The 72,089-nt window shown below is 37.5% G+C and overlaps 1 non-coding gene across 1 annotated transcript; it reads right to left on the bottom strand.

Annotated features, from left to right (window-relative positions):
* Window positions 1-53,955: 53,955 nt before the first annotated feature.
* On the bottom strand, window positions 53,956-54,027 carry TRNAY-GUA (transfer RNA tyrosine (anticodon GUA)). The gene has a single exon. It is a non-coding gene; the product is annotated as a tRNA-Tyr (tRNA).
* Window positions 54,028-72,089: the final 18,062 nt, after the last annotated feature.

Below are 72,089 nucleotides of genomic sequence, written 5' to 3'. Positions count from 1 at the left end.
TTTGCCATGAAGTGATGGGACCAGATGCCATGATCTTCATTTTCTGAATGTTGAATTTTAAGCCAACTTTTTCACTCTCCACTTTCACCTTCATCAAGAGGCTTTTTAGTTCCTCTTCACTTTCTGCCATAAGGCTGGTGTCATCTGCATATCTGAGGTTATTGATATTTCTCCCGGCAATCTTGATCCCAGCTTGTGTTTCTTCCAGCCCAGCGTTTCTCATGATGTACTTACTCTGCATATAAGTTAAATAAGCAGGGTGACAATATACAGCCTTGACGTACTCCTTTTCCTATTTGGAACCAGTCTGTCGTTCCATGTCCAGTTCTAACTGTTGCTTCCTGACCTGCATACAAGTTCCTCAAGAGGCAGATCAGCTGGTCTGGTATTCCTGTCTCTTTCAGAATTTTCCACAGTTTATTGTGATCCACACAGTCAAAGGCTTTGGCATAGTCAATAAAGCAGAAATAGATGTTTTTCTGGAACTCTCTTGCTTTTTCCATGATCCAGAGGATGTTGGCAATTTGGTCTCTGGTTCCTCTGCCTTTTCTAAAACCAGCTTGAACATATTTACCTGTTAATGGATATTTGAGTTTTTTACTATTACAAATTAAGCTGATTTGAACATTCATATTCAGTCTTAAATTAGAGATATGCTTCAATTTCCATTGGGTAAATTCTTGGAATAGAACGGCTAAATCATAAATTGTGTGTTTAGCCTTATAAGAGACAGCTGAACTCTTTTCCATATTGAATGTATCTTATTAAATTTATACTACTGGTGTATGGGGGTTCTAGTTCTTCATCCTTAGCAAACTTTGTATGATCTGTCTTTTAGCTCTTTTAATAAGTGTGTAGTGGTATCTCATTGTGGTTTCAGCTTGCATTTCCCTATGGCTAGTCATGTTGAGCATCTTTCATGTTTATTGGCCATTCATATAATCTTCTTTGCTGAAGTACCTGATTATGTCATTTGCTTATAATATTACTGAGTTGTTTGTTTTCTTAAGGTTGTGTTTTAAGAATTCTCTGTATAAGTTTGAAAAAATATTCTCTATCAGATATGTGATTTCTAAATATTACCCCCATCTATGGATTTTCTTTTCATTCACTGAAATCTTAGTTTAAAAAATTGCTACTTACTGATTATAGATTATGTCTTTGTTGTAGCTAAAAAGTTAGCATAAAGGTCACAAAATTTTTCCTATGCTCTCATCTAGAATTTAAACTTTTCCATTTAGACATGTGATCCATTTTGAGCTAATTTGAGCAAGATGATACTTTGCCAATAAGGTCTGTATAGTCAAGGCTATGGTTTTTCCAGTGGTCATGTATGGATGTGAGAGTTGGACTGTGAAGAAACCTGAGAGCCGAAGAATTGATGCTTTTGAACTGTGGTGTTGGAGAAGACTCTTGCAAGTCCATTGGACTGCAAGGAGATCCAACCAGTCCATCCTAAAGGAGATTGGTCCTGGGTGTTCATTGGAAGGAATGATGCTAAAGCTGAAACTCCAGTACTTCGGCCACCTCATGCGAAGAGTTGACTCATTGGAAAAGACTCTGAGGCTGGGAGGGATTGGGGGCAGGAGGAGAAGGGGACGACAGAGGATGAGATGGCTGGATGGCATCACTGACTCGATGGACGTGAGTCTGAGTGAACTCTGGGAGTTGGTGACGGACAGGGAGGCCTGGCGTGCTGCAATTCATGGAGTCACAAAGAGTTGGACATGACTGAGCGACTGAACTGAACTGAACTCACATATTAATAATACTGAGACTTCTCTACCATGAATATGATATTTTTCCCTTTCTTTGGAAAATCTTTCCTTTCTTCAGTGTTTTATAGCATTCATAGAAATTGTATACAAATTTTATTAGATTTATACCTAAGTATTTAATTTTATTGACTGTTTATTACTGATTATGTGGCTTCCCAGGTGGCAGTACTGGTAAAGAATGCGCCTGCCAATGCAGGAGACATGAGAGATGTGTGTTTGATCCCTCAGTTGTGAAGATCCTCTGGAGAAGGAAATGGGGACCCATTCCAGTATTCTTGTCTAGAGAATCCCATGGACAGAGGAGCCTGGTGGGCTATACTCCATAGTGTCCCACAAAGTTGAACACAATTAAAGTGACTTAGCATGCCCATTTTGGCACCCCACTCCATTACTCTTGCCTGGCAAATCCCATGGACGGAGGAGCCTGGTAGGCTGCAGTCCATGGGGTCGCTAGGAATCGGACACGACTGAGCGACTTCCCTTTCACTTTTCACTTTCATGCACTGGAGAAGGAAATGGCAACCCACTCCAGTGTTCTTGCCTAGATAATCCCAGGGACGGGGGAGCCTGGTGGGCTGCCGTCTATGGGGTCGCATGGGGTCGCACAGAGTTGGACATGACTGAAGTGACTTAGCAGTAGCAGCATGCCCATTATAAATTTAGATACACATGGTGGTTTCTAAATTTTAAAATTTGTTACAGTTTTCCATTGCAGCTACCTAGGAATATGACCTTGTATCTTGTGTTCTTGCTAAATTTACTTACAGGTTCTAGGAGACTACATGTAGCTTCTTTGGAATTTTCTGAGTATGAAATCACATTATCTGAAAATAAAGACCTTTCTTTCTTTCTTTCTTATCTGTATACATTTTGTTTATTTTTATTGTCTTGTTACCCTTTGAGGACTTTTTATACAGTATCAAAGAAGATTGGTGAAAACAAGCATCCTTACCTTTTCCTAAACTTAGGGGGGAACATTCAGCATCTAACCATTCAACATGATATTATCTGCAGGGTTTTTATTTTTAGCCCTTTTTAAGTCAAGGCAGATTTACTCGTATTCTTATTTTGCTCAGAGATTTTATTAAGGGAGAATTAAGAATTTTTAAAAATTCTTTTTCTGCATCTATTAATACATTATGTTGTTTCTTAGTCTATTAATATAGTTACTTTGACTTTTAAAACAAAATTTTCTAAAATTTAGAAATTGTGTTTTTGGTATGATTGCCACTTTGTCATGCTACTCTTTGCTTTTAATATAATGCAGTTTCTGATTGGCTAGTATGTCATTGTGTCTGACTTATTGAAAGATATTGGCTATTAGTTTAGTTTTGTTATAATGTTTCATGCTTTAGTATTGGAATGTTGCTGGGTTGATAAAATAAGAAAGTGTTCTTTCCTTTTTACAGAAGACATTTGTAGAATTGGTACTACTTCTCGCTTAAATGTTGAAAGAGTGTGTCAGTGAAACCATCTGTGACTCTAGTTATCTTTCTTGAAAGATATATAGCTATTCATTAATTGATTTCATATATACAAGACTATGGGTTACTTATTTCTTCCTGAGTTAATTTAGATAGAATAGAAATTGTCTATTTCATCTAAATTTTTGAATTTATCAGCATATATTAATTTGTAATATTCCTTTATTCTTTTAAATTTTGTAGGATCGATAAAATTTTCTCTTCATTCATTTATGGTACTGGTAATTTTTTTCTTATCCTGGCTAGAAATTTATAAATTTTATTGAACTCTTCAAAGAAAAGCTTTTAGTTTCATTGATCTAATTTTTTACTTTATTGATACTCGTAAGATTTTTCACTATTTCCTTCCTTGTGCTTGTTTTAGGTGTAACTGCTCTTCTTTTCCTCATTTCTTAAGGTTTGAACTTAAGTTATTGATTTTATAGCTATCTTGTTATCTAACGTGTACATTTAATGATGTGAATGGTCCTATAAGCTGCATCACACAAATTTGGTATATATTTATTTTATTCCACTCAAAATATTTTAAAATTTTCTTTTAGTCTTTTGCTTTTGAAAGAGTTTTGAACCATAAGTTATCTAGATCTATATTTCTTGGTTTCCAAATATTTATGGATTTTTGCAGTTCTCCTTTGCTTTCTAATTTAATTAGTTTATCTGTTTATCTCTAATTAATTAACTCCATTGTGAACACATTTTCCATTCTTGTATTCAGCTTTCTATTAATGCCAATTAAGGCTATTTCATTGATAATTTTGTCCACATGTTTTCTATCCTTAAAGATTTTCTTTATACTTATTCTGTCCATCACTGAAAGAGGAATTTTTACAACCACAAGTGTAATTGTAGGTTTGTCTATTTTTCATTTCAGTGTTTGCTTCATTTGAAGCTCTATTGTTTTCATAAATATTCATCATTTTATATGTAATATTTTTTAACTCTGCAACTAATATGTCTCATATTATTATAGCCACCCCAGTTTTCATTTTCATTAGTGTTGAAATGGTATATGTATTTCCACCTCAGAACTTTTAACATGTTTTGTAGATACACTATTATGGGTCTTGTTTCTTTATTCAATTTAAAACTTTCTGTCTTTTAAAACATTAGTATTGGAGAAGGAAATGGCAACCCCCTCCAGTGTTCTTGCCTGGAGAATCCCAGGGATGGCGGAACCTGGTGGGCTGCTGTCTATGGGGTCGCACAGTCGGACACGACTGAAGCGACTTAGCAGCAGCAGCAGCAGCATAGACAACTTTGTTGTATATAATTATTGATATTGTTGGAGTCCACCATGTTGTTGGTTATTCTGTGTCACTTTCATCTTTGGAATTTTCTGTTTTTCTCTGCCTGATTTCAAATTAGTTGTATGTTTTTATTTCAATTGACTTCCAGGATTGGCTATTATCATTATTTTTACCTCTTGAGAAAACTAATTTTAGAATTGTATGGTTTATAATTTGTTGTTATTTAGTTGCTAATCTGTCTGACTCTTTTGCAACCACGTGGACTGTAGCCCATAAGGCTCCACTGTCCATGGGCTTTCTCAGACAAGAGTACTGGAACGGGTTGCCATTTCCTTCTCCATGGAATCTTCCTGAAGCAGAGATCAAACCTATGTTTTCTGCTTGGCAGATGGATTCTTTACCACTGAGCTACCTGGGAAGCCCATGGTTTATAATACATATCTTTAATATCACAGTTTTCTTTAAATGTCATACTTCTTTATGTATTGTTAATAACCTACAACAATATATATTTAATTCATTTATTCAGTCTTTTGGGCATTATATTTTATTTTTGTATCTGACATAAATCTACAATATATTGTTCCTATTTTTGCTTGTATGCTCAGTTTTGTCTGATTCTTTGTGACCCCATGGACTGTAGCCCACCCTTCTCTCTCCATGAAATTTTCCAGGCAAGAACACTCGAGTGGGTTGCCATTTCCTACTCTAGGGGATCTTCCCTACCCAGGGAACAAATACACATCTCTTGCATCTCCTGCAATGTCAGGTGGATTCTTTACCAATGCACCACCAAAAATGAGAAAAAAATACATATTTATATCTACATTTATTTTAATCATCATTAGAATTCTTTATAATCTTTTTGTAGATCCAAATTTTGCCTAGCGTAAGTTTCCTACTGGCTGAAAATATTTCACTAAAATTTATTAAAGTACAAATCTCAAAGCAATCCTTTTGATTTTTTGAAACAGCTTTTATTTTGCAGTCATCTTTGGAATATATTTTTGCTAAACATAGAATCCTCAGTTGATGGTTTTCTCTCACTGCTTTAAAATATCACTTGTTTTTCTCCTGGCTTGATTAATTTCTGACAATAAGTCAGACAATAAGTATGCTTTAATTTTTATTTTTGTTTCTTTTTAATGTGTCTTTTTTCCTCTATCTCTTTTGAAGATTTTATTTTTAAATTTTGGTTTTTTTTAATATTCTGGTTTTGGCCTTCTGTGAACTGTGTGTTTATGGTTCACGTATTTCATGACTTCAAAAGTCGCCAGTGATTTGCTTCAAATACTGATTTTGCTCACTTCTGTAACTTTCTTCTCCTTCTCGAATTTCAATTACATATGTTAGATTATATGATATCATTCCACATCCCTTGAATGATCCCAATTTCTTTAAAAACACACTTTTTTTCTTTGTGTTTCAGTTTGGGTAATTTCTGATTACCTACCAACAAGTTCACAGATTCTTCCTTTTACTGTGACAATTCTACTGATAGGTCAGCCAATAGGAGGGGATTCTTTATCTTAGTTACCTGATCATCCTCATCACCATTACTATCAGCAGCAGCAGCAGCATTTTCCCCAATTGACTATATTATGTAATTAAAATTGAAATGCATTGGAAGTTCATGAAGAAAATTTATACTTTTACTCAGATAGAAACCTGACATCAGGTATGTCAGATTTTTTTCAATAGATACTTTTCTGCCTGCTTAGTATCTCAGCATTTATGTACAGAAATTATTTGGATAGCTGTTTAACTAGATAATACTCATACTTTTACAAATGAATGTGCATATCTTTTAGTGTACACATACTTTAACAAATACACTGGAGGAATGGAATTTATATAACTTAAATACCCCTGCCATTCACTAGAGTAATGCCCAGCTTACACTGGCATTCCTATTAATGACATATAGACTCAAGACTTTTTCTCATATAGCATGGCAACCTACTTACAGCCAAGAATCTTTCTTGTTCTAATTTTTCTATTAACTGTTATTTCAATGTTTATTCAAGCTAGAGAATACTAAACATGAGTAATATTATTGAATAAAAGATTTTTTTAATTCTATAGAAGTTTACAATTATCAAAATTTGCACATATATGATTTCATATAATCCCATGTGTTGTGCTGTACTTAGTTGCTCAGTTGTGTCTGGCTCTTTGTGACCCCATGGACTGCAGCCCACCAGGCTCTTCTGTCCTTGGGGATTCTCCAGGCAAAAATCCTGGACTGGGTTGCCATTCCCTCCTCCAGAGGATCTTCCCAACCCAGGTATCAAAACCAGGTTAGATTGGAGGCTGATTCTTTACCAGCTGAGCCACTAGGGATGTCCAAGAATCTGGATAGGGTAGCATATCCCTTCTCCAAGGGATCTTCCCAAATCAGGAATCAAACCAGGGTCTCCTGACTTGCATGCAGATTCTTTACCAGCTGAGCTACCAAGAAAGCCCATATAATCCCATAATAGTCGGACACAACTGAGCGACTTCACTTTCACTTTCTCTTACCTTTATATTGCTCCTCTCCTCTTCCCTCTCCATATTCACTTCAGTTCAGTCGCTCAGTCATGTCCGACTTTTTGCAACCCCATGAACTGCAGCACGCCAGGCCTCTCTGTCCATCACCAACTCCCGGAGTCCACCCAAACCCATGTCCATTGAGTCGGTGATGCCATCCAACCATCTCATCCTCTGTCGTCCCCTTCTCCTCCTGCCTTCAATCTTTCCCAGCATCAGGGTCTTTTCAGATGAGTCAGCTTTTCGCATCAGGTGGCCAAAGTACTGGAGTTTCAGCTTCAACATCAGTCCTTCCAATGAACACCCAGGACTGATCTCCTTTAGGTGAACTGGTTGGATCTCCTTGCAGTACAAGGGACTCTCAAGAGTCTTCTCCAACACCACAGTTCAAAAGCATCACTTCTTCGGCACTCAGCTTTCTTTATAGTCCAACTCTCACATCCCTACATGACCACAGGAAAAACCATAGCCTTGACTAGACGGACCTTTGTTGGCAAAGTAATGTCTCTGCTTTTTAATATGCTGTCTAGGTTGGTCATAACTTTCCTTCCAAAGAGTAAGCGTCTTTTAATTTCATGGCTGCAATCACCATCTTCAGTGATTTTTGGAGCCCCCCAAAATAAAGTCTGACACTGTTTCCACTGTTTCCCCATTTATTTGCCATGAAGTGATGGGACCAGGTGCCATGATCTTAGTTTTCGGAATGGTGAGCTTTAAGCAAACTTTTTAAAGAAAAAGCCAACTTTTTAAAGAACTCTTTAGTTCTTCTTCACTTTCTGCCATAAGGGTGGTGTCATCTGCATATGGATATGCATATGGAACCAGTATCTCCATATTGGTAACCCCTAATTTATTCTATCTATGAGTCTGCTTCTTTTTTATTTTATTCAGTAGTTTGTATTTTTTTAGATTCCACATATGTGATACCTGTCCTTCACTGTTTCCTCAGTGACAGTTTATTCAAACTCATGTCCATTGAGTCAGTGATGCAATCCAACCATCTCATCATCTGTAGCCCTCTTTTTCTCCTGCCCCCAATCTTTCCTAGCATCAGGATTTTTCCAAAGAGTAAACTCTTCATATCAGGTGACCAAAGTATCAGAGCTTCAGCTTCAGTATCAGTCCTTCCAGTGAATATTCAGGGTTGATTTCCTTTAGGATTGACTGGTTTAATCTCCTTCCTGTCCAAGGGACTCTCAAGAGTCATCTCCAGACGTGAGTTTGAAAGCTATCAATTCATTACTCAGCCTTCTTTCTGGTCCACCTCTAACATCCACACATGACTACTGGAAAAACCATAGCTTTGACAATAGGGACTTTTGTCAGCCAAGTGACATTCTCTGCTTTTTAATATGCTGCTTAGATTTGTCATAACTTTTCTTCCAAGGAGCAGTGTTTTAATTTCATGGCTGCAGTTACCTTCTGCCGTGATTTTGGAGCCCAAGAAAATAAATCTCTCACTGTTTCCATTGTTTCTCCATCTATTTGCCATGAAGTGATGGGACTGGATGCCATGATTTTCATCTTCTGAGTGTTGAGTTTTAGGCCAATTTTTTCACTCTCCTCTTTCACTTTCATCAAGAGTATCTTTGTTCTTCTTTGCTTTCTGCCATAAGGGTGGTGTCATCTGCATATCTGAGGTTCTGATATTTCTCCTGGCAATCTTGATTCCAGCTTGTGCTTCTTCCAGCCCAGCGTTTCTCATGATGTACTCTGCATATAAGTTAAATAAGCAGGGTGACAATATACAGCCTTGACGTACTCCTTTCCTAGTTTGGAACTAGTCTGTAGTTGCATGTCCAATTCTAATGTTTTGCATTAACGTAGACCTAATTCCACTCAATAAGGACTTTCCTGAAGCTCAAATAATTAAGAATCCGCCTACAATACAGGAGACCCGGCTTTGATCTCTGGGTCAGGAAGATCCTCTGGAGAAGGGAATGGCAATCCATTCCAGTATTCTTGTTTGGAGAATCCCATAGACAGAGAAGACTGAAGGGCTACAGTTCATGGGGTCACAAAGAGTTGGACATGACTGAGAGACTAACACTTAATTCCATTCAATGACTGAGATATTAGATATCTTATTCCAAATGCTTGTTAAACTGCTTGAAATCAACCATTCTTGCATAAAATTTTTGTCTTAAAATGAAAACTGCCATCATCTTGATACTGCTCCTATTGATGCACATTCTTTTGCTTCCCTTCTTCGTTTTTGTAATTATGAAATTTTTACTAATTCTGGTTATAATCTTGTAGTACTCTTTTCCCCTCACTTCCCACCTAGCCCACATACATGTACCTGAAATGATAGTGTGATAAAAATAATTTACTTTAAAATTGTAATATTTGGTTTCTTGGAATCTGCCAACTTATTGCAATGCAAGTCATAGAGTACTTACCTTAATAGTTTCTATTTGACTATATGGGTCAAAGAAATTGAATGATATTTTCTGTTAAACAATAAAAGAGAACTTTTTAGGGACTCAATGCATAAATAAAGAAGCAATAGACCCATTCCCTGCCTCATCGCCTGCCTTTTGTTTCAGTAGCAGGATTTTCCGACAGTAGCATGATCTCCTTCGAGTAAAGGCTAATAACATGGGGTATGATAGTAGAGTTGCTTTTATAAATGTGAACAAAGTTAAGACAAAGAGTTGAATCATGTATCACGTGTATCATCCAAATAAAGCAATTCCATGACCATGGCCAGTAACTCTTACAGTCATTTCTGACCATTCTTTTTATTGCAGTCAGTAGAAATTCATATTTTCTAAGATGACCATAATAATTTCTTCCATCTGGCCAGCCATTCTTTCTGCAATATAATCTTGCTACTTCATCATGTGGGGGAATCTAATTTTCTTCTGCTTGAATCTGAGCTGCCTTCAGTGCAAACTTGCTTGTATTGAGTGCAGTGGAAGTGATGCTACATGAATCTCTAGGCTGAGTTTTAAAAGCTTTGCTCTTTCTGTTTTAGTTTCTTGGAATGCTCACTCTACAAGTAATATCTCTCTAGACACCTTTTCTTGGTACCCATCTGCAATTGCAAGATAAATCTCAGTCACATGGAGAGACCAGTGGTTGGTCCTCTTGGTAAATGTCCAGCCTTTGAAGTATCTCACCCAGTTGCCTGATATAGAGTGAGAAAACCTCCAGATAATTCCTGTTCACACCTATTTTCTCAGGAATTCAGGCATTCCCACCTGAGACTTTATACCCTATGAAGCAGAGATATGTCATCCATGTAGAATTCTTGACCTACAGAATCTGTGATAAAAATAAAATTTATACCACTCAATTTGTTGGTTGGTCAGTCATAAATACATGGAGAAAAGCAAAAGGCCTGATCCGTAGGAGCCCATCTCCACAATTTTATTTTATATAAGAGATTAACTTATTTCTTATTGGCTAGTTTCACCCTAAGACCTGTGTATTTGAAGCAGAAACCACTTTTAATTGACTCAAATGATGTATCTTGCTTAGCAAAACAAAAGACAGATACTTTTGCTGGCCTATCACGTGTGATACCTAAAAGACAGCACTGTATTTTTTCTCATCTTCAGAAGCACGATAATCACAAAAAGTACTTAGACAATTTTATAAATGACAGAGTTTGGTAAAATTTATAGAATGATTCATCGACCAGTCCCTTCACTTAGGTGTTATTACCATTAATAGATAGAACTGACAGGCTATCTCTTTCTTTCCAATCTCTTTTCCAATCCCGTTTTTAGTGCTCTAGATCAAGCCTCCATTACCTCACTGGCACTATTGCAGTAGCCTTTTAAGAGTCTTCCAAACTCTCATCTTCCTCCAGTGCAATTCATCCTGCACACTACTCTTAAAGATAACTACTTCACTCAGTTTATGGTTAACCCTTTCTCTTGCTTACAGTTCTTTCTGTTCCATGTTGGAGTCTCCTACGGAAGAACTCTGATTCGTTAAATGAAACTTATGGAAATTTAAACCATTCCTTTCTTCTCTCATCTGGTTCTAGAATATTAAAACCATGATTCCTAAATAATCTCTAAGAATTCAGTTCAAATCCCTGTAAGAGACAAATATTGCATTCCCTCTTTAGATGTATGAAAAGAAAAAAAAAAAAAACAAACTCAAAGTTCAAAAGAAGAGTAATATGAAAATAAAAACATTGTCATCAAATGATGTAAATTTAGACTCACTGCCACAGAGAGAAAAAAATTACAAGAACATGTTTTTCCTAGTTATATTTCTAAATTAATAATAGTTCAGAATAGATTAATTTTGATAATTTTTATACTGCATGTAAATTGAATTATACTATAGATGCTTTTCTATATATTTTTCTCAAATGTGTGTGTGTGAGATCCATAAGTGTAAATTGTTCATCCTAACTCCTTTATATCTTAAGAGAGCAAACTACTGCTCTCAGGCCAGATCTGTTTTGCTGTTTGCAGTTATTTAATTTATCTAATCGTTTGATGAAATACAGTTATTTACAGATGTACAACATAGTGATTCAATATTTTTATAAATTGTATTCATATAAAGTTTATAAAAAGGATGGCTTTATTTCCCTGTGCTGTCCAATATGTCTTTGCCACTTATTTATTTTATGCATAGTAATTTTTATCTAATTCCCTATGCCTATATTGTTCTTCTCCCTTTCCCTCTCCCCAATGATAACCATAGTTTTTTCCTTACATCTGTCTATTTCTGTTTTGTTATACATATTGATTTTAAAATTTTTTCCATATATGGATGATAGGGTAGAGTATTGTCTTTGTCTTCTTATTTCACTATACATAATACTGTCTAACTCCATCCGCATTGTTGCAAAAGGCATAATTTTATTCTTTTTATGGTGCTTTTTAGTCACTAAGTCACATCTGACTCTTTTGCTACCCCCACGGACTGTAGCCCACCAGGCTCCTCTGTCCATTGAATTTTCGAGGCAAGAATACTGGCTGCTGCTGCTGTTGCTGCTGCTGCTAAGTCACTTCAGTCGTGTCCAACTCTGCACAACCCCATAGACAGCAGCCCAGCAGGCTCCCCCATCCCTGGGATTCTCCAGGCAAGAACACTGGAGTGGGTTGCCATTTCCTTCTCCAATGCATGAAAGTGAAAGTGAAAGTGAAAGTGAAGTTGCTCAGTCGTGTCCGACTCTTAGCGACCCCATGGACTGCAGCCTACCAGGCTCCTCCATCCATGGGATTTTCCAGGCAAGAGTACTGGAGTGTGTTGCCATTTCCTTCTCCAGTGTATCTTCCCAACCCAGGGATCCCACCCAGGTCTTCTGCATTGCAGAAAGATTCTTTACCTACTGAGCCACCAGATCTTTTGTATTCTTTTTATGGCTGTGTGATATTCCATTGTGTATATATACCAATTTTCTTTATCCTTTCATCTGTGGATAGGCACTTAGGTTGCTTCCATATCTTGGCTATTATAAATAATGCTGCTATAAATATTGGGTACCTGTATCTTTTAAAGTTAGTGTTTTAATTTTCTTTGAATATATACCCGAGATTGAGATGACTGGGTCTTATGGTAGTTCTAGTTTTAGCTTTTGAGGAAACTCCATACTGCATTTCACAGTGGCTGCATCAATTCACATTACCAGCAGCAATGTACTAGGGCTCCCTTTTCTCTACATCCTCATCAACATTGGTTATTTGTTTTTGATGATAGCCATTCTAACAAACATGAGGTGATGTCTTACTTTAATTTCCACTTATCTGAGGATAAATGATATGGAGCATTTTTGATGTGCTTGTCAGGTATCTGTATATCTTCTCTGAAAAGTTGTCAATATAGGTTTTTAAGCCATTTTAATTGAGTTTTTGTTTTTCTGATATTGCATTGTTTAACTTATTTACTTTGAACATTAACTCTTTATTGGTCATATTATTTATAAATATTTTCTCTTTTTCAATAGGTTGTCTTTATATTTTGTCAAAGATTTTCTTTCCTGTATGAAAATTTTAAGTTTAGTTAGGTCACCTCTGTTTGCTTTTTGCTTTTGTTCCTTGTGCCTCAGGAGCTAGATCCAAAAACTTCTGGTAAGATTTATATCAGCAAGTGTTTTCCCTATGTGCACTTCTAGGAGTTTTATGGTTTCTGGTCTTACATTTAGGTCTTTAATTCATTTTGAATTTAAATGTGTATTTAATGTGAGAAAACATTCTAATTTCATTCTTCTACGTGTAGCTATCCAGTTTTCTTGGCACCAGTATTTGAAGAGACTGTCTTTCCCAACTGCGTATTCTTGCCTCCATTGTCATAGACTAAATGACCATAAGTAGGTTTATTTCTGAGCTCTCTATTCTGCTCCATTGATCTATATGTCTGTTTTTGTACCAATTCCATGTTATTTTGATTACTATGCTATGTAGTATAGCCTAAAGTCAGAGATAAAGTTCAGAGAACATGACACCACTAATTTTGTCCTTTTTTCTCAAAACTACTTTGACAACTTAGAGACTTTTGTAGCTCCATATAAGTTTTATGATTATTTGTTCTAGTTCTGTGAAAAATATCATGGGTATTTTGATAGGAATTTCATTAAATCTGTAGATTGCTTTGGATAATATGGATATTTAATCATTTTAATTATTCAAGTCTTTGAATATGTGATATCTTTGCATCTGTTTGTATCATCTTCTATTTCCTTTATCAGCGTGTTATAGTTTTTAGAACATAGACTTTTCACTTCCTCAGTTAAGTTTATTCCTAGTTATTTTTTTGTTTTTGATGAGATTGTAAATAGGATTGCTTTCTTCCTTTCTTTTTCTGATAATTTATTATTAATATAGAGAAAAACAGGTATCTGCATATTCATCTTTTATCCTGTAAATTTACTGGATGCAATTACTAGTTTTAATAGTTTTGTGTGGAGACTTTAGAGTTTTCTATATATTGTATCATTTCATCCATGAATAGTGACAGTTTTATTTCTTCTCATCCAATTTGATATCTTCTGCTTCTTTTCCTTGTTTTATTGCTGTGGCTATGTCTTCCAATACTATGTTAAATAAAACTGGATAGAGAGAATATTCTTGACTTATTCTTGATTTTACAGGAAAGGCTTTCAAGTTTTCACCATTTATGTTAGCTATGGGTTTGTCATAAGTAGCCTTTATTGTGTTGAGGAACATTCTCTCTATGCCAACTTTGAGTTTGTATCATGAGCAGATGTTGAATTTTTGTCTACTGTTTTTTATGCCTCAATTGAGAAACTTATGTGATTTTTATCCTTTTAGTTAAAGTAGTATATCACATTGATTTTTTCTTTTTGTGTGTGGATACTGAATCATTTCATATCCAAAATAAATCCCACTTGATCGTGGCATATGATCCTTTTTACATATTGTTGTGCTGGGAGCAGGAGCTCCACTGTGGCAAAGGTCATGAGGAAGGAGGCTCGGCATACGCAAAGGCGGGATCGAGCTCAGGAGTCCCCCTGGAAATTCTCGAGCATCTACCCCCAAAACCAGAGTCTGCCTACTTTCTGCTTTGTGCTTTCACCTACACCTCTGACTTTATGGGGGGCTGTCCCCCACTACCTCTCTCTGAAAAAAGAGTTAGCTTACAGCTTCAGTTAATAATTCCTGGGTGTGACAGTGTTTCAACCTACAAACTCCTTTGGAAATCCTCTAGCCTGCCTGAATAGGTTTTTCCGGCCACATGTGATTGTTCAGAGCCTCCCAACTGTGAGAGGCAGGAGATGTTCTAAACTGTCTAAACACAGATTCCTTTGAGCAGTTAAAAGATTGATTAGAAATTGTATTGGTGAAGGGTTTTTCACTTGTTGGGCCAATGTTTGCTGCTAAGTTTCCATATCCCTTACCTGCTGTGTCCCTGGCAGTGTATTGATTAATATGATTGGTGTAAGTAGTAGCTTTAATGTTTGTAACCTTGGACCCTTGAGTTAATTCTTTTCTTGATTGAGCCCACCACACCTTTGCCCTATAGGAATGCAACTTAATCTAATGCTTTTGGAGGGTGGCTCCTGACCAATCACCTTTAGAGAAAAATAAGTTTCTTAAAATGTTAACAGGCCTCCTGGCCAGAAGATGATGTAAATCACCTAAACTTTTGCATATGATAAGTTTGAAAGCCTGGCTTCGATTAGGATCAGGAACTGATGTCCTTGCATGACTCTACCCCTTGCCCCATTATCCTCTATGCACAACTTAAGGTATAAAAACTTCTTTGGAAAATAAAGTGCAGGCCTTGTTCACCGAAACTTGGTCTCCCCATGTCGTTCTTTCTCTCACCTTCTGGCTGAATTATTCAGCCTCTTTTCTCCACTGAATTTCCTCACTGAGCTATCCTCATTCTATTATTCTTTATATCCTTAATTAATGTTCAAGTAAGCTGTTGTTTCCTGATCGCCGATGCCGTCTCTCCTTCGAATACCCTGGATCAGCCGGGGCTGGACCCCGGCCTTATTGAATTCTGTTTTCATTGTTTTTTTTAATATATTTTTGTCTTCTAATCTTTGTAACAGCTTAAGAAGCTGGTCCTCACCTTTAGTATATTAATTGCCTTTACTGGTGTGGTTTTTCCTTTCCTATAGGTACTTACTTCCTGTTATAACCTTTTCTCTTCCACTTAGACCATTTAGCATTTGTTTAGGGTAGATTTAGTATTGATGGACTCTATTTTTTGCTTACCTGAGTTGTTCAGCTTTCCTTAAATTCTAAATGATAATCTTGCTGAGTATCCTGGGTTGCAGGTTTTTCCCTTTTAGTACTTTCAATATTTAATACCACCTCTTCTGTCCAGAAGAATTTCTGCAGAAAAATCAGCTGATAACCTTATGGAATTTCCTTGTATATGACTCTTTGCTTCTCTCTTATTTCTTTTAGAATTCTCTCTTTAACTTTTGCCATTTTAATTATGGTATGTCTTGGTGCTTGTCTGTTTGGGTTTATCTTCTTTGGGACCCTCTGTATTTATTTTACCTGGATATCTGTTTTGGTGAGGCTTGGAAAGTTTTCAGTACTTTAATCAAATTTATTTTCAACCCGTTTTTTCTTTCTCTTCCTCCGGGATCCCTACAGTATGGATGTTGGTACACTTGATTTGTCTCAGTGTTCCCTTAAACTATTCTCATTTTTATTTGTTTTTATTTTGCTATTATGATTGAATGATTTTCATTATTTTATCTTTTATATCACTTACTTGTTTCTGTGTCATTTAGTCTGCTGTTCATACTTCCTAGTGCGTTTTTTGTTTCAGTTACTGTATTCTTCAACTCTGACTGATTCTCTTTCATATTTTGTTGTTCCTTGTTAAAATTCTCACTATAGTGAGACCGCTATATGATTTCTAACTGCTAACACCCAGGCAAGTTTCATATTTTTGGACCATCCTGTTGTACTATTTTCTAATACTTCTCACACTTTGGCACACACAAAATAGTACTTGTATAACCCACTTGGATAAAGCTACAAAGACAGTAAAGGAAGACATCTTAGAGCACATAGTATAATACCCATATTCATCAGCAATTTTTCTGAGACCAAAGGTATCATAAAACAATTCTGGTTTATATTTATTCAGAAGTGTGACTTTGGGCAGTGAAGTCTCTAGCATATTAGAGGAGAGAGGCTATATGTTTCCTCCTTGCAACCAAAATTTGAATGAGCTAAGGTTTCCATTGATGTAAGATCAACATTTTCATTTATTATGCTACAAAAATATTCTGTTCTCTGACTTGCACATTTCCTGAGGTTAATTTTATGTTTGTCAAGATAAGAGATGACAGATTTTTGCAGTTGAAAGAAACATCACTGACCCTCTAATAGAAAAGTTGAATGCTTCCAAAGTTGCCTAACTATTTAGTGGGGACAAAATAAAAAGACCAAGAACTAAAATGCATGTCAGAATCTTTGAACCCCAATCTTTTCAATGTATATTATAGAGTATGAGTTTTGCTAGTTCAAAAAAATACTAGTATTAAGTATTACATTAGTATTATAAAAAATACTACTAGTATTAAGTAGTCTTCATGGTGCATCATTTGAGATGATAGCTAATGTCAGTGTTTATACTGCATTTTTAGAATTTCTGATTAAAGTTCAGAGCCTATTCCTGCTTCAGGAGCAGGCTGGTTTCAACTTAAATCATGGATGTTTGATTAGGGAAAGCATATGTAACTACTCGACACTTTTTAAATACCACGTTTTCCTTTCCTAAAGCAATCTTCTGGTACAAATGTAGCTGAAGCTGCTACAACTGTTTTAGGCTAGAATTTATTAGACTTAAGAACTCTTTCATTACCTCCCAGGAGGCCACTGAGGTTGCTAGTAATTGTAGAGAACAGAGTTACCCTGAATCAAAATTTGGATGTATTTAAAATTCATTGTAAAATGATACTGCGTTTTAGAGGTTGAGGGACTCTAACTGCTAAATCTGGTTAATTATAATAGCCCACAGTCTTCCCAAGCTATCCTACAATTAACATCTCTTTCTTGGCTTTGCAAGTACTGGATGGTTAAATTATGTTTATTTTGTGATCGCTTTGCAGCGGCAGAAGGCTCTTGCACTTATGCCAAAGTTTAGTTTGAATGTTGAGATTGGTGACAACAGATTACGCTAAGTGGGTTTGAAAAACTTTATTACTCTCCTATGCAGGTGTCTGGGGGAGAACAGAACAGGCTCCCAAGTAAGTTCAGAAATGGCCTGAGAAGTGAGAGAATAGCACTGAAACATGTATATTATCATATGTGAAATAGATCGCCAGTCCAGGTTCAATGCATGAGACAGGGTGCTCAGGGCTGGTGCACTGGGATGGCCCTGAGGGTTGGGATGGGGAGGGAGGTGGGAGAGGGGTTCAGGATGGGGAACACATGTATGGCCATGGCTGATTCATGTCAATGTATGGCAAAAACCACTACAATATTGTAAAGTAATTAGCCTCCAGTTAAAATAAATAAATTTTTAAAAAATTAAGAAATGGCATGAGAGAACAGAAATAGGAGATTGGCTTGATTTTTATTGTAACTAGGATGTAAAGCAAGCTGAGGTTTCCTGCATGTGGCACAGGCCTTAATTGGTTTGAACTTCCCATCAGGGCCAAAGCAGTAGCACCTTAACTTTCTTATCAGCTTGCCTAGACGTGGGACAGAAGAGGAAGGGATCACCAGTGGGACTTGAAATGTGCCTGCAGGCAAGCATCAAAAATGGAGTCAGACTATATCAATTTCATAACTTTTAAGTGATCACCAATACATTTAGTACTAACTGTACTAGTATGACTATTAAGATGAAAAGAACTTATGGAGAAATACATTCTTTATCAATTCTGGCTAACCATATTAGAAGTACCAGAATATATTTTTGGTTCTTTTTCACAAGGTTGTGAAGCAGAGAGCAGTGTCATCCTTAGACAGGGCCAGGTTGGCCCCTGCCCCAGCCCTGTGCTTTAAAGTGCCTTCCTCGTTGAGTCCCTCCTGGCACCTTGGATTGGCCTCGATCAGCAGTGCTATCTATGCAGCAAATCCCAGCCCAGTCCAAGGCCCATGTGTTAGAATGCTCTCCAATCCTCTACCTCAACTCCTAAAATGATTAGCTGTCTTAAGAGCTTTTGCATCTTGTCTTGTTGCCAGTATTCTTTTCTTGGAATTATGAATGTATGGATCGCTAAAATGATGCAGACCTACTGAATTTCAGTGACATGGTTTTTCACTCATGTTGGACCAAAGGACAGAAAGCTCAGGATTCTGGGCTAGGGGTTGTCCACTTCTCCATGTAGGCCTTGAGCTGTGCCTGCAGGCTCAAGGTCTCTGTCCTCTGTGATCATCAGTATTGCCTCAGGTCTGCAGCAGCTGGGAGTGGCAGAGGTGGAAGCCACTGTCCTTCATCCCTGTTGCTGGCACCCAGGGGGATCACCCTATCCCTTGTGCAGGCTCTACACCACTTACAAAGCATTCTCCTGGAGCGGACTTGTCTGTCTCCTTTGAGGACTTCTGAAACCACAGCTCTACAATGTCAATGGGCCCTTTTTTTTTTAATCTCTAATCCATTTGGTGACACTGAGTGGTAAGTCTTGCCAGATACAGATGAAAGACAGGCTTTCCCTGATTAAATGTGGCCACTTGACTCTCCTGTTCTGTCTCTTTCCTTCTGGTGGCAGTGTGTGGAAGGAAGTGTTATGGTAAGCAGTGAAAAAGATCATATTCTTGGAATGTAGTGGTTATGGCTAAAGAGTTTAAGAGAAGGCATGGTTGGAACATGTTTTCTCCTTCCTTTTGGCTATAAAATTCTAAATGGAAAATTTAACAACAGAAAACTAACTTTTCTGTTCTCCTATATACTCTGAGTAAGATTTGCATTTGTGGTTTCATCAAAAAAAATCAGTAACAACCTTTGAAACAGTCCTTGGAAGCCAGTATCCAAGAGTGGCATGATGAAATGAGGGCATTTCATGATTAGAGATATTACTGGTGTTAGCTAGATGGTTTGAATTGCTTGCAAAAGCAAGGGAATCTATTTTTTTTCAAGACAGTTTCCTAAAGCTGTGGCTTCTTGAGTCAAAAGCATTGCTATCTTTTTCTTGTGGTGGTAGATACAAAATTAGTTGGAAATAACACATTGAATAATAAAAAAATGGAAGAAATGGTTTCTGTACCTAAACAGAATGACATGGCTCCTATAGTCTAAAAAGAATCTCCATATGCATGACTACACAATAAGCAAATACATAAGTACTACTCTCTATTATTCTATAATAAATCACTATACCTCACAAGTACCTGCTGAAACTCTGCAAAAATATTTTTCTAGGACACCCCTGTACCTTAGAGATAATTCTAGAAAGCAACTTCTAGCAAGAGAATTTGCTTTAGCAGCTCTGTAACAACCTAGAGGGGTGGGATGGGGAGGGTGAGAAGGAGGTTCAAGATGGAGGGGACGTATGTCTGCCTATGGTTGATTCATGTTGATGTTTTGCAGAAACTAACAAAATCCTCTAAAGCAATTTTCCTTCAATTAAAACATAAATAATTTTATAAAAAGAGAATGTGGTTTATAAACTAGTAAGCCTATATTGTCAATACAAAAAAGAGGAAGAGAGAAGTTATTTACTCCTGCTTAGTAAAATAATATAAAGTGAGAAGTTAGTAGACTATAAGTGATATCAAAATTTTAGTATTCCTTCAGTGGTAGCAGGGTGAAGCCCATTGTGAAACAGACACCAGAATGCTTACATTCATGTATCAAGCAGAAAGAATAACAAAATTGATATGTGACATATGTGTACAAACTTTCAGAGTCCTCATTTCTCAAGGGTCATCCTGAAAGGAAAAGATGGTATACAAGATTTATCTTCAACTCCAATGTCTTTTATTTATCACTTTTTGATAGTCTTGCATAATTTCCATGAAAAATAATTCTGCACTTTTCAACTAGGATATTTACAAAATTTTTAAACAGCATTTTACTCTGTCACTCAAGAATTTTGTGCTTTGATCCAGATGATACAAATGACATGGTTCCTAGAGTGAAAAAATAATTTTAAAAATCAATAAGAGATGCACTGTTTACTGGTAGATAAAAATGGTCTAAGACATTGATATCTTTATTCTTTCAATTCTTTGTTCCCTGGAATTTTTTCTTTCTAGTATTTCTATGCAAAATTAACATCCAGAGAGTAAATAGCTAATATTAGAGGAATATTCTTGTTATTATTATTGAAATAATTGCAGATTAAAGGAATAGAATAAATATATTCTTAATTATTCTCATTATCATAAATAAAATTAATCAGCCTAGTAATATTAGAATAATAAAACTTATAGTAAAATTTAACTGCTATAGGAATCATTCACATGGAAATGCAAACATTTTAGCTGGTTAGATATAGAAGTGAGGCATAAAAAAAATCACACCATGATGACAGATTATGACCCTAGTTGAAAAAAATTAAAGATCATAAAATCATTTTCTGATTCCTTAACCTTCTTTAAATGAAAAAACTAAAACACATATATCACATTGTGTGATATGTATAGTATATATCACATTTATCACAGTGCTGCTTAAATCAGCCCAGTAAGAACATCTTACTACATATTTAGAAGAATAAAAATACTTTTATTACACTGTATATGCTTCCCTACTGGCTCAGATGGTAAAGAATCTTCCTGCAAGGCAGGAGACCCAGGTCAATCCCTGGATCAGGAAGACATCCTCGAGAAGAGAATGGCAACCCACTCCAGTATTATTGCCTGGAGAATTCCATGGACAGAGAAGCCTGGCTGGCCACAGGCCATGGGGTCACAAAGAGTCAGACACGACTGAGAGATTTTCACTTCACATGTATTCATTATGCAAAAATTAAGGGGGGAAAATCAATAAACAAAATAACAATAAACAAAATAACAATAAACAAATAAACAAAACTAAATTTAAACCAGCCTAATCTTCCCACAACCCATTTTGTAATGCTATACCTATTATACATGTGTATTTGATGAATAGACACATATTTATTTTGTATATTTCATTTCAGGTTGTACAACTGACATTTTTACTCATTACATTAACATATTTCCGTGTAAATTATATGTATCATTAACATCTTACATTATCACCTTCAGTGGTTTATAGAGTTGCCCTATATTGGTGTGGTAGTATTGTTCTTCAGTCACTAAGTCATGTCTGACTCTTTGTGACCCTGTGGACTGCAGCATGCCAGGCTTCCCTGTCCTTCACTATCGCCCAAAGTTTGCTCAGATTCATATCCATTGAGTTGGTGATACTATCGAACCATCTGATCCTTTGCCACCCTCTTCTCCTTTTGCCTTTTGTCTTTCAGAGCATTTGGGTCTTTTCCAATGAGTTGGTTCTTCACACCAGGTAGCCAAAATATTGGATCTTCAACATCAGTCCTTCCAATGAATATTCAGGGTAGATTTCCTTTATGATTGACCAGTTTGATCTCCTTGCTGTCCAGGGGACTTTCAAGAGTCTTCTCCAGCATCATAGTTTGAAAGCATCAGTTCTTCAGTGCTCAGCCTTCTTTACAGTTCAACTTTCACATGTGTTCATGACTACTGGAAAATGCCTAGCTTGTACTATATGGATCTTAGTCCTTGCAAAGTGATGTCTCGGCTTCTTAATATGCTGTCTAGGTTTGTCACAGCTTTTCTTCCAAGAAGCAAGCATCTTTGAATTTTATGGCTGCAGTCACTGTCCGCAGTGATTTTGTAGTCCAAGAAAATAAAATCTATCATTGCTTCCACTTATTCTCCTTTATTTGCCATGAAGTTATGGATGCCATGATGTTAGTATTTTGTATGTTGAATTTTAAGCCAGCTTTTTCACTCTCCTTCTTCACCCTCATCAAGAGTCTCTTTAGTTCCTCTTTGCTTTCTGCCATTAGAATGGTATCATCTGCATGTCTGAGATTGTTGATATTTCTCCCAGCACTCTTGATTGTATACCTGTATATGTGTACTATAATTGAATTATTTCCTTTTTCTGGGAAATTTGGATTATTGCCAAATAACCCTGCACTAAAGATCATGAAAATTTATCTGTGTTCACTTGTTTGATCTTTCCTTATGATAAATTCATATAAAAGAATTTGTTGGGTCAAGGGGTAAAACATTTTGAAGACTTTTGACACATATCACTACATTGTCCTCCAGAAATATTGTTTTCTGGGTTCTTTTTCAGTTGAGAGATATGATTCTTGTATGCCTAACTTACCATTTTGTTTTGTGAATAAAGCTATTTTATGATAAGCTATTTTATGTTCTAGATTTCTCACTGATTCTCTGATATTGACTTCCAAATTTTGATATATAAGTTCCTTTGTTATTTTTCATATTATCTGGAAATAAATACTAATTTATACAAAGAAAGGAAATATGCACTAAATAATTTATTAAAAATTAAACAGTTTTGAAATGAAAATAATTCAAGTTAATTTGATTTTTTTTGTTGTTGTTGTTTTTTTTTTTTCCACGTGTCTGAAATGATTTATTTTCTGGAAGGGGCAAGAAAACCCACTTTTAATTAAAAACAAAGAAACAAAAATTTCTCAGGTAGTTTGATTCAGACTGGAAATCACTGGCTTTTAACCACTCTCTTTCTTGTGTCCTCAAAGCCAGAGAATTTCTCAGTTCAGTTCAGTTCAGTCGCTCAGTCATGTCTGATTCTTTGTGACCACGTGGACTGCAGCACGCCAGGCTTCCCTGTCCATCACCAACTCCCAGAGCTTGCTCAAACTCATGTAATTTGATTTGTAAATGCCAATGTCAGTATTAAAAGTGTCTTTGGAAAAAGCTTTTATTAATGATATTCTACATTTTTCCAATTGAGTTTGTAACAGCTAGTGTTTGTAATTTTCATTCAGAAAAAGACTTGATAGTGGATATCCAACTTTTATCAAGGTTCACATTTAAAAATTCTCTATTAAGTTTTTAAATATTAACAGTAAAATATCCTAGATTTAACCAGTTCAGTCTTCTGAACCATCAAAGAGCTATGTGTCAAGGTCTTAATATTACTGAAAAGATAACTTTCTGATTCTGTTGGAGCTCATAATTTATTATTCAGTTAAAAGACAATAAACTGGAATGCAGATTTTTAACAAATATTTTTGAAAATTAATGAAAACAAAATGAGCAGATTTGAAGTTTTATTGCCATCTGTTCAGAGATCTGCTTCTGTAACACACTTCAAAACTAAATTACTAAATAATGGTTCAAATATATTCAAATTCTGGGACTTCTATTACTGGTTTTAGCTTTTTCCATTCTCAGAAGCATTTTCTAAGAAATTAGGTTACTAGGAATTACTAAGAATGGCTCAGGTTTACTGCTGGCATTTTGGTTTGAAGCAAATTTTCCTCAATAAGAACAAATTACAGTTCTACCTAATATGTGTCTTATGACAGAATATTGATAAGGTTGTTAAATAAAAATATTTTGGGGAAAATTAGATGCCTGGAACAAGCAATATTTAAACCAGCCAGATAAATTCAGGACTTCTGGTTATTTTGTGTGTCTGGTTTCAACTTTTCACATCAGAGTCAGTTAGCAACAGGACAGAAGTTCACGGTTCCTTAAGCAAGACTTCTGCTGATCCTCTTTAGCTTATTAATAGATGCAGATTAAGAGGGGTTTATGAACTTCAAGTTGCTTCTTATCCTTCCTGTGCATTCACACAAGTGAGTATGTGCACACAGATATGTACAAATGCACACACAGGCTCTACCAGACAGATCCTGTAAATCTTGTTCAAATGACCTCTAAAAGGGCACAATGATGCTTTGCTGCCTTGAGAGAGGGCAACAAAAAGTGTCCTAATTAAAGCCCATAGGAAAGACATATATGAATTGGTCCACATGATATTAGTTTTTAAAAATGGCAAACCTAAGTGAAATTGGTTAACAGACTTATACAAATGTAACATATGCAACATTTTACCAGTGATTTGGAATTTTATTAAAAGCATTGTCAATGGATGCGGGCTCAAGAGACCATTAAATGTAGTGGTTCAGTCGCTAAGTCATGTCCAACTCTTGCAACTCCATGGACTGTAGCCCGCCAAGCCCCTCTGACCGTGGGATATTCCAGGCAACATATGCAATATTTTACTGGTGATTTTGAATTTTATTAAAAGCATTGTCAATGGATGCGGGCTCAAGAGACCATTAAATGTGGTGGTTCAGTTGCTAAGTCATGTCCAACTCTTGCAACCCCGTGGACTGTAGCCCGCCAGGCCCCTCTGACCGTGGGATATTCCAGGCAAGAATATTGAAGTGGTTTGTCATTTCAAGAAAATTTATCTAATGAATATGAATTTGTTAGGTAGTTAGAATAGGAAAAAGGAGTCCAGGATGGCAGTGGCTAAAAGACAAGGAAGGGAAAATCCTGCGAAAATAGAACAAAGAAAGGTCTGAGAACCAGAGTGAGAACCTCAGGTAAAACAAACAGCACTCCTGGCTGGCTCAATTTACATAGGACAGGCCCAGAGGGAGGAGAAAAAACATATAAAAAGAGGAGCCAAAGGGCCGGGGGTCTCTTTCTCTCTCACTCTCTCTCCTCTTCACGTGTTTTGGGTTCGGCATGCCCTCACACCTCGAGGATGTACTTTCCTTTATTTTCTAAATAAAACTGAGCTGTAACATGAAACTGTAACGCTGGTCCATCCAAGAGCTGTGACACTGGTCTGTTCAAGAGCTGTAACAGTGGCCCATCTGAGGGCTGTAACACTGGCCCGTCGCTTCAAATTTTTGTTGTGACGAGATAGAACTGAGGAAATTACACACTCCCCCGACAAATTGAAAGTTTCACAAAATTATTTCAAGATAGCTACACAAACACATGTAAACATTTAAGTTTATAACCTTCCTTCAAGCTTATTTAAAATGACTTAAAAGTATATTTAATCATTTTGACTGCATAAGAGGATGCAAAATAAGAAAAGTAATTAGATTAAATAATGGCATATGATTCATTCCCATGAATTTTGAGTGATACACTCTAAAATTTGTATGCATAAGATTTTATATGTGTTAAATTTTCATTTGCACTGGTGACAGCAAAAGTGGTTGCCAATTCATGAGCATATTCTAGGTAATTTCCCAAACGATACACTTCTAATTACAACACTTTGTTAAATCATGTTGTGCTTGGTCCCATGGCACTCCTGCTCTGCTGGTGGCATCAGCTTGAATTACTTCATTTGCAAATGTAAGGCGGCTGTTTTATTAATGGAAACTCCTTCTGTGACATGCTAAGAGGAAAAAAAAAAACTGATTCACAAAAGAAGTAAAATTTCATGACAAAATATTTTGACAGAGTGAAGAATAGAAAAGTAAAGGTATAATAGGAAAACTATTCACTCTTGTAGCCTCTCTTGTAGTTACTCTATCACAGTAATATTGAACATTAATACTTTTAGAAACTCATTTCTTTTTAATGTTGAAAGAGTAAGCCAACTAAAGATATTTTCCCACTAGGTAGCCCTGTGGTTAGTGTGTGTGTGTGTGTGTGTGTGTGTGTGTATGATTAAAGTGAAGGGTGAATACATCCAATCAAGCTTTTCTGGATAAGCAAAGATGCAAGAAACTGGGCTCATAATAATAATTTCTCCTGTAAATACCTTTCTGAAGGTTGGGTCTGTCAAGTTTTTCCTAGAGCACAGAGTGCCTCATTCCTGATCTCCACCCTGAATTTCTTTCAGAGTGTGTTAAAGTCAGCTAGGACAGTGGCTAGTGAGTTCATTCTTGCAGAACTTTGTGTGTGTTAAGTCGATTCAGTCATGTCTGACTCTTTGTGACCCAGTGGACTATAGCCTGCCAGGCTCCTCTGTCCATGGGGTTCTCCAGGCAAGGATATCACAGTGGACTGCCATTCCATCCTCCAAGGAACCTTCCCAACCCAGGAATTGAACCTGCCTCTCTTATGTCTCCTGCATTGGCAGGTATGTTCTTTTCCACTAGGGCCTGCTTGGAAGTGGTAAAACACATACATACAATGAGTTCATTCTTGCAGAACCAGATGACAAACGATAATTTTTAGTTGGTAAACATCTACTACTTACAAGCTCTATCCCTTATTTGTAGTACATCCTTGAGAAAGCTACTGAACCTCTTTATGTTGCAACTTCTCATCCATAAAGTGGAAAAAATAAATTTATTATATCATATAGTTGTGAAGATTAAATGAGATAATACAAGTAACTAGAAAAAAAAATCAAAGAGGAAAACATGATCAATAAAATATATTCAGTGTTCTTCTAAAGTTCCTGCTGTTATGTGCTGACCCAGTTTGATTGCCTCTGGAGCAAGAACAAATGTGTGAGTTACATGAGGATGCAAACATGCTCTCTGAAAGGTCACTGAAATATTGCCCAAGTGACCATGTGATCTGAAGAGAAATAGGGCTTTATGGGATGTGGTTTTTGCAATGTTGACTCTTACAGCAGGTTTAAATCTCCTTCCAGACAGAATCATATGTTTCTGGATTTAGGAAGCAAGAGATGGCAAGTGCCATACTGTTCTAGTTAGTGAGGAGTGGTGTACATTTTCTTAGCTCTCCTACATCTCAAGTCAACAATAGATTGTGTCAGCACTTCACGAAACAGAAATTTTTCCTAAGGAAGAAAAAACTATGGTATAGTAAATTATGTATTAGCAGAAAGGCATAAGTCGTAGTCTTGGGAATGGTATTCCTGAAACCTCTCCCAATTTTCTTTTTTTATAAAATATAAAATAACACTAAAGAATAGAAAGATGAGAGTTCAAATTAAGCTGTCTGCATGGAGCCCATGAGAGCACTAGATATAGGTCAACTTGAAAACTTCAGAGAATAGAGATAAGAATTTCAAACCAGCCTTTGGTTAAAATCATGATATGAATGATACTTAACATTTAGACTTTGCATAACGAAGTACCCCTTTTGTAATTCTTTTTTAGTATCCAGAACCCTAAAGTATCATTTATCTAAAAGTCACAATATTAAAATGGATATTGAATAAATGACTGAAGTTAGGAAAATGTAAACAGATTATATAGAGGCCATTTATTTTGGCCACTGATAATAAAAGAAATAAAGGACAAAATAGAATAAAATAAAAATGTTCAAGTGGCCAAAATTGTTTTTCATAGTGCTCATAGGACATTCACCTGACAGTCATAAAAGCTTAGAACCATTCAACTCAGGCAAACAAGGTACAAATTTATGTTACAAAGGAAGGGTTATGGCACTTTTTTTTTCCTCAGTAGAGAAGTGGAGCTTCTGGTGAAATCTCCATCAAGAAATTACTCCTGAATACAACCCTCATCCATTTTAACAGAGTGTACAAATCAAGGATGGTACATAGACACAAAAATAAATCATTTCCAGGAAGTAAAGACAGAAGGCTGACTATTACTATTAGTTTTTCTTTTGTTCAGAATTGAAAGTGTTAAGGACTCTTACTTAAAAAGAGCAAGTAAATAAAGATTTTAAAAATTGACCAATAGTCATACCCTTTGAGTCCTTGCTGGACAAAACATCAAAGCATAGGAAAAATTATTTGGACGATAGACATTTATGTTAGCTGGGAGTGTTTTTTGTTTTTTTTTTTTTCAGGTAATCATGAACAAAATATTTATGTAAGAATATCTGGCTCATATATATAAATATTTCAAGTTAACTATATATTTAACCAGCATCTTAGAATGTAGTTTCAAAAATTCTTAAAGTCATATGATGTTGATGAAGTTATCATTAGCTAATCTGGACATTATATCTAGAGTGGATAAAAACAGGCAAACAATATGCTTTATATAATATTTCTTAATAAAGCTTATTTCCATATATAGGTGCTAGCATTTTTTTTTTTTTTTTTTTTTGCCATTTTGAAAAAGGACTCATTACTTAAAAGGACTCATTATTTTGATTTAAGAGGTCTGCTACCTCTTAAATAAGTACTCTGAATCACTACTGAAATGGAGGTGGGGCCTTTTAGTGGTGAGTACAAAGACATCTCTATAAGTGGCCACTGACATTGAAGGAGGAAAGATGAGAGGCAAGAGAAATTATACAAACTCAAAACATGGCAGGATGGAGACATTAAATATTGAGGCCAACATTTCATGTGTACAGCAGTTCCTGAAGACATCAGACTGAGCATCACTCAATCACTAGAAAACATTTCAAATAATATCGGGACAGTCTATTCATCATGAAGACAAAGAACATACACAAAACTATAACATGATAGAAATGAGTTGGCGCGTTGTTGTTTACAGGTCAGTTAGAAGAAATAAAGCAATGACTTGGAAACTACAAATTACCAAAATTCAACCAAGATGAACAATGCCATCTGCATTGCTGTATATTCATCAAGAAAAACTAAATTGTGTTTAAAGGACCCCAGAGAGAAATCTCCAAATACAGCTGATTTCACAAGGGAATTTTACCAAAGACTTAAAGAATTACTGCCAAATTAACACCTATTCCTTAAGAAAATAGAAGAGGATGGAACACTTCCCAACATATTTTATGAAGCCAACACCCTAACAGCAAAATCAGACAAAATGGTGAAAGCATTTACACAAATATACACAAAGCACCAGTAACCACAGAACAATATCTTTCATGAATTAAAACCAAAATACTTGACAAAATAGTATAAATCCAGTGAGATTTATGAAAATATTAAAATGTATAAAATTAATACCAAATATTATAAATCCAATGATGTATGAAAATATTTAATATTAAAATATTAAATCACTACAACAAAGTGATTTACTCCAGCAGGCAATACTGGTTCAATTCTAGAAAACCAATTAATGTAATCTACACATTCAGAAAGAAAAAAATCATATGATCATATGCATTTATTCAGAAAAATCATTTCACAAAATTTAGTACCCATTCATGGTAAAAAGAAAAGGAAAAAACCTTCAGCAAATGGCAACCCACTCCAGTGTTCTTGCCTGGAGAATGCCAGGGATGGGGGAGCCTGGTGGGCTGCAGTCTATGGGATCGCACAGAGTCGGACACGACTGAAGCGACGCAGCAGCAGCAAACTAAGAACAGAGGAGAATTTCTTCAATCTCATAAAGAGCATGTATATAAAAACTATAGCTAGCAGCACACTTAATATTGAAAAACTGAATTATTTCCCTTTAAGATTAAGACAAAGCTATCCACTCTCACCATTCTTCAGCATAGAGCTAGAATTTCAAGCCAGTGCAGTAATGTAAGGAAAATAAATTAAAGCCAATAAAATATAGCTAATGTTTTATAATAAATGTTAAAAATGAAGTAATGTAAAAAATGTAAAAATTAGAAATCACTTTATTGTATCCCGTTTGACTCAGATGGTAAAGATCTACCTGCAATGAGGGAAACCTAGGTTTGATCCTGAGGTTGGGAAGATCCCCTGCAGGAAGGCATGACAACCCACTCCAGTATTCTTGCCTGGAGAATCCCCATTGACAGAGGATCCTGGCAGACTAATAGTCCATGGAGTCCCAGAGAGTCGGACATGACTGAGTGACTAAGCACACAGCACAATATTTTATATATATATTCTTCAGCGATCAATGCAAAGAAATAGAGGGAAACAACAGAATGGGAAAGACTAGGGATCCCTTCAAGAAAATCAGAGATACCAAAGGAACATTTCATGCGAAGATGAGCTCGATAAAGGACAGAAATGGTATGGACTTAACAGAAGCAGAAGATATTAAGAAGAAATGGCAAGAATACACAGAAGAACTGTACAAAAAAGATCTTCACGACCCAGATAATCACGATGGTGTGATCACTGACCTAGAGCCAGACATCCTGAAATGCAAAGTTAAGTGGGCCTTAGAAACCATCACTACGAACAAAGCTAGTGGAGGTGATGAAATTCCAGTGGAGCTATTTCAAATCCTGAAAGAGGATGCTGTGAAAATGCTGCACTCAATATGCCAGCAAATTTGGAAAAGTCAGCAGTGGCCACAGGACGGGAAAAGGTCAGTTTTCATTCCAATCCCAAAGAAAGGCAATGCCAAAGAATGCTCAAACTACCACACAATTGCACTCATCTCACACGCTAGTAAAGTACTGCTCAAAATTCTCCAAGCCAGGCTTCAGCAATATGTGAACCGTGAACTTCCAGATGTTCAAGCTGGTTTTAGAAAAGGCAGAGGAACCAGAGATCAAATTGCCAACATCTGCTGGATCATAGAAAAAGCAAGAGAGTTCCAGAAAAAACATCTATTTCTGCTTTATTTACTATGCCAAAGCTTTTGACTGTGGATCACAATAAACTGTGGAAAATTCTGAAAGAGATGGGAATACCAGACCACCTGATCAGCCTCTTGAGAAATTTGTATGCAGGTCAGGAAGCAACAGTTAGAACTGGACATGGAACAACAGACTGGCTCCAAATAGGAAAAGGAGTACATCAAGGCTGTATATTATCACCCTATTTATTTAACTTATATGCAGAATACATCATGAGAAACGCTGGGCTGGAAGATACACAAGCTGGAACAAGATTGTCGGGAGAAATATCAATAACCTCAGATATGCAGATGACACCACCCTTATGGCAGAAAGTGAAGAGGAACTTAAAAGCCTCTTGATGAAAGTGAAAGAGGAGAGTGAAGAACTTGGCTTAAAGCTCAACATTCAGAAAACGAAGATCATGGCATCTGGTCCCATCACTTCATGGGAAATAGATGGGGAAACAGTGGAAACAGTGTCAGACTTTATTTTTCTGGGTTCCAAAATGACTGCGGACAGTGACTGCAGCCATGAAATTAAAAGACGCTTTCTCCTTGGAAAGAAAGTTATGACCAACCTAGATAGCATATTCAAAAGCAGAGATATTACTTTGCCAACAAAGGTTCGTCTAGTCAAGGCTATGGTTTTTCCTGTGGTCATGTATGGATGTGAGAGTTGGGCTGTGAAGAGGGCTGAGCGCTGAAGAATTGATGCTTTTGAACTGTGGTGTTGGAAAAGACTCTTGAGAGTCCCTTGGACTGCAAGGAGATCCAACCAGTCCATTCTGAAGGAGATCAGCCCTGGGATTTCTTTGGAAGGAATGATGCTGAAGCTGAAACTCCAGTACTTTGGCCACCTCCTGCGAAAAGTTGACTCACTGGAAAAGACTCTGATGCTGGGAGGGATTATGGGCAGGAGGAGAAGGGGACGACAGAGGATGAGATGGCTGGATGGCATCATTGACTCGATGGACGTGAGTCTCAGTGAACTCCGGGAGTTGGTGATGGACAGGGAGGCCTGGCGTGCTGGGATTCATGCGGTCGCAAAGAATCGGACATGACTGAGCGACTGATCTATTCGGATCTGATATATATAGAGAGATAGTTGGAAAAAGAAAATAGAAAACTGTTTCTATTTATAGACACATGATTGTCTGCATAGAATACCTTGAGGTATCTACCAAAAATTCTTAGAATTTTTAAGGTCAGCAAGGTAATAGGATGAATGATCAACACATAAAAATCAGTTAGATTTCTATTTACTAAAAATAAGCAATTTGAAATAAAATTAAAACTTCAGTATTGTTTATAATTGCTTCAAATAAAATTAAGTATTGATACTTATGTACTAAATATAAACATATATTCCCTATATGATTCAGCAACTATATGCTTGGGCATTTGTCCCTGAGAAATGAAAATTTATGTTCACACAAAAATCTGCATGTAAATGTTCACAGTAGTTTTAATACTGAATAATTGAAAGCAACCTAAATGTCCTTAAATGATGAGTGAATAAAAAAATTGGTGCATTCATACCATGAAATGGTTTACTTCAATATAAAGGAATGAACTATTTGCACAGCAATAATCTTGGTGAATTTCCTGGAAATTTCATTGAGTGAATAAAGCCAGTCTCAAAGGTACAAACTGTATGATTTCATTTATATAACATTCAGTTCAGTTCAGTTCAGTCACTCAGTCATGTCCGACTCTTTGCGACCCCATGAGTCGCAGTACACCAGGCCTCCCTGTCTATCACCAACTCCTGGAGTTCACTCAGACTCACGTCTATCGAGTCAGTGATGCCATCCAGCCATCTCATCCTCTGTTGTCCCCTTCTCCTCCTGCCCCCAATCCCTCCCAGCATCAGAGTCTCTTCCAATGAGTCAACTCTTCCAATGAGGTGGCCAAAGTACTGGAGTTTCAGCTTTAGCATCATTCCTTCCAAAGAACACCCAGGGCTGATCTCCTTCAGAATGGACTGGTTGGATCTCCTTGCAGTCCAAGAGACTCTCAAGAGTCTTCTCCAACACCACAGTTCAAAAGCATCAATTCTTCAGTGCTCAGCTTTCTTCACAGTCCAACTCTCACATCCATACATGACCACAGGAAAAACCATAGCCTTGACTAGACGGGCCTTTGTTGGCAAAGTAATGTCTCTGCTTTTCAATATGCTCTCTAGTTTGGTAGTAACTTTCCTTCAAAAGAGTAAGCGTCTTTTAATTTCATGGCTGCAGTCACAATCTGCAGTCATTTTGGAGCCCAGAAAAATAAAGTCTGACACTGTTTCCACTGTTTCCCCATCTATTTCCCATGAAGCGATGGGACCAGATGCCATGATCTTCGTTTTCTGAATGTTGAGCTTTAAGCCAAGTTCTTCACTCTCCACTTTCACTTTCATCAAGAGGCTTTTTAGTTCCTCTTCACTTTCTGCCATAAGGGTGGTGTCATCTGCATATCTGAGGTCATTGATATTTCTCGCAACAATCTTGTTCCAGTCTGTGTATCTTCCAGCCCAGCATTTCTCATGATGTACTCTGCATATAAGTTAAATAAGCAGGGTGACAATATACAGCCTTGACGGACTCCTCTTCCTATTTAGAACCAGTCTGTTGTTCCATGTCCAGTTCTAACTGTTGCTTCCTGACCTGCATACAAATTTCTCAAGAGGCAGATCAGGTGGTCTGGTATTCCCATCTCTTTCAGAATTTTCCACAGTTTATTGTGATCCACATAGTCAAAGGCTTTGGCATAGTCAATAAAGCAGAAATAGATGTTTTTCTGGAACTCTCTTGCTTTTTCCATGATCCAGCGGATGTTGGCAATTTGATCTGAAATACAATACTAGAGAAAGAGAACAGATTAGTAGTTGCCATGGTTTAGGGATACGGAAAGGGCAGTAGTTGTGGCTAAAAGAGTAGTAAAAGAGAGTTCCATGGTGATAGAACATTCGGTTGATTGTAGTAGTGGTTGCACAAAGCTACATATGAGATATTAATAAAAATTGTGTGACTCTATACAGACACGGGAGAAGGCAATGGCACCCCACTCCAGTACTCCCGCCTGGAAAATCCCATGGATGGAGGAGCCTGGTGGGCTGCAGTCCATGGGGTGGCTGAGGGTCGGACACGACCTGAGCGACTTCACTTTCACTTTTCACTTTCCTGCCTTGGAGAAGGAAATGGCAACCCACTACAGTGTTCTTGCTTGGAGAATCCCAGGGACGGGGGAGCCTGGTGGGCTGCCGTCTATGGGCTCACACAGAGTCGGACACGACTGAAGTGACTTAGCAGCAGCAGCATACAGACACAGACATGAGTATATGTTATACCTGTGAGACCTGAATAAGACTGGTGGATATTACTGAAGAATACATTGTTTTTGTACATTTTGTACTCTTTGTACATTTTAGGACATCTTTCTTTTGTTCTACAATTAGTGATTGAATTATAGATTAATTGAATAAGCATTTTAAAATTTAAGATTTACTAATGATTATATTGATTATCATTCTCCAAGCTATTGTGTTACAAATAGTTTAAATTATGAGATAAGTAGATAATGTAATCTAAAAGATCGTTTGCCTTGAAAAGCTAGAAGGCCCGAAGATGTAATAGGTTGATTTTGATTTAAGTAGTCATGGAGCCTATTTTGCAAAGAGAAAAATAATATGAATAATCAAAGTTATAGGAGTTTCAAAAAAATATTTCTGAAAGGTGAGTTAGAAAATGTAATTCAACCAAATGGAAACCCTAAACCTCTATGATAGCCAAGTTAAGACTGTGTTTTGACATCTAGCTCTGGGATAATAAATGTATTAAATGCTTTGTATATTAAACATGAAAAAAATAATTACAAATAATTGGAAAAGTAATTACTAATAGTTGGAAAAAAGAAAACAAAATAAACATTTAAAAATCTAATTGATAACTTTTATCTGTTTTTAACTTCTATTTTATATTGAAATATAGATGATTTACAATATTGTGTTAGTTTCAGGCATATACCAAAGTTATTCAGTTACACATATAAATAGTGAAAATGAAGCCACTCAGTCATGTCTGAGTCTTTGCAACCTCATGGACTGTACCCTACCAGGCTCCTCCATCTATGGGATTTTCCAGACAAGAGTACTGGAGTGGGTTGTCATTTCCTTCTCCAAGGGATCTTCCCAACCCAGGGATCGAACCTGGGTTTCCCTCATTGCAGGCAGCCACTTTACCATCTGAACCGCCAGGGAAACCCACATATAAACATACGCATACAAATACAGCTATTCTTTTCAGATTCTTTTCCCATTTTTGTTATTATTGAATGTTGAATAGAGTTCCCTGTGCTATACAGTAGGTACTTGTTGATTATCTATTTTATATATTATATCCCAAACCCCTAATTTAATCCCTTCGCACTCACCTTTCCTCTTTGGTAACCATAAGTTTGTTTTCGAAGTCTGAGTCTGTTTCTGTTTTGTAAGTAATTTCGTTTGTATCACATTTTTTAGAATCCACGTATAAGAGATATCATATGATATTTGTCTTTTTATATTTGACTTACTCCATTTAGCATGATAATCTCTAGATCCATCCATGGTGCTACAAATGGCATTACTTTATTCTTTTTTATGACTGTCTAATATTCCATTGTAGGTCTGTACCACAACTTCTTTATCCATTCATCTGTCAATTGATATTTAAGTCATATCCATATATTGGCTATTGTAAACACTGCTGCAATGAACATTGGTGGTTTAGTTGCTAAGTTGTGTCCAACTCTTGCAACTCCATGGACTGTAACCCTCCCGGCTCCTCTGTCCATTGGGGTTTTCCATGAACATGAGCATGAATATTAGGGGCATGAATCTTTTTGATTTATGGTTTTCTCCTGATATATGCCTGGGAGTGGTATTGCTGAATCATATGATAGCTCTACTTTTAGTTTTTTAAGGAATTTCTATACTGTTTTCCATAGTGGCTATGGCAATTTACATTCCCACCAACAGTGTACTAGGGTTTCCTTTTCTCCACATCCTCTCCAGGATTTATTCTTTGTAGAATTTTTTTTTAATTTTAATCTTTTATTGAAGTTGAGTTGCTGTATAACGCTTCAGATGTGCAGCACAATGTTTCAGTTATATATTCTTTTTAAGATTCCTTTTCACTATAATTTACTACAAGATATTGACTATATTGTGGTTTGTAGACTTCTTGACAATGGCTATTCTGACTAATGTGAGGTGATACTTCATTGTAGTTTTTATTTACATACCTCTAATAATTAGCCATGTAGCTCAACTTTTCATGTTCTTCATGGCCATCTGCATATGCATATCTTCTTTGGAGAAATGTCTATTTAGATCTGCCCCCTCTTTTTTTTTTTAAAGAGAGTTCCATGAACTGTTTGCAAATTTTGGAAATTAATCTCATTTTGGAAATGGTTGTGTCATTTGTGGGTTTTCTCCCATTCTGTGGGTTGTCTTTTGATTTTTTTATGGTTTTCTTTGCTTTGCAAAAGGCTTTAAGTTTAATTAGGTCCCATTAGCTTATTTTTGTTTTTATTTTCACTATTCTAGGAGGTGGGTCAAAAAATATATTGCTGCAATTTATGTCAGAATGTATTCTATGTTTTCCTCTAAGAGTTTTATGGTATCCATTTAGGTCTATTAATCCATTTTGAGTTTATTTTTGTGAATAATGTTAGGGAATGTTCTACCTTCATTCTTTTACATGTAGTTATCCAGTTTTCCCAGCACCATTTACTGAAGAGACTATTTTTTCTCCATTGTATATTCTTGTCTCTGTCAAACATCATTTGGCTTTAGATACATGGGTTTATTTCTGGGTTCTCTATTTCATTCCTTTGATCCATATATCTGTTTTTGTGCTAATACCACTCGGGATTGTAACTTTGTAGTATTGTCTGAAGTTTGGAAGTTATGTCTCCAGTTTCTTTGTCTTCAGAATTGCTTTGTCAGCTCTTGTCCTTTTATGATTCCATATAAATTTAAGATAATTTGTTCTAGATATGTAAAAAATGTTTTGGTAATTTGATAGAGATTACATTAAATCTGTAGATGGCTTTGAGAAGTATATTCATTTTAACAATACTAATTCTTCCAATCCCAAGAACATGGGATGGGGTATCTTTTTATTTCTTTGAATGATCTTCAGTTTTCCTTTATCAATGTTTTATAGTTATCAACAGATAAGTCTTTCAGACCCTCAGTCAGGTTTATTTGTAATATTTTAGTTTTTGATGTTATTTTTAAAGGAATTGATCTTTTTCTTTCCCTTTCTATTTCATTGAAAGTGTAAAGAAATGTAACAAATTCTGTGTTTTATTCTTATATTCTGAAATTTTGCTGAATTCATTTATGAGTTTTCTGTTAAGTCTTAAGGTTTTCTATAAGTATCGTGTGTCGTGTCATGTCATCGCTCAGTCGTGTCTGACTCTTTGTGACCCCATGGACTGTAGCCTACGAGGCTCCTACGTCCATGGGATTTTCGAGGCAAGAGTACTGGAGTGGGTTGCCATTTCCTTCTCCAGGGAACCTTCCCGACCCAGGGATCGAACCTGGGTCTCCTGCATTGCAGGCAGACTCTTCACCCTCTAAGCTACCAGGGAAGCCATTTGCATATAATAACAATTTTACCTCTTCTTTTCCATTTTGGATACTTTCATTGTTTCTACTTTTGTCATTGGTATGGCTATGACTTCTGATACAATGTTGAATAAAAGTAGTGAGAATGGGCATCTTTATTGTGTTTTAGATTTTAGCAGCAAGACTTTCAGCTTTTCACCATTAAGAATTATGTTGGCCTTGGGTTTGTCATAAATAGCTTTTATTATTTTTATGTAGGTTTCCTATAGACCCACTTTGGTGACAGTTTTTGCATTTTATCAAATGTTTTTTGTGCATTCATTGAGATAATCATGTGGTTTTCAACTTTTCTTTTTTGATGTAGTGTATCACATTGATTTTGTGTACAATTAAATCATCCTTGTGACCCCAGCACACATATAACTTGATTATGGTGTATGATCTTTTGTATGTATTTTTGTATTCTGTTTTCTAATACTTGGCTGAGATTTTTTGCATCTATATTCATCAAAGATATTGGCCTTCAATTTTCTTTTTTGGTATTGTCTTTGTCTGGTTTTGTTATCAGGATGACAGTGGCTTCATAGAATAACTTTGAGCATGTTCCCCCCTCTTCAATCTTTTGAAAGAGTTAAGGATCAGTATAAGTTCTCTGTATGTTTGGTAGATTTCCCCAGGTGAAGCCATTTGTCCTGGTCTTTTTTTGCAGGAAATTTTAAAATTACAGATTCTATTTCACTGCTAGTAATCAGTCTGTTCAAATTATGTATTTCTTCTTGATTTAATTTTTGTGGGCTGTATGTTTCTAGAAATATGTCCATTTCTTCTATGATGTCTAATTTGTTGGCATAGAATTGTAATAGAATTCTATTATTTTTTGTTTATCTCTGGAGTATTGGTTATTATTTCACCTTTTTTATTTCTTATTTTGTTTATTTGGGTTCTGTCTCTTTTCTTCTTGGTTAGCCTGGACAGAGGTTTGTTGATTTTGTTTACCTTTTTGAAAAACCAGCTCTTAGTTTTATTATTTTAAAAAAAATTTTAAATCTCTATTACCTCCCTGGTCTTTATTAGTTCCTTCCTTCTGCTGAATTTAGGTATTGTTTGTTCTTTTTCTAATACTTTTAGGTTAGTTATTTATTTGAGATTTTTCTTGTTTTTTAAAGGAAGGTCTGTATTCTTCTCTTTTAAGAAACTTTTTTTGCTGCATCCCATAGATTTTGTATGGTTGTGCTTTCAACCGTCATTTGTTTCAAGGTATTTTTAAATTTTATCTTTGATTTCATTATTGAACTGTTGATTTTTTCAGTAGTGTATTGTTTAGTCTCCTAGTTTTTTTTTTTTTTTTTCTAGTTTATCTTTCTGTGGTTGATTTCTAGTTTCATGCTATTGTGGTCAGAAAAGATGTTTCACATAATTTCTGTCCTCTTAAATTTGTTGAGGCTTGTTTTATATCTTAGTATATTATCATTCCTAGGGAATGTTCTATGTGTACTTGAAAAGAATTATGCATGTTTTGATGTAATGTTCTGAAAATATCAATTGTCCTACTGTTTTATTATCATTTAGAATTATCAATGCCTTAATGATTTTCTGACTAGAAGGTCTCTGCATTGATGTAAGTGGGCTGTTAATTTTCCTAATCTTATTGTAATCCTGTCAATTTCTCCTTTATGACTGTTCACTTTTTTATGTATTTAGGCATTCCTATATTCGGCACATATTTTTTTAATTTAATTTTTGCTATTTATTGATTTTCCTCCCATATCATGAATATGGGTGCATACATGATAACAAGTAAAATAACCTCATCTTGTATTGATCCTTTTATCATTATATAGTGTCCTTATAAAGTATCCTTCTCTATCTTTCTTTATGGCTTTGCTTAAAGTCTATTTTGTCTGATTTGAATACTAATACCCCTGTTTTTTTGTCAATTTTATTTTCATGAAACATCTTTTTCCATCCCCTTACTTTCAATCTCTGTGTGGCCTTAGCCCTAAAATGGGTCTCTTGTGGCAGAATATTGTAGGCTTCTGTTTTCTATACAATCTGCCACTCTATATCTTTTAATCAGAGCCTTTCATCTATTGTTATTTAAGGTAATTATTGATAGATATGTATTTACTGCCATTTTAAACCTTGTTTTTCAGTTGATGTTGTGTTTCTCCTTTGTTCCTTTCTTTTTCTTTTTTTTTTAATTTAAATTTATTTATTTTGATTGGAGGCTAATTACCTTACAATATTGTATTGGTTTTGCCATGCATCAACATGAATCCGCCATGGGTGTACACGTGCTCCCCATCCTGAACCCCCCTCCCACCTGCCTCCTCATACCATCCCTCTGGGTCATCCCAGTGCACCAGCCCCAAGCTTCCTGTATCCTGCATCGAACCTAGACTGGTGATTCGTTTCTAACATGATATTACACATGTTTTAATGCCATTCTCCCAAATCATTCCCCCCCTCCCTCTCCCACAGAGTCCAAAAGACTGTTCTATACATCTGTGTCTCTTTTGCTGTCTCACATACAGGGTTGTCGTCACCATCTTTCTAAATTCCATATATATGCGTTAGTATACTGTATTGGTGTTTTTCTTTCTGGCTTACTTCACTCTGTATAATAGGCTCCAGTTTCATCCACCTCATTAGAACTGAAGATCATTCAAAGAAATGGAAAGATATCCCATGTTCTTGGATTGGAAGAATTAGTATTGTAGCCACTGTCATTGGACCCACTCCAGTCGTGGGAGCACTACTAATCCACTCAGATGTCCTACAGGAACTGAGTTTACAAAACCACCTGTAGTGTGTAAATCCAGAGATCACACAGCCTTTACGGCACTCAAATTTCAGCCCTGTATCTGAAGTCATGCATCCCATGGATATCAGCTTGGATTTCAGCCTTGCCTTTACATGTTGGCAGCCTGCCAGTGCTTGCAAGCTCCCAGAGTTCATAGACGTGGCACTGCACCCTTTGTGAGCACTTTGAGAATGAGGCTGCTATAGCAGGCTCCACCCCTCCCTTTGGGCATGCACATTAACAATGGGACTTCAGTGGTGGACCGGGGCTCCTTCCTGTACACACCTCCAGTTTTGACTTGGATTGGACCACACTTTAGCCACTGCTGCTGTCTCTGCACAGATAACCCCAGTCTTCTCCTGGGTCTGTCTTCTGAAGTTGGAGTTTAGCACTCAGTCCCTGAGCACACCAGCAGTCATGCATCTTGGATTGGGGAGCACAGGGTGGTGGCAGGGATCACAGGGTGATGACACAGAACCCCTGTGCTGGTTTCTCTGTTTCACCTGCTGTGCTCACCTCTGAGCCTCTGAAGCTTCCTTTCTGTCTTGGCTGATCTCCCCACTGGTGAAGGAGCTTCTCAAGGTGAGGGGGAACATTTCCTCTTCATAGCTCCCTCTCAAGGGACAAGTCCTGTCCTGATTCCTGTTTTTGCTTTCATCCTATCTGGTCACATGGTGATCTTTCTCACATTTTTTGTCTTTTGAGATCCTCCTCCAGCATTCAGTAGGTATTTTGTGAGAATTATTCCACATGTAGATGTATTCTTGATGTATTTGTGGGATGAGGTGAGCTCCACATCCTTCTATTCCCCAATCTTGATCTGGCCTCCCAAGCTTTTAAATACACTTTATCAGATCAGATCAGATCAGATCAGTCGCTCAGTCATGTCTGACTCTGCGACCCCATGAATCGCAGCACGCCAGGCCTCCCTGTCCATCACCAACTCCCAGAGTTCACTCAGACTCACGTCTGTCGAGTCAGTGATGCCATCCAGCCATCTCATCCTCTGTTGTCCACTTCTCCTCCTGCCCCCAATCCCTCCCAGCATCAGAGTCTTCTCCAATGAGTCAACTCTTCGCATGAGGTGGCCAAAGTACTGGAGTTTCAGCTTTAGCATCATTCCCTCCAAAGAAATCCCAGGGCTGATCTCCTTCAGAATGGACTGGTTGGATCTCCTTGCAGTCCAAGGGACTCTCAAGAGTCTTCTCCAACACCACAGTTCAAAAGCATCAATTCTTCAGTGCTCAGCCTTCTTCACAGCCCAACTCTCACATCCATACATGACCACAGGAAAAACCATAGCCTTGACTAGACGAACCTTTGTTGGCAAAGTAATGTCTCTGCTTTCCAATATGCTATCTAGGTTGGTCATAACTTTCCTTCCAAGGAGTAAGCGTCTTTTAATTTCATGACTGCAGTCACCATCTGTAGTGATTTTGGAGCCCAGAAAAATAAAGTCTGACACTGTTTCCACTGTTTTCCCATCTAATACTGGAGTGGGTAGCCATTCCCTTCTGCATGGAATCTTCCCAACCCAGGGATCGAACCCAGGTCTCCCACATTGCAGGAGGATTCTTTACCCACTGAGCCACCAGGGAAGCCCAATACACTTTATACAAACTAAAAATTAAAACCCATGTTTATTAATACATTACTAAATAATCAATTCTGAATGAATAATTTTGTTCATTCTTAAAAATAATTAAACTATCTTCATTGTTGTTCAGTTGCTAAATCATGTCCACTCTTCGCGACCCAGTGGACTGCATGCAGCATACCAGGCTCCCCATGGACTATCCATGGAATTCTCCAGGCCAGAATACTGGAGTGGGTAGCTGTTCCCTTCTGCATGGAATCTTCCCAACCCAGGGATCAAACCCAGGACTCCCACATTGCAGGTGGATTCTTTACCCACTGAGCCACCAGAGAAGCCCAATACACTTTATACAAACTAAGAATTAAAACCCATTTTTATTAATACATTACTAAATAATGAATTATGAATGAATAATTTTGTTCATTCTTAGAAATAATTAAACTATCTTCATTGTTGTTCAGTTGCTAAATCATGTCCGACTCTTCGTGACCCAGTGGACTGCATGCAGCATACCAGGCTCCCCTGTCTTTCACTATCTCCTGGAGTTTACTCAAACTATTACAAACTATTTGCTAAATTTTCTTATAAGTTTGTAATTAGTAGCTGCATTGTACAGATGAGAGAGCTAAGGCTCAGAGTTTACATGTCTCACCCAATGTCACACAATTACTAATTAGTAGATACAGAATTCAAACCCTGGTGTGATTCCAAAGTCTGTGTCCTTTTTAACATAGTGTGGCCTTTTTTTTCTTTCTTTCCTACAGAACCATTTTCTGGGAGCTATCAGAAAGAAAGTTCCTCAATGATATTTCTTGTTTAATGAGTATATCTCTTGTAATCGTGAATTTAATCTTTAAGTGCAATTGATTCAACAATATGGACTAGGACTAAGAAAGCTAAAAAAATGATGAAATAAGTGTGTAAGCAAATTGAAAAGGAGGAAATGAACATCTTAGGCTAAGATATCTAAGTGGTATCATCTGTTTGAGAAACATGGATAAACAGGTAAGGTTCTGTCTCTGACCTTCTCTTAGAGAAGACATTGGGGAATGAGAAAACTTGTATACAGGGTTTCTGGAGAGGAAATTCCCTGTTATGTATTTAAAAATATATTCCTTTCATCTTTTCTACCCTGCCTGTGTTCAAAACCAGCTTGCTCTTTATTGGCTGAGGAACTTGTATAAGTTTTGACCTTTCTAAGTCTCAGTGTCTGTAAAATTGAGGGAATACATTAGTTCCTCAAAAATCACTTTTACCATTAAATAGCATAATGAATTTTGTGAGAATCACCTAACAGAAATTCAATAAATGATGATGACATTGATAATAATGATGATAATTCCTTTCTCCTCCCAAAATGTATTTCTTACGACAGGAGCACAGTATTTCAGAACTGAGGGCTTGCAATATAAACACATAGTTGTCCTATAAAAGTGAATTATGGCTAAAATAAAGAACGTCTTGGGGTTATCCCTCCTCCCTTGGACCAGTCACCTTGATCTCTCTTCTGTAGACAGTACTCACATTTCTCTTAGGGACTGTCCCACCACTAACCTGCTTGATTCTTCTAGGTAATTTAAGATGCTCATTCCTTCATATATAATGAAGCATACATTGCCATTTCTTACTAAGGTATTGGTTGGTAATCAGGAGTTCTTGACATAATGAAATACAAACTATATCTTATAGTGGGAATTTGACATGCTTCAAAATCTGCTGGTAATAATGTTGGTATTGTTTGTTCCTGGTACTATAAATATAACTGACTTAAAACCAAAAGGAATTTATTGGAATAATATTAAGTAGCTCATAGGATAATTGGGTGGAGAAGGAAATGGCAACCCACTCCAGTATTCTTGCCTGGAGAATCCCAGGGACAGAGGAGCCTGGTGGGCTGCCGTCTATGGGGTTGCACAGAGTTGGACACAACTGACATGACTTAGCAGCAGCAGCAGGATCATTAGGTACACTGGAGAACTAGACTTTGGAAACAGGTAGAAATAAAAGGAGGATAGGCAGCAGTCACAAGACACACCAAAGAACCAATCCAATGAGAACACAGCTTCTCTTAAATAGATCACTTCATGTCAGCCCTTGTGCTATCATATGTGAATGTCACTACAGACAATGCTTCTGTTGCTGTTATATGTGAGTGTCACTACAGACAATGCTCATCTGTACAATGCAACTGCCCCAGGCATTGATGTCTCTACCCAGCCACAACAGCTGAAAATAATTCCATATTTAAAATCTTATCAGTACATACAGAAAGCTGTAAGACTTTGATAGGAGAAATTGAAGAAGGCACAAATAAATGGAAGGATATATCAAGTTCATGGGCTTCCCTGGTAGCTCAGTTGGTAAAGAATCTGCCTGCAATTTAGGAGACCCTGGTTTGATTCCTCAGTCTGGAAAGTCCCCTGGAATAGGGATAGGCTACCTACACCAGTATTCATGGGTTTCCCTAAAGGCTCTTTGCATTGATCACTGAGGAAGGATTTCTTATCTCTCCTTGCTATTCTTTGGAACTCTGCATTCAAATGGGTATATCTTTCCTTTTCTCCTTTGCGATTCTCATCTTTTCTTTTCTCAGCTATTTGTAAGACCTCCTCAGACAACCATTTTGCTTTTTTTCATTTCTTTTTCTTGGGGATGATTTTGATTACTGCACCCTGTACAATGTCACAAACCTCCATCCATAGTTCTTCAGGCACTCTGTCTATCAGATCTAATCCCTGAATCTATTTGTCACTTCCACTGTATAATTGTAAGGGATTTAATTTAGGTCATACCTAAATGGTCTAGTGGTTTCCCCCACTTTCTGCAATTTAAGTCTGAATTTGGCAATAAGATATTCATGATCTGAGCCACAGTCAGCTCCCAGTCTTGTTTTTTTGCTGACTGTATAGAGCTTCTCCATTTTTGGTTGCAAAGAATATAATCAATCTGATTTCAGTATTGACCATCTGGTGATGTCCATGTGTAGAGTCTTCTGTTGTGTTATTGGAAGAGGGTATTTGCTATGACCAGTGTATTCTCTTGGGAAAACTCTGTTAGACTTTGTCTTGCTTCATTTTGTACTCCAAGGCCAACTTTGCCTATTACTCCAGGTATCTCTTGACTTCCTACTTTTGTATTACAGTCCCCTATAATGAAAAGGACATCTTTTTCAGGTGTTAGTTCTATAAGGTATTGTAGGTCTTCATAGAACTGTTCAACTACAGCTTCTTCAGCATTACTGGTCAGGGCATACAGTTTGTCTTGGAAACAAACAGATATCATTCTGTCATTTTTGAGATTGCATCCAAGTACTGCATTTCAAACTCTTTTGTTGACTATAATGGCTACTCCATTGCTTCTAAGTGATTCTTGCCCACAGTAGTAGATATAATGGTCATCTGATCCTCAGCGATCGATGCAAACAAATGGAGGAAAACAATAGAATGGGAAAGACTAAAGGTCTCTTTAAGAAAATTAAAGATACCAAGGGGACATTTCATGAAAAGATGACCACAATAAAGACAGAAACAGTATGAACATAATAGAAGCAGAAGAGATTAAGAAGAGGTGACAAGAATACACAGAAGAACTATACAAAAAAGATGATCATCATCCAGATAACCACGATGGTGTGATCACTCACCAAGAGCTGGACATCTCAGAGTGCGAAGTCAAGTGGGCCTTAGGAAGCATCACTACAAACAAAGCTTTGTTTTGTGATTATTGGAGGTGATGGATTTTCAAATAGTTGAGCTATTTGAAATCCTAAAAGATGATGTTGTGAAAGTGCTGCACTCAATATGCCAGCAAATTTGGAAAACAGCAGTGGCCACAGGACTGAAAAAGGTCAGGTTTGATTCAAATCCCAAAGAAAGGCAATGCCAAATAATGTTCAAACTACCACACAATTGCACTCATCTGACATGTTAGCAAAGTAATGCTCAAAATTCTCCAAGCCAGGCTTCAACAGTATGTGAATGTGAGTTTCCAGATGTTCAAGCTGGATTTAGAAATGGCAGAGGAACCAGAGATCAAATTGCCAACATCTGTTGAATCATTGAAAAAGCAAGAGAGTTCCAGAAAATCATCTATTTCTGCTTTATTGACTATACCAAAGCCTTTGACTGTGTGGATCACATTAAACTGTGGAAAATTCTTCAAGAGATAGGAATACCAGACCACCTTACCTGCCTCCTGAGAAATCTGTATGCAGGTCAAGAAACAACAGTTAGAACTGGACATGGAACAACAGACTGGTTCCAAATCGGGAAAGGAGTGTGTCAAGGCTGTATATTGTCATCCTGCTTATTTAATATATATGTGGACACAACTGAAGCGACTTAGCAGCAGCAGCAGCAGAGTACAACATAAGAAATGCTGGACTGGATGAAGTACAAGCTGGAATCAAGATTGCTGGGAGAAACGTCAATAACCTCAAATAAGCAGATGATACCACCCTATGGCAGAAAGTGAAGAAGAACTAAAGAGCCTCTTGACGAAAGTGAAAGACAGAGTGAAAAAGTTGGCTTAAAACGCAACACTCAGAAACCTAAGATCATGGCATCTGGTCCCATCATTTCATGGCAAATAGATGGGGAAACAAGGAAAAAGTGAGAGACTTTATTTTTGGAGGAACCAAAATCACTGCAGGTGGTGACCACAGCCATGAAATTAAAAGACGCTTGCTCCTTGGAAGGAAAGTTATGACCAACCTAGACAGCATATTCCCTGGAGAAGGGCATCATAACCCACTCCAGTGTTCTTTCCTGGAAAATACCATGGAAAGAGGAGTCTGGTGGGCTACTGTCCATGGGGTCGCAAAGAGTCAGACATGGCTGAAGCAACTTAGCATGTTGACATGCTAAGCTTAGCACGTCAGACAGCATATTAAAACTTAGCACGCAGACAGCATATTAAAAAATGGAGACATTACTTTGTCAACTAGACAGACCTCTAGTCAAAGTTATGGTTTTTCCAGTAGTCATGTATGGATGTGAGAGTTGGACTATAAAGAGAACTGAGCATCGAAGAATTGATGCTTTTGAACTGTGGTGTTGGAGAAGACTCTTGAGAGTCCCTTGGACTGCAAGGAGATCCAACTAATCCTGAAGGAAATCACTCCTGAATATTCATTGGAAGGACTGATGCTAAAGCTGAAAGTCCAATACTTTGGCCACCTAATGCAAAGAACTGACTCATTGGAAAAGACCCTGATGCTGGGAAAGATTGAAGGCCAGAGGAGAAGGGGATGACAGAGGATGAGATGGTTGGATGGCATCACTGACTCAGTGGACATGAGTTTGAGTAAACTCTGGGAGTTGTTGATGGACGGGGAAGCCTGGGCTGCTGCAGTACATGGGATCACAAAGAGTCAGACATGACTGAGCGACTGAACTGAACCCATGGCTCAGACAGTAAAGAATCCACCTTCAATGTGGGAGACCTGTGTTTGATCCCTGGGTTGTGAAGATCCATTGGAGAATGGCATGGCAACACAGTCCAGTATTCTTCCCTGGAGAATCCCCATGGACAAAGCTGCCTGGTGGGCTATAGTCCATGGAGTCTCAAAGAGTCAGACATGACTGAGTGACTAAGTTATACATGTTATATTCATGGATCAGAAGAATTAATATCATTAAAGATCCATTTTGCCCGAAGTCACATATAATTTCAATGTGATCACTACCAAAATTCCAATGGCATTTTTTATAGAAATAGAAAAAAAAAATCCTAAAATTTGTATGAAACCACAAGTAGAATAGCCAAAGTAATCCTGAGAAAGAAGAATAAAGCTAGAGTTATCATACTTTCTGATTTCAAACTATGTTACAAAGCTATAGTAATCAAGGCAGTATGATACTGACACATAAAAAGTCATGTAGATCAGTGGACCCAATCTGAGTGCCCAGAAATAAACTCTCACATATGTGATCTAATATTGAACAAGGGAGTCAAGCATATGTAATGATGAAAGGATAGTCAATAAACAGTGTTGGAAAAACTAGATATCCACTTGCAAAATAATTAAACTGGACCTCTATCTTAATATTACTTACAAATTACTAGAAATTGATTAAAATTTAACATAAACCTGAAACTGTAAAATTCCTAGACGAAAAGATAGTGGAAGACTCCCTGACACTGGAGTTGGCAATAATTTTTTTTGGGGGGGTGGGGGGGGGGGTTGACACCAAAAGGATAAGCAACAATAACAACAAATAAGTAGGGCTATATAAAACTGAAAAAAATCCTTCTGCACAGCAAAGGAAATGATCAACTAAGTGAGCAAGCAGTCTAAGGAATAGGAGAAAGAATTTGCAAACCATTTTTCTGTAAGGAGTTAGTATCCAAAAATATAGGGAACTCATGTAACTCAATGCAAAAAAAAAAAATTCTGATTAGAAAATGAGTAGAAGGCCCAAATAGATATCTTTTCCGAGAAGTATAGATGACCAAGACACATGAAAAGATGGTAACCTTTTTTTTTTTAATAGGAAAAATGTAAATTTAAACCAGAATAAGGTATCACTTCACATCTGTTAGAATGACTCATTAATAAGACAGGAGCTAAATGTTGGCAAGAACCTTTGAAAAAGGGAAACCTGTGCATTTTTGGTGGGAATGTAAATTGCTGCAGCCATGGAAAATAGTTTGGAGACTTCTCAGAAAATTAAAAATAGAATTTCCATATGATCCAATATTTGCATTTCTGGGTATATATCTCAGGAAAATACAACTGGAATCTCAAAAAGATATATGTTCCCCCATGTTCGTTGCAGTGTATTCACAATAACAAAGATATGAAACAACCTAAGCATCCCCCTATGAGTGAATTGATAAAGAAGATGTAATCTAGTTGGCTAGCTAGCTAGCTATAGCTTTACTATTATTATATATAATTTTATTCAGGCATGAGAAAGAAGGAAATACTGTCATTTGTGACAAAATGGATGGATCTTTAGGGCATTATACTAGGTGAAATAAGCCAGATAGGAACTGATTATATGATTTCACTTTTACATGAAATCAAAAAAAAGCTGAACTCCTAGAAACAGAGGAGAATGGTTGTTGACAGGGCTGGTGGAGGGGGGGTGGTGTTGGGGAAGAAACAGAAATTGGTTAAAGGGTGCAAACTTCCAGTTAGTTATAGCATAAATAAGTTCTGAGGATCTGATGTACAACATGGAGACTATGGTTAATATTGCTTTATGTACTTGAAGGGGGCTTCCCTGGTGGCTCGGACAGTAAAGTGTCTGCCTGCAATGCAGGAGACCTGGGTTCAATCCCTGGGCCGGGAAGATCCCCTGGAGAAGGAAATGGCAACCCACTCCAGTACTCTTGCCTGGAAAATTCCATGGACAGAGGAACATTGTAGGCTACAATCCATGGGGTCTCAAAGAGTCGGACACGACTGAGCAACTTCACCTCACATAATCTTGAAAGTTGCTAAGAAAGTAGATCTTAAATGTTCTCACCACACTTAAAAGAAATTATATGAGATGATGGAAGTATTAACTAACCTTATTATGGTAATCATTTCACATTATATGCATCTCTCAAATCATCACATTGTACATCTTAAACTTACAAAACATCAATTATATCTCAATAAAGCCGGAAAAAATAAATTCTCTCAGGTGTACCAATATCTAAGCCCTAGTCTAGTTTCCAAGCACTACCTACAAGGAAAACTGGCAGCATAGTATCTACTTTTTGCAACTTCTATGGTGAGAGACAGTCGCTTTCCACAACATTAATAAGATGGCGAATTCTCTAAACCTAAGAAGAAATAAGATGCTCGGAAGTCTAACTGGCAAATTTCCACTGAGAAGGGTAGAAATTAGAGGCATATGAGACAATAACTCTTAAAATTACAGCACTTAGGTTCATTTACACCATTTTTCTAGATTCCACATATATGCATTAATATACAATATTTGGTTTTCTCTTTCTGACTTATACTTCACTCCGCATGACGGACTCTACAAATCCACCTCTCTACAAATAACCCAATTTGCAGCAAAAACTAACACAAACACAACATTGTAAAGGAATTATACTCCAATTAAAAAAAATAAAAAAACTACAGCATTGTTAGTGTTTAGCCTTAGTTTCCTCTACATGGCACATGCACTTGTAACTTATATCTTATGATAATATCCCCTATTAGAAGTCTCATTACAATCTCAACTACACGGTTGACAAATAATATTCAAGTGTTTTTACTTGCTGTTGAAGGTTAGATTCTCATTGTGTCTCTTAATTCACTGGTGCTTGTGTAGAATGAAATATGAGGAGGAATTGAAGCAGGAACTAATGGATAGATTTTGAGTACACAGGAGCTGGGCTCAGATAGCCTCCCTGTCATCTGATTGTGTGACTTTGCAACAGCATTTAAACTCACTTGGTCTCAGTTTCTTTCTCTATAAGGTGGGAATATTATCACTCCACTTGAAAAAAAAAATGGTCCAAAGATAAAAAGATGATACTCTTAAACTTCTGCTATAATGTATAATAGAAAATAAAAGTCTAAATAATAGCAAATGGTAATCTTTCTTTCCCCTTCCTTAAAGAGCCATTGGCTATAAGGTCTTTAGTGTGTCTGTGATGTTTAAAATTCTTTTCCTTGTATCTTCCTTTTCTACCTCTTTCCATTATTTGTCATTATATCTACTAAGCTTATTTTATAAGCTACTATTGTTATAGTCAGCCATCCAGACATTTATTCTTCTGGTTGGACAGGGGCAAAACCATATCCCTAGTGCCTGGGAGGTCTCTTGCTACAAAAACAAAACAACGAAAATGAAAGAAAATGAGAACTGGGCAGTGATGTATTTTGCAGCTCTTGCTAGTGAGTAGCACATCAGTAGAACTGGACAAAACTAGCAATGCATTACCGTTCAAGCTGGTAGCACTTCATCCAGAAAAATGCACTACACAAATCCTTATACTTCTATTAAGTGCAGTTGCATTCTTGGGAAGCTGAATGACAACCTGAAACATTCTTCTCTGATTAGCTAGATAAAGCTGCCCAAGGGAAATAAACTCACAGCGGCTTATTCTCTTAAAAGTATAGAGTGATATAAAGTCAACAAATGTCAACAGAAGCATGGATTGAATAAAGATGTAAGAATTCTCTCCGGATGACCCTGCCCATTAAGATAACTGCAAGGCATGATATTTCATCATGTAGACTTGAATTTAGGAAATAACTTTTATTTTCCCAATTTCTGCTAACAGCATTTCCCCGATTTGTGCTATCAGCATTTGAGAGAACCAAAACAGTTGAGGATAAGCCCTGGCTTGTATAGACTTGAAAAGGAAATAAGATGGTCTGCTTTCAAGCACTTACAGATTAAATAATAGCTCTCAGAAAATTTGTTAACTTGGGTCCCGTTTATCCTACTATTGCCAACCCAAAGGTTCTTTTACTCTTTACAGTCATTTTGCACTCAAGTAAGAGAGACAGTACTTAAAAACAGAAGGTATGTGACAATGTGTTCTTGTATGAATTGTAGTCTGCAGTTATAACAGGGTCTATTACTCAACATGAAAATTGGAATTCTCAAGGCAAAGAATTTAATCTAACAAATAATTATATTTCTCAATAGGACTATAAAGGGAATCCTAATTAACGTGCTAATAGCTTCTCCCTATTTACAGGGCATTGTCCCAGGTCGTGAACTGTAACAAATACACTTGAAAATTAATGTTCCCAGAACAGAGAAAGAATACCTTTCATTTCTAGAACTCTGCCTGTGACACATTTCAATCAGAGAGATTGTACAAGAAGTGAGTCTTTATAAGTTACCTTCCTGAAATCTGATCATAGGATTAGTTATTCCTTATAAAATAATTTTAAGCTACCAACATAACTCAGAGGCCCTCTCCATTTTCTCTTGGAATTAAAGAGTCCTGAAATCTCACTTCTTTGGGACTCTAGAGGTCAACTAGTCCATTTCATATCCTACATATGCATCTTGGACAAATCATTGTTTAATTACCTGGATTTATCCAAGGCTAGGTATCTCAATAGCTCTTATAGCAAAGTTTCCCAGTATGAGTGTCTAATCATTAACATGTTTTGTTTTAAATTATTTTCTTGAAATGTAGTATGTTTTTCTATGTTCTAGCTTCTGAAGCCACTTAAAAGAAGTATGGATTCTTTTTCCTGTGATAGCTCTTCAATTTTAAATTGATATCATGCCTGTCTCATCTTAAACCACACATCCCCCTTTCTTTCAAATGTTACTGACATGATCTGGTTCCCTAGAATTAAGAATCATGGGTTGGAGGATATGTTAGCTTAGATAATTCTGACCAAACTTGCAACTGAAATCATCTAAACATTTTGGGGGAAAGATTAGAACATTTTCTACAATACATAAGTATGACCAGACCAGAGAAGTAAAAAGAACTGGAGAGGTAAAAAGAAAAGGTACGTGGAAGTTTTTGCCCTGGGGTCACTTGTCCATGCATAAGAGACAGTTGAGACACTAAGCTGTGCTTCTGAGGACCTCAAAGGTATAGAGAAGCAAAACTCAATATCTGGGATTCACCAATGGTGCAGATTCTGATAAATGGCTTCTGTCTGGTCCTGAGTGCTAGCCAGTGAGAGCAAGTGTGGACTGGGGATAAGCAGGCCCTAGAATGGTATGCGGTCAAGATTCACATCTTTCAAGCGATCTAGAAAATCTTAATATTTAGACTTATATTGAGATGGTTCTGGACTGCTAGTGCCACCAAGCATCAAATGAAAATATTTAATGAAGGAAATGAAAACTATTTCCTGGAGGAAAACAGTATCATCTTAGAAACCAAATTATTTCTCCCAGTAAATTTTCAAATATAGCTTCCAGTGACTACTTTAAAATAACTAGTATATGAGGAGATGAGACAACGTGAGAAAGAAACACAAGATAGCAGAAATATAGAGGTTAGCATATCTGGGGTCTCCAGAGAAACAGAACCATTAGGTTCTCTCCTCTCATATATAAGAGGAGATTTGTTATAGGAATTGGCTCACGTGGTTATGGAACTGAGAAGTCCCACAGTCTGCCATCTGCAAGTTGGAAAATCAGGAAAGCCAGAGGTGTAATGCAGTTGAAGTCTGAGGTCTGAGAATAGGGGGCTGATGGTGTAAATCCCAGTCTGAGTCTGAAAGCCCAAGAACCAGGAGCACCAGTGTCTGAGAACAGAAGAAAGAAGCCTCAGCTCAAAGAGCAGATTTGTCTTTCCTCCACCTTTCTGTTCTATTCAAGCCCTCAACAGATTGAATGAGGCCTACTCATGTTGGGGAGGACCATCTGCTTTGTTTGATTAGCAATTCAAATTCTAATCTCTTCCGAAACACCCTCACAGACACACCCAGAAATAATGTTTTACCAGCTATCTGGACATCCTTTAGCCCAGGCAGGCTGACACAAAATTAACCACCACAATTAGAGATATTGAAATTATCAAGCATTTTTACTATAAACAGGTAGATAAAAGCAAAGTGAAAAAAAATTGGCAGGGAAACAGAAACTCTAAAAAAAAAAAAAGTGATACTTTTTATTTAAAAAGAGCAACAAAAATAAATTTCTAGAAATGCAAAATCAGAGAACATTGAAACAGTTATAAGAGTATCATTTATATTCAAGAAGGTAAATAAAATTGTAAACATGTTAAAGAATAATAGAGAATAAAAATCCAAATAAAACTTCTACAGGTGAAATATCCATGATTTGACTCCTTGGTTCCCCCACCCATGTATTTTCCTATGAAGAACACAGCACCATGTAGAGGTCTGTAATGTTTATGCTACATCCTGAAGGATGGCAGCCCTTCCTTTCAGAATGTTACCTCTGAGCTGATAATACAGCTATGCTTTTGGAAGGCCTTTACAGAGCCCTAGGAAATTTGCTGCTACTAAGTTGTATAGTATGTAGTCTAAACAGAAGACCCTACAATGGATGTGATCCTATGATGGCCAACTCCCACATCTCCTTTTCTGTAAAGTGGGTCCCTTAACTGGATGCTGTACTTTGTGAATTCTATGTCTATCTACAAAGTGAAAGTGAAAGTGAAGTCGCTCATTCGTGTCCAACTCTTTGCGACCCCATGGACTGTAGCCTATCAGGCTCCTCCGTCCATGGGATTTTCCAGGCAAGAGTGCTGGAGTGGATTGCCATTTCCTTCCCCAGGGGATCTTCCCAACCCAGGAATCGAACCTGGGTCTCCCGCATTACAGGCAGACACTTTACCGTCTGAGCCACCAGGGAAGTACGTCTATCTACAAGGCATTCTGTAAATCTTAGCTGTTAGTATTGGCTGAGGCTTTGCGGACAGGAAAGGAAACCATGTACATGGTTTATCTGTCTCTGTTAAGATGAACCATTGGCCTCTCTGGGATGGAAGAAGCACCGTGTAGTCTATTTGTGCCAAGTTGTCAGTTGGTTTCCTTCAGGAATTTTGCCCTATTGGAGGGTCAGCATTGGCGTCTGTTAATAACAGGTAGAATATCCAGGGGAATCAGTAACTGGATTTGTTTCATTATGAAAAGTCCTTACTGTTGACTTCATACACAGCTCCAGGCTCTGCTGACATGGCTATCACTTACAGGTGCCAATAGTGTTGGTTCAAATGTGATCAACAACAAATGCCAACCAACATCCGTGATCTGGGGTTTTAATGACATGGTTATGCATGGTTGCCCAGTGTGTTTTCAGTGGTAGATGCTTTCTGGTAGATGTTGATAACTTAGTGCCCAGTCCCATCTGTTCACCCATATGTCTCTACAGCAGAACTTATCTCTGTTCATGTAGTCTTCTCTCTTACAGGTCTCTGACCATTCAGTCAGGCCGTTAGCATTCTCACTTATTCCATGGAAAACGAATGACCAGGTGTACTGTTTGTGCCTCTGTCCTTAGGAGAGATTTTCATCTTCAGTCTTTCAAGACACTTGAAGGAGGCTTTAATGCAGCCACTGTCCATTTTTCCCTTGTACCACTTACTAGCCCAACTTATTCTAAACTAATTTTGACCAAGGATATGAGTTGGGGCAGGGGTTTGGTTCCATCTGTGTCAGGTGATATGGGAGCCTGTATACCTATTTATGTAGTTTACTCATGCTCTCTGGTCTTCCTTGGTCTCAATTTGAGCTGTACATTTCCATCTTATGAAAAATTGCAGCTGAAACTATCCAATTTCATGATGTGAGGAGGAGGCTTCTAACAGACCCCGCTTATGATGGATAGTTTCATGGTCATCCCATTTTATCTTTTCTCTCATCAAACTTACATATCAGTATTGTTGTTCTTTGTGGTTTAGTCACTAAGTCATATCCAGCTTTTTTGTGACCCCATGGACTGTAGGACCCCAAGTTCCTTTTTCCATGGGTTTTCCCAGGCAAGAATACTGGAGTAGGTTGCCATTTCTTTCTCCAGGAGAACTTCCTGATCCAGGGATCGAACCCATGTCTCCTGCATCGGCAAGCATGTTCTTATCACTGAGCCACCAGGGAAGACACGTATTAGAAACTGTTTCTTGAAAGGTATATAATTCTCTTTCTCCAGAATCCTAATGGTCTTGGTGAGTGGTATGTCTTCAGTATTCTCCCATGGACACAATCTTCCACTGTGCCTTCTGGTTTCACTGTTTATCCACACCAGCATGCCCATGTCCCTTTATTCTTTTCTTCTATAAGACAAGGCAACTCAGTCATCTCCACTTTGGCCTTTCTTTATCCAGGTTTCAGATAACTTCCTTAACAATGACTTTGTTTAATCCCCTGTGATTGCTGCCCATGCAATACTCTGAGAAATTGCCTCAAATCAACTGTTGCTTATCCCATCTTACATTCAGGATTTGTTGAGCAAGGTCCCTCAAAATCCAATCCCAATAGTACTCACCTGGGTACTTCTAGTGTATAGTACCTAATTCTTACCCTCTCCTTTGGCATATGGCTTTTTCCTTCCTTCCCAAGATTAATACCTCAGCAGACTGATGCTGGGATTTAACCCAATTACTTTCCTAGCTATCTGGAGAGCAGATGGAGGTGGCACTTGTAGAAGAAGCTGCTGCTTTGCAGACAGAGGACTCTGCAGCCTCTTCTAATGGAGGAAAAACACTAGCTCTTACTAGAAAAGGGCAGACCCCATCTTGTAAGCCCTGTGGGTTCTATAGAGCCAGCTGCCTCAGGGACAACCACCCAAATATTCCCATCCCTTGTTTCAGAGTTCTAGGCTTTCTCAACCAGGACCCTACCCTTGGCATTGTAGAGCCACCTAGACTGAGGATTCAAATATCTTGGCTTTGTCACTTGATCAAATCTTCAATTTGCTGCTCAGAAGTGTCTGCTCTTCTACCAGTGAAAGTGAATGTGTTGGTTGCTCAGTTGTTTCTGATTCTTTGAGACCCCATGGACTGTAGCCCACCAGGTTCCTCTGTCCATGGAATTCTGCAGGCACAAATACTGGAGTAGGTTGACATTCCCTTCTCCAGGGGATCTTCCCAACCCAGGGATCAAACCCAGGTCTCCTGCATTGCAGGCAAATTCTTTACCATCTGAGCTACCAGGGAAGGCCTCGTCTACCAGAGGAGGTAACATTTTCTTTGTAGGCTACCAAAGAGGCTCTTGTTTTAGACATGAACTGCTTATTAACGGCCTTCTGTTTCTAATCTCTCTACAGAGAAACAATACAACATTGTACAAACCAACCAAGTTTGGTTATTATTATAGGCATTGCCCACTGTATTGCCCAGTGCCCTCCTTTCACATGGCTTTCAAATTCCTGAAACATCTCACCTGCAAAAACCTGGAAAAAGCATTGATCCTCCACTAGGATATTTTCCTAGGTCATCACCAGTGAATGGTAAATTGAGCACCAGTTGAGCTGTCCGCTTGTGCCGGAACTATCTATTTTCTACTTAGTTTGATGTCCTCTTCACCGCTGGACCTTGAGTGGCCTTAGTATGAACATAGTTGGGAATCTAGAGAAGCAGTAATTGGAGTCATCAGTCAGTCATCCTCCTTGTGGCAGGATTTCTGACTGTTGTGTTTACATGGCTAGAGCACAAGATAATATATTAAATTGTTTGACTATATCTTATTATTGGGCTTCCCTGATGGCTCAGACAGTAAAGAGTCCACCTGCAATGCTGGAGACCTGGATTGGGAAGATCCCTTGGAGGAGGGAATGGCTACACACTCCAGCATTCTGACTGGAGAATGCCATGGAGAAAGGAGCCTGGCGGGCTACAGTCCATGAGATCTCATAGAGTTGGACATGACTGAGCAACCAACACATATACACACATCTATTATTATTACCAGTGCTGCAGGATATAATCTTTCCCAGTTCAGTTTAGAGTTTGTAAATACTGTTTTATAATCTTTTTATCGACAGTGGGCTTTAATTACCTCCACACAAATTTTTTTGGTAAACATTTCAAAATGGAGATCCCTTTCTTTAAGATGGAAAAAACAAATGTTGTTTTGTCTATTTGTTGTCACCTATCTGACGTGGAACAACAGACTGGTTCCAAATAGGAAAAGGAGTACGTCAAGGCTGTATGTTGTCACCCTGCTTTTTTAACTTTTATGCAGAGTACATCATGAGAAATGCTGGGCTGGAAGAAGCACAAGCTGGAATCAAGATCGCCAGGAGAAATATCAATAACCTCAGATATGCAGATGACACCACCTTTATGGCAGGAAGTGAAGAGGAACTAAAAAGCCTCTTGATGAAAGTGAAAGAGGAGAGTGAAAAAGTTGGCTTAAAGCTCAACATTCAGAAAACGAAGATCATGGCATCTGGTCCCATCACTTCAGGGAAATAGGTGGGGGAACAGTAGAAACAGTCTCAGACTTTATTTTTTGGCTCCAAAATCACTGCAGATGGTGACTGCAGCCATGAAATTAAAAGACACTTACTCCTTGGAAGGAAAGTTATGACCAACCTAGATAGCATATTCAAAAGCAGAGACATTACTTTGTCAACAAAGGTCTGTGTTGTCAAGGCTATGGTTTTTCCAGTGGTCATGTATGGATGTGAGAGTTGGACTGTGAAGAAAGCTGAGTGCCAAAGAATTGATGCTTTTGAACTGTGGTGTTGGAGAAGACTCTTGCGAGTCCCTTGGACTGCAAGGAGATCCAACCAGTCCATTCTGAAGGAGATCAGCCCTGGGTGTTCTTGGAAGGACTGATGCTGAAGTTGAAACTCCAATACTTTGGCCACCTCATGTGAAGAGCTGACTCATTGGGAAAGACCCTGATGCTGGGAGGGACTGGGGGGAAGGAGGAGAAGGGGACGACAGAGGATGAGATGGCGGGATGGTGTCACCGACTCGATGGACATGAGTCTGAGCGAACTCCAGGAGTTGGTGATGGACAGGGAGGCCTGGAGTGCTGCGATTCATGGGGTCGCAAAGAGTTGGGCATGACTGAGCGACTGAACTGAACTAAACTGAACTAAACTGATCCTACTCCTTTATCTGTATGTATTTCATGTAAAGCACATGGCTACTATGACATTGCATCATAGGGTCATTGTTCCTCTCTCAATAGATATATAGACAGACAGACATTTTTAAAAAGAATTGAGTCTTTGAGAGTTGAGGGAAAGAAGAAAAGATGACTGTGACTTGGCTATCATATCTGTAAATCTTCTCTTAGAGTAAATCTTTTAATATTCACACAGGCTTGTAGAACTATCATGGAGTCAATGTCAAAATAAAATTAAAGTAATTCCTTTCAGTGGTCAGACCATCGATCATTTAACACTACAAAGTTAAGAACAACAACTGAAGTAACCATAAAAAGCCAAGAAAAAATTTTTAAATGAAGACAAAGTGGGGGAAAGAAAGCAAAAGCTCAAGTTTTTAGTTGATAAATGTTCCTCGTCAAAAGAAACATTTAACTTTATAAGAGTGTGCCACAGTATATTATTCATTATGGATGGCAGGATCCAAGAGTTTGGGAGCAATCACATTTTCTTCAGAGTGTATTTATATGTATAATTTAATATAGGGGGCCAACACTGGATATTTTTTAATTCTATTAAAAATTTTAGAATATCAGAAATACCATCGTAACATAGCTATATTGTACAACATTTCACATTTTAGTTTTAACTAATCTTTGCTTTACTTCTGCAGTATTGTATATCTTGAGGTTTAAAGGTCTTTTAAACTTAACTCACAGATGCCAGTTGCTTAAGGCAATTTATTGTCTGCTTTTGTTCTTGTTTTAATATTTGCTCTGTATGGTAGGGATGGTTGAACTATTTGATCACCAGGTCATTCTAAGTTGACTTCTATAAGAACAGTAACCACTTTTCTATTAGAAACTTAATATTTTGGGGGGGAAAGGGAAATTATGGCTTAGGACCTATGGCTACCAATGTCTTATTTAACAAAATTTCTCAAATAGAAGTTGGCTAATTCAAAAGAGTGATATTTTCAGACTTCTGAAATGTTCTCATATTCTGTCGAGACTATCATGCTTCCTCATAATGTCTGACACAACTCTTTCCTTCTCTGATGAACAGGTTTTAGAGCACAGTAACCTACTCTTAAAAATTAAACCATTGGAGAAGCACAACTTGCCTCAATTCCTCATGTCACACAAAAGGCCAACTTGGTAGACTGAGTGAGGAATCCTTCTCAGAGAATGACATGCAGTCTGAACCAAACTGAAGACTAAAATAGCTAAAACTGATGTGAATATATTATCATAATAGGTTTGCACAGCTTGTTAGCTAAATTCTTAGACAGTAAAGTCCATGTTATATGCTTGTTCTACAGAACTTTTGGTTGATTCAGAATTTTTTTTAAAGAGAGCTATAAATCTTGATAGGTATTATAGGAACATTTCTGTCTATTCTAACAAGACCAAAGTCACTTATTCAAACTGCATAGAGGCACTTGTTAGTATTGGAGAGCAGAAAGTTTTTCCCTTTGCCCTGGGCTTACCCTAAAATCTAGTATCTTCCAAAATTGGACTCCCAGACACAAAGAAGGCTAGGAAAAATAGAAGGCATTTCTCAGTGTGAGCCACTCCTACATAGTGATCATTTATGTCCTCTCTTTAAATAAAGGGCAGCAAAATGCAAAGATGTGGCTTGGGTTTGCCTTGTTTAGTGGCATTTATTTTAAAAACTTAAATCAATATTCATGTGAAAATACTTGTGTACATTAGGTCCCTGTTGGGTGAGCAGTGTTACTTAATAATTAATATTTGCTGCCATATCACTGAGTTAATATGTTTTGTGTTATAGAAATACAAACTTACTTTAGAAGGTAAAAAGGAATCATTCCATTGGGCTAAACAAGTGAGAGGGGCCAGCAGTGAATTCACCTGGGTGATAGCAAGAACCCAGGGATTAGTGTATTATGTTAATGAGGCCTTACTCCAAGCAGAACTCTTGGAGACTTGTTGCTAAGCGAAACCCACTACAGCAGTGCAAAAGATATGAAAACATAATTCAGTTATGGAAATAATAAAAGCCCTTACTATTTCCAAAGGAGATTGTGATAATACACAATTTCAGGCCAAAACTATTCTAGGGCTCACACAATAATTTGCTGTTGCTGAGCAGCAGCAAATTATTCAGATTTATGAGGGGTTGGTGTGAGATTAGCAAGAACTTGATGTAATATCGGGTTAAGCCTCATTGCCATCCATCACTCCCCTGGAGCACGAAAGCAACCATAAGCACGATAACATTACAGGGAGCCACACATACATAAGAGATTTATTTCACCAATATAATGCTATTAGATCACAACTGGGTTTAAAGTTCATTGTTTGTAGATAGGATATTTCATTCACATAAAATTGTTTCTAAAGTTAACAGGCATTTTCCACAAAATAGAACAATATTAAAGACATCAAGTGGTTCAATATTTTAACTTTACATACATAAATGTACTTCTTTTAAACAGCAAATATTTTGGGCACAGAACTCGAAATTACTAGAATTATATCTGAGTTAATTTTTAAGATCAGTTTTTCAAAAGGGGTATATTTGGCTTGTGTAATTAAGTTAGTTGGAGGCCGAGCTATGGATTCTCTTTAATGTATTTATAATATCATAAGTTCTAACTAAGAGTGATGAGTTTATAAAGAGAAATTAGTCCTTGAAGGGGGATAGATTGGTATTTATAGTCCTGCAGGGTCTATCTGAAGTGTGTTGAGAGATTATGAGACTTACCATAGGGACTAAGGGGATGTTCGTCCTCACTAGGTCCTGTTGCTCAGATATAAACATGGCCTCTTAGATGGCTGAATGTTGAGGTTCTCTCTAAATGGGAATGATCTGTTTGTACTATTATATTTGCTTTACATCTTACTTGTAATCATCCCTACATGTAAGCCTCCCCTTTGTTAGGGTTATTAATGGTTTCAGATCTCTTGAATACTACTCTTCTCAGAAAGGGAACTGCTTTCTGGACTAGTCTAGAAATTTTTTATGAGTGCCTTAACTCTATCAGGATAAGTAAAATAATTGTGCTTTTGTACTTCTACCCACATGCCGCCCATGTTTATGCGGGAAAATGTGACATTGCCATTTGTCTCAGGGGAGAGTTGTTAAGATTATATACTTCTGGCATCTATAATAAGTTTCAAGAGTTCACTTGAAAGAGGGATTTAGGAAGAAGAGTACATCAGTCACCACCACACCCATCACCCAGCCTGGGGAGAGATCTCCGAGCTGGGGAAGAGTGAAGTAGAGTTAAAAGAGGAAGCAGGAGTTCACTTTGAAGTGTTTCCTCACTCCCTTGGGAGAGTTCTGATGGAAGGAAGCACAGGGAGAAAAGACCTAGTAGCTGAGTATCTGAAAGTAGAGGCCTATGTCTCTCCAGGCTTATCGGATCTCTGGTGAAAAGCAGCCTCATTGAAGTCTCTCATATCTTGGCATGAGGAGGCTGAAACAGCTGCCATGTTTTTAAGAGAAGAGTGGGACCTCGCTGACATATGCATCTTCTGCTACTTCAGGAAGACATGAGTGTGCAGTAAAACCATTTCTGAAGAAAAGCTATGACAAATCTGGACAGCTTACTAAAAATCAGAGACATCACTTTGCCAACAAAGGTCAATTTGGTTGAAGCTATGGTTTTTCCAGTAGTCATGTATGGCTGTGAGAGTTGGACCATAAAGAAGGCTGAGGGCTGAAGAATTGATGCTTTTGAATTGTGGTGCTGGAGAAGACTCTTGAGAGTCCCTTTAAAAGCAAGGAGACCAAATCAGTCAACCCTAAAGGAAATTAACCCTGAGATTCATTGGAAGGACTGGTTCTGAAGCTGAAGCTTCAATATTTTGGCCACCTGATTTGAAGAGCTGACTGATTGGAAAAGACCCCGATACTGGGAAAGATGGAGGGCACGAGGAGAAGGGCGTGACAGAGGATGAGATAGTTGGATGGTATCACCGACTCAGTGGACATGAGTTTGAGCAAACTCCAGGAGATGGTGAAGGACAGGGAAGCCTGGAGTGCTACAGTCCATGGGGTTGCAAAGAATTTGGCATGACTTAATGACTGAATAACAGCAACTCCTGGGAAAGGCACAGAAGGGCTTAGGGAGAACCAGCAATCATGAAGAATCCAGTGGTCAGGTGTAGGAGAGAGCAGAGAGGCATACATGACCAAGGCTGGCCAGAGGCTGAGTGAGACTCAGGGGTACTCTACAGGGATAGAGGCCAGAGAATGGAGTCCATGACCAACATCTGTGCTCCCCACACAGTGCCCAGCCAGGGAGAAAGACAACGAAAAGCTCTGCTCCTGAAGGGGACATTATATCCTGGTTATTGAGCAATTTCAACTCGGAAGTATGTTAAGTACTTCCAAGTACTTGGAAGTATAGAAGTACTTTAAGTATTTCAACTTGGAAGCGCTTGGAAATAAGTTACTTCCCCAGCCCCCCACCAACAACCACTTCCAACTTCATGAAGACAGTTAACTCTTTTGATAGGCAGAGCCTTCAAGAACATGTAAAAATACTAAACATTTTGGTCATGCAATTTAAAGCTTTATTTTCACATGCTACTTAAAACTTCCTCTCCATTCTATCCTTCCACACCTAATCAAAGCTTCTATCAAGGGAGAGGAATGGAATCTGTCTTATTATCCTCTCAAGTAGAGGAAAGCATGATGTAGGTCAGGGCCAGCTCCTTCTCCCACTCTCCTCCTTCCCTCCCCTCACCTCTGGCTCCTTCCCTTCCTTTCCCTTATCTCTTCCTTCATTCCTTCCTTCCTTTCTTCCTTCCTTCTTTATCCCACCCTCCCTCTTTCCTTCCTTCCTCTCTTCTTTTCCCTTCTCCCTGCCCTTCCTTTCATTCTTTCCCTTTCTTGTCTTTATTTTCTTTCTTTTTCCTTATTTTTCATTGCCTGCCTTCTCTCCATCCTTTCTTTCAGTAACTTCTTTCTTGTTACATATGACACAGATGATCATGTATCCTGGTTTGCTAGGACAGTCCTGGGTTAAGCCTGCTGTCTTTATGTGATAGTGCCTGCCCATCACCCACTTTACTATCAAAGTTTTGATCACTAATTATACAGTCAGGTTAAGTGATACACATAAGGAAAATTAAAAAAAAAATAGATGCATGAGTCAGTGAACAACCACAAGATAACAATTGTGTAGCTCCTAAATAAGTCAAGAAATAGAACAGCGTTAAAGAATACACCTGCAATGCAGGAGACACGGGTTTGATCCCTGGGTCAGGAAGACCCTCTGGAGGAAGAAATGACAACCCACTCCCTTATTCTTACTGAGAAAATCACATGGACAGATGAGCCTGATGGGCTTCAGTCTATGGTGTCATAAAGAGTAAGACATGACTGAGCATGCTTAAAACCCCAAATATTTGGGAAACTTCCTTCAATTCTTCTCCAGATCATTACAAAACGTAGCCACCACCTCAACCTCCAACACTATTATCAGTTTTGTTTTAAATTTTGTATAAATCTGTTCTTTTATATAAGAGATTGATTAATGTTGCTGAGTACAGTTAGAAGACATCCATTTTCACTGTGATATAATATTCCATTTGATTATACTTTTTTAATGTATTCTATTTAAGGCGGTGGTTTCTAGTTTTAGGCTATGATGAATAATGCTGCTATGAACATTTGTATACCTATCTCTTAGTACAGAGGTTTCTGTTCGGTAAATATCTAAGAGAGGTATTGTCCAGACGTAATGTTTGAATATCTAATGTTAATTAGCTCTCCAAAGTGGTTGCTATTGTACAATAATGTAGCTAATTTTTTGTACATTCATGCAAACATTTTTTGTTTTTAATTCTCAAACAATCCTTTGGGAGATATGTGATAGACAAATATATGGATAGATAGGATTTACAGATGAGAAAACTGAGATTTAGAAATATATATGATGCCATAGATAATACAACTTATAGGTGGTAGAACAATCTACATGTAGTAGTCTGACTCTAGAGGAACCATGCTTAAACATTAGGCTTTCCTGACTCTTGCATATGGAAACAACTTCTAGCTCCCACTCTACCACCCATTTCCTTGTCTTCCTAATCGGCAGAATTCTGGTATCCTCCAGGAAGCTAAGACTATATTTCTTATTCTCCCATGCATCTAGGGATGTTCAATGAGATATAAGCAGAAGTTATGCCTGAAGATTTGGGGAAGGACACTGAAAAGGGCCTGACTTTGTTGGGGGAAACATCTTCTGTTCTTTTTGTGCTTCCTTTTTCTTCCTTCCCAAAAGTTGGAGGCAATGGCTGGAATTTCAGCAGCCATTTTAGACCATGAGGAGCCCTTAAGAAGGAATAGATTTCTGTATTTCTCCTTTTGGTTCTATCAGGTTTTGCTTCATGTATTGGGAAGCTATTATGCAATGCACAATCATGTAGGAGTGCTTTGTTAATTAACACTTTTATTGTGGTAGAATGAAGCTTTATATCTGGTATTTTAATTTTCTAGACTGCAGTAACAAATTACCACAAAACAGGTAGCTTCAAATAACAGAAAATTATTTTCTCACAGTTCTAGAGAGTAGAAGTCAGAAATCAGCAAACATGCCTTTTCAAAGCTCTAGTGAAGAATTCTCCCATGTCCCTTCTGTCTTCTGATGATTGCCAGCAATCTTTGTTGTTTGGGGGCTTGTGGCAGCAGAAATCGAATCTCTGCCTATGTCTTCACATGACCATTTTTCTTCCGTGTTCTTATGTCAATATTCCCCTCTTCTAAGGATGCCAACCATACTGGATTTCATAGAGTTCATCTTAAGCTGACTAATTTGCAAAAATCCTACTTCCAAATGCTATATTTACAGATTCCAAAGTGAACTGTTTCATTTTTAAAAAATTTAAAATAAGAGTAGTTTAAAAAGACAGAGTGTTGTTTTTCCCCTTAGAATTCAGGGTAGATGCAGCAATTCCATGGCCATCAGGGACCCAGGCTCCTTTTATTCTGCTATATCATCCTTAGCATAATGCCATCCATCCTCAGGGTCAACACATGATCACAAAATGGCCCCTGCAGCTCTAGCCTTCCTGTCTCTATTGTAGGTAATAGAAAGCAAAGAGGTATGGCCCAAAGCCTCCCTGCTAAATCATCTCTGCTTTAATTTAAAGAATTTGCCCAGCAACATCACCCAGTGACTTCTACTTACCACTTTCAGTTGTCTCTGCAAGGGAGTCTTTCAGCCATCTTTCTCTAAAAACGAAAATATCATTTTTAAAATGAGTATAACTTTTCAAATTACAATTTTCTCCAGATGTACACCCAGGAGTGGGGTTGCTGGATCATATAGCAGCTCTATTTTTTAGTTTTTTTAAGGAATCTTCATACGGTTCTCCATAGTGGCTGTACCAGTTTACATTCTTACCAACAAGATACATGCACTCCAGCATTCACTGCAGCACTGTTTACAATATCTAGGGCATGGAAGCAACATAAATGTCCATAAACAGAGGAATGGATAAAGAAGATGTGATGTGTCTGTGTGCTTGTGTGGCGGGGGGGCGGGGTCTGTGTGTGTGTGTGTGTGTGTGAAATACACAGTGAAATATTACTCAACCATAAGAACAAAATAATGCCATTTGCAGCAACATGGATGGACCTAGAGATTATCACACTGAGGAAGTAAATCAAGGAGAGAAAGACAAATATCATATGTTATTGCTTATCTGTGGAATCTAAAATAAAGGCTTCAAATGAACTTATCTACAAAACAGAAATAGAGTTACAGATGTAGAAAACAAACAAAGTCACCAGGGGGAAGGGGGGAGGGGTAAATTGGAAGACTGGGATTGACACATACACACCACTATGTATAAAGGTTGATAAGGACCTACTGTAAAGCACAGGGAACTCTACTCAAAGCTCTGTAATGGCTCTATATGGGAAAAGAATCTACAAAAGAGTGGATGTATGTATAACAGATTCACTTTGCTATACACCTGAAACTAACTCAACATTGTAAATCAACTACACCCTTACAAATATTTTTTTTTTAAAGGAGACTATAAGTCATACATGGAAATAGCCTATCATTGACCAGAAAGAAAAATGAGTACATTACTGGTAGCACAGGGTCCTGTTATATAGGAAGACATTGGAAATGGATAGAGGATAAGTAATCACTAAGCTTTGCCATACAAAGATCACTGTTCATAAAGATACATTTATGTGATCACTTAATGTCTATCTCCACTTTAGAGTATAGCTGCTGCTGCTGCTGCTAAGTCACTTCAGTCATGTCTGACTCTGTAGGACCCCATAGATGGCAGCCCACCAGGCTCCCCCGTCCCTGGGATTCTCCAGGCAAGAACACTGGAGTGGGTTGTCATTTCCTTCCCCAATGCATGAAAGTGAAAAGTGAAAGTGAAAGTGAAGTCCTGTCCGACTCTTTGCAACCCCATGGACTGCAGCCTACCAGGCTCCTCCATCCATGGGATTTTCCAGGCAGGAGTACTGGAATGGGTTGCCATTGCCTTCTCCAAGAGTATAGCTAATAGAAGGCAAAGATGGTGTTCATTTCTTTTATCAGCCCCTATTTTAGGAGACTCTTTAAAAAATTTGTTAAATGAAGTTGTTTACCTATTATATAATGTTCATTTGTCCTCAGTGTAGTCTCCCCTTCCATGTTCTTGTAAATCGGGTCATATAAAGCCACTCTTTGGATGATTTCCAAAAATAGACACCATGGCCCATGTGTGATTTAGCCAATGAGGATATAAATTATTTTTCTTTTTAATAAAAGACTATGGCAGGAAATTTATGTAAGGGCATTTCATAGCTCAATAGATATGCATTCAGATTTTCCAGTGTCTATAGAGTACCTGACCCACCCTCAACTGCTTTGTCATTCTGAGTCTGTCTCACATTGATATTCACATTAGGTTTCAAGAAAGACATTTTGCTAAGTTCATTTTGCTGCAATAATTCATGAGCTAAAAAAATTTTTAATTAAGCACCAAACTTTGTGGGCCCAGTTCATTTACCCTTGGCAGAAAGCAGCTTCCAGTAGAACAGCTTATATAGCTGATTATAAAAACTGTAAGAGTTCCCAGGACAAAAGATGAGTTCAAGAAAGAAAACATACCAACGCTGGTCAGGTGACTTAACTGTGAAACTCTCAGATGTGTAATAACAGGCAATTTCTTCCTCCAAGATGCAGTTTTTAAAATCAAATGGAAAAACAACACATTAAGCCTATTCTGCAACTTAACAAATTTCAAGTCCAGTTAAAAAGAATTTGGGTGAGGCCAAACATAGAACACTGATTAAGAACCTTTTCAGATTATAGGATCATAACGTCATATGCACAGCTTGCTTCTAGGGACTGCTCAGGCAGCCAATATGTCAGTACTGTTCTGCCCGTAACAATTTTAGTGCTTTAATTTATGAAAATAGACTGCTAACTAAAAAGGTCCTAGAGATCACTGTTCAAATGCTCATGAACAGAGGCTGACAAATGAAATGGCATCATTTTGGCCAACATATAACTGGTGACCCTGACAGTCACTTTCACCTTTCTTAACTTTATTTATTTTTTTCTTTTTTTTAAATTTTATTTTACTTTTAAACTTTACAATATTGTATTAGTTTTGCCAAATATCGAAATGAATCCGCCACAGGTATACCTGTGTTCCCCATCCTGAACCCTCCTCCCTCCTCCCTCCCCATACCCTCCCTCTGGGTTGTCCCAGTGCACCAGCCCCAAGCATCCAGTATCGTGCATCGAACCTGGACTGGCGACTCGTTTCATACATGATATTATACGTGTTTCAATGCTATTCTCCCAAATCTCCCCACCCTCTCCCTCTCCCACAGAGTCCATAAGACTGTTCTATACATCAGTGTCTCTTTTGCTGTCTCGTACACAGGGTTATTGTTACCATCTTTCTAAATTCCATATATATGCGTTAGTATACTGCATTGGTGTTTTTCTTTCTGGCTTACTTCACTCTGTATAATAGGTTCCAGTTTCATCCATCTCATTAGAACTGATTCAAAGGTATTCTTTTTTTTTTTTCTTCTAATTTTATTTTATTTTTAAACTTTACATAATTGTATTAGTTTTGCCAAATATCAAAATGAATCCGCCACAGGTATACATGTGTTCCCCATCCTGAACCCTCCTCCCTCCTCCCTCCCCATACCATCCCTCTGGGTCGTCCCAGTGCACTAGCCCCAAGCATCCAGTATCGTGCATCGAACCTGGACTGGCAACTCATTTCTTACATGATATTTTACATGTTTCAATGCCATTCTCCCAAATCTTCCCACCCTCTCCCTCTCCCACAGAGTCCATAAGACTGTTCTGTACATCAGTGTCTCTTTTGCTGTCTCGTACACAGGGTTATTGTTACCATCTTTCTAAATTCCATATATATGCGTTAGTATACTGTATTTATGTTTTTCCTTCTGGCTTACTTCACTCTGTATAATAGGCTCCAGTTTCATCCACCTCATTAGAACTGATTCAAAGGTATTCTTTTTAATGGCTGAGTAATACTCCATTGTGTACATGTACCACAGCTTTCTTATCCATTCATCTGCTGATGGGCATCTAGGTTGCTTCCATGTTCTGGCTATTATAAACAGTGCTGCAATGAACATTGGGGTACATGTGTCTCTTTCCCTTCTGGTTTCCTCAGTGTGTATGCCAAGTCATCTGAAGCAATGAGAAGAGAATCAACCACCACCAGGCAGAGTCTGATACAGGAATTTTAATGAAAATTAATGAAAAAATGAAATAAATGAAATGAAACCTCCCAAAAGAAACTCACATTCTAGCACTGATTAGATCACGTGCTCACAATATACTGAGCACTGACAGGTGCTGGGACAACAGTCATGGATAAAACGTACATGATTCCTGCTGTCAGGGATTTATATCTGCCAAGAACCAGAACACTAGGGAAGGAGAAGAAAGCTCAGAACCATCTGATTTCCAGCCCAAACATTTCATTGTTTGGCTCAGTATATTTTAAACAAAAAATGATAAAACAACAACAAAAGCTTCTAATAAGTGCCAATGAAAACTGCTTCCCTATTGCCCTGAAAGAATGGATTCTGAAGCTAATAATTTGTTCATTAAGAAAAGTCCTAAGACTTTAGAGCATAAGTACCTGCATGAAGAACCAACAACTTATTCTTATTAGGCTATGTGAGAAAAATTTTGTGAATTCTAATTAATGATGCCATTTAGGGGGTACATAGACTTTGGTCCTGTATCTTCATGAGGATAAGTCTAATAAGTAAAAAAAAAAAAAAAAAATTCAACAGGACCTGGGACTGAGTTGGCATGCTAGGAGCAGGCACCAGTAAACCTCAGGGAGATGGCCACAGACAGAGTTATTTTGCTTCAGGTAGAGATTTCTAACATTGCCTAACTTGTTTTATTTTTTGTTGACAGAAGCTGATAAATTTTAAAACTATATTAAATCCATAAAAAGAAATTTGTATGCTTCAGGGATGCTTTATTCAGTCATATTCAGATCCCAGGTTGTTCCATAAAGAGAACTTTATAAACTCTGCTTATCTCATAGGGTTGTATTTTCAAAGGAAGTTGTCCAATCTCACCCCATAGGCCAAGATAGCTCACAGGATCCACCACCTACAGAATGACCACAACAGAGAAAAGGAGCCCAGTTACTTTTTATTTTCAAATGAACCAGTGGACAGCAAGAAATGTGCCTTGTTGAACAACCCAGTACTACGATGTGGGGTGCCTGTGTTCAGGTTTAAAGGTACATGTGTGTTTATGGGAGAAATAATAAATTCTAGTGTAGAAGGACAGGCATAAAATGTCTTTCTCCCTTTTTATCTGGATGGAAAGAAGCTAAACACAATACTTTTTAAAAAGTAAAATTCAGCATATCATTCTATAATGAAACTGGAAGAATATAAACAAATATTTGGCTTATTGCTCTAGTTTTCAGAATCCACCACAACAAACAGAATTTTCAACTTGAATAGGAAGCAGTGCACCTCTTAGTTTTCAAGGACATCCTTCTCATCGATGCAAAATTACAGCTTAAAGTACTTTACCACTTTTTGTAATAGAATTGGCTGAAGGCATGGAAGGCCCTTTCCTTGGTAAGAGCAGAATTGTTTCACAATTAGCTGATATATTTTCTAAGTCCCTCCAGCTGAATAGTCTTACCTTCAATAAATCTGTAGTTTTCAAATCCTCTGAAAAAGCCCATTAAGCCAGCAGACTTTAAGATTCAGGTCTATTATTTCTCTTGTATTTACTGGATGATCTTCTCTTTCTCATATTTCTTTTCTGAATTATCAGAATCACAGCTTCTGAGGCTTGTGGGCTATCTTTAATGACATCATTCAGAATCATTGTTATAGAATGAAGACCATCCACTTCTCCAGAGACTTGCATACAGGAAAAAAAAAAAGGTTCTGTTGTCAGTAGGGACACTGCCTTATCATGAAGCCAAGAAAAACATCTAGAGTAGCTGTTGTCATTTTAAGTTGTGAGAACTTTTAATTCACAGTGATATAATTTGAGAATATATATTATGCTAATAAAATCTGGGATGTGTCCAGTTAACAGTTATGAAGAAGTGGCTCTCATCCCCTTTCATCATTCCTTTTATTTTATTTTATTTTTTTATCTTTTGACTGAATTTTAGTGCTTCTTAAAGCATGTATTTTGATGCTTAAAGTTAGAAGGAAAAGTTTACAGCAACCTAAGTGGAACTTAATTATTAAACTTAGAAAGTACACAATGCATTTGAAAAGAACTGTTGAGGAATATTTTTCTTCCTGATAAATTCTAACCATTAGAGAATCTGACTGGTAAAATTAATGACAGTGATTTGCATAACCCATGCAGCATTAGAGTATCTCTTTAGGCAAAAGTGATATGAATGGATATGAAATCTAGGTTAAAAGATTGTACTGTGTTTTAAATTGATTCACAGTTTGACAGAGTAAAACAATCCTTATCAAGAAAACAAAATTTCAAAGCTCATCTTATATTGAAGAGCTCACTTGTATTCACTCATACAAGTAAAAGAGGAGGGATTAGAGTAGGAGGACTAGGGATGATGGGGTGGGTATGTCTTGTAATTAAGACATGTAGACAGATATGTCTCCCAGACTTATTAGACAAGAGAACTGAATTTTTAATTGAAACTTTTGTTGAGACAAATGTAAAGTCACATATAGTTGTAAGAACTAACACAGAAAGTTTCCTGTGTATTTTCCAAGTTTTCCCCAATTATAGCATTTTGCAAAACTATACTATACTATCACAAGCAGGTTAAAGATACTATATTACACTATAGTTGGTTCTATAACACAGTATAATTATGGTATAATATCACAACTAAGATAATGATACAATGATTTTATTCAAATTTCCTCAGTTTTCTCTGTACTGAGTAGGGTGCACATATCTGTCAGTGTGGTTATATACAGTTTTATCCCCCATATAGGTTTGGGTATCCACTATCCTTCTCACATATGAGGGAAATCATGTGGCATTTGTCTTTCTCCTTCTGAATTATTTTTCTTAGCATAATTCCCTCAGGATCAATCCATGTACCACAAATGACAAGGTTTCTTTCTTTTTTATGGCTGAGTAATATTCCATTGTGTTTATATACCACATCTTATTTACTTATCCATTTATGAATATTTAGGTTGTTTATATATCTTGACTATTGTAAATAATCCTGTAATAAAATAGGTGCATAAAAATTTTTAATTCATGTTTTTTTATTTTTCAGATAAATGCTCAAAAGTGGAAGTGTGTGTGTGTGTGTGTGTGTGCATGCGCGTCCTCAAATATGTCCAACTCTCTGTAGCCCCATGGACTGTACCCCACTAGG

The sequence above is a fragment of the Bos taurus genome, chromosome 10 (assembly GCF_002263795.3).
Source record: "Bos taurus isolate L1 Dominette 01449 registration number 42190680 breed Hereford chromosome 10, ARS-UCD2.0, whole genome shotgun sequence".
In the NCBI taxonomy this organism is placed as follows: Eukaryota; Metazoa; Chordata; class Mammalia; order Artiodactyla; family Bovidae; genus Bos; species Bos taurus.
Note: the sequence above shows the minus strand (reverse complement) of the source record. Positions and strands in the feature narration are given on the sequence as shown.